The sequence below is a fragment of the Topomyia yanbarensis genome, chromosome 3 (genome assembly GCF_030247195.1).
Source record: "Topomyia yanbarensis strain Yona2022 chromosome 3, ASM3024719v1, whole genome shotgun sequence".
NCBI classification, from domain to species: Eukaryota; Metazoa; Arthropoda; class Insecta; order Diptera; family Culicidae; genus Topomyia; species Topomyia yanbarensis.
In genome coordinates, this window is record NC_080672.1 from 268,151,965 (window position 1) to 268,224,053 (window position 72,089).

At 38.4% G+C, this 72,089-nt stretch overlaps 1 protein-coding gene across 1 annotated transcript; it reads right to left on the minus strand.

The window, feature by feature from the left end:
- Positions 1-30,085: 30,085 nt before the first annotated feature.
- On the minus strand, positions 30,086-56,769 carry LOC131687919 (integrator complex subunit 1 homolog). The gene is made up of 4 exons (XM_058972013.1): positions 56,643-56,769; positions 55,488-56,335; positions 55,108-55,418; positions 30,086-30,299 (listed from the first exon to the last, which is right to left on the minus strand). Exons 1-4 carry the CDS (start codon positions 56,767-56,769, stop codon positions 30,086-30,088), a joined length of 1,500 nt encoding a protein of 499 aa, XP_058827996.1.
- Between the last annotated feature and the right edge of the window lie 15,320 nt (positions 56,770-72,089).

Consider the following 72,089-nt stretch of genomic DNA (forward strand, 5'->3'; position numbering starts at 1 on the left):
CGGATTCGATCCAAGAAATCAATAATTGTGGCTCTCCCTCCTGCATAATTAGGAATAAGTTTAATGGGGTCGGGAATTTGAAATTTATCGAATCTATTACCAAACTAGGTTGGAACAATTAAATTTGGTGGTGTTACTGCTGCCTGAAGGACAGCAATCTGATCTGTAGCTTCTTGCGTTTTTTGGCTTTGTTGCGCGAGTAATTCAACGAGCTCGTCAATTTGAGCTTGTAAGTCACTCATTGATCTAGTCGTCATTTTCGTTTTCACTTTCACTTAATTTGTTTCTTCACTAATATCACTTGCACTTCTATGTTAGTATAAATGGATTATTATGTCGTGTAGGGTTAAGGTTGAAAATAGAAAGAAAAGAGTAGATATGAATCACTCACCACAAATCAACTGGTGTTCCACCAGTGATGCCTACAGCGGGTGCGTGTGGGTCCGTCTTTTCGAGGTTGTCACGAATCGTGGTGCTTTCCGCCGTTGCTGCCTGATCACACAATGATTTTTAGGAACTGCGATGAAGCTGGGACACGATCCTTCCCCCTAAGTCGACTGCGCCAGTTTCAAGATTAATCACATTCGGTACGTTTTTAAAAACTAAAACACGACTGCACTGGTTGGAGAGCTAACTGAAAGTGAATTTTATTCCTGCTATGTATGTTACAGAGGCCTCGCTTTTGAAATTTTTTTTCCCTAGCTAAGGTGGCTCGTGTTGAAATCTGTATATATATATATATATATATATATATATATATATATATATATATATATATATATATATATATATATATATATATATATATATATATATATATATATATATATATATATATATATATATATATATATATATATATATATATATATATATATATATATATATATATATATATATATATATATATATATATATATATATATATATATATATATATATATATATATATATATATATATATATATATATATATATATATATATATATATATATATATATATATATATATATATATATATAAATTTATTTTTAAACAATTTATGGGTGATTCCATTGAAAGGATACAACAGTTGTCATTATTATCCGACGTTGGTGTAAGAGAGTTAATTTGTGGTGAATTTGCAGGAAGCTTTACTCTAGATCATGCATCTGCAACAACATTTTCGCTTCCTTTTTTGTAAAACATTTCTTCATCATGTTCTTTTTTTTTTATTAAAGAAAATACTATTTATTTACATTATATTGCATTTACATCATTCTCATCTGCGCCTATTTATCTTAGTATCTAATAACAGAGGTTCACAAATTTACCAAAATGTTTTCTAAAAATATTTCTGTTGTTCCATCGCATTTCCCTCAATCCTTTCTGAAATATAAACAGACTACCGTTCCCTGACTTTAGATTGTAGCTTACCATTCGACTTACTAGCCATAGTGCTGTTTTTTGCCTTTGGTTTCTAGGGTTTATTTTCCATGAAAGAATATCATCCAATTTTGTAAAATTTATTTTAAGTTTTGTGTTAATTACATTTTTTGTCCATTCCCAAATTATCCGTGCGTTTGTGCACCCTTTAACGCGATGGGTATTATCGTCTATGCCTGAGCAAATATCGCAATTTGCATCTTGAAGTTGACCAATATTGTGGCTCATGAGTTTTTGTTTATTTGGTATCAAATCATTTATTAAAAAGTACAACTTTGATACGTCCTCCGATGGCAGGAAATTCGAGCCGATGTTTTCCCAAACTATTTCCCACTGAACGAGAGGAAACTTGTCTTCTACCGATGGCTTAATTTCCCGTTTGTCAACAAAATACCAGTATAACAATTTTACACTTACCAAATTGAATTTCTGTTTAATCGTTTTGGCTTCAGCTATCCAATCTTTACCGTTCCTTGTCAGCATGTTTAGTTGTACTAATTCTAGTAAGTATTTTTCGTCGAGGTTTTCATTTCCATCGTGATCATACAGTATGTTTTTTATAAACAATGCTTTAGCTTTGCTTTCGGGGTCAACCAAATTCACTCCGCCATCCTCAGGCCTTAAATAAAGTTGGTTTCTATTGACTTTGAAAATGTTGTTACCCCATATAAACCGACCGATCGCTGATCTTATTTTGGCCAAATGTAAGTTACTAGGTGAAAATACTTGGGCAATATACCATAATTTGGACAGCACAAATGAGTTGACAAACGAAATTTTTTCTATGAAGTTCATGTTTCTTATTCTGCTATTTGTTATTTGTCTTTGCAGGTTACTGATAAGTTTTGCATAAGTGTCCTTTATAATATCTTTCCATCTTCCCGTTATCGACACACCTAATATTATCTGCTTTTCGACCTCTTTAATTGTGAATGGGCCACCTTTGCATCCATTGATTCTAATAAATGATGACTTTTGTAAATTCAAACGGATCTTAGAGTACATGCTGTAGGAGTCTACAATTTGAAGCATCAAATCGAACTCGTTTTCGTTCTGAACGAAGATGGTCAGATCGTCTGCATAAGCAGTGACAGTTACAAATCTGTTGAATACCAGAATGCCACCGATGCTGCTTTGTAGTTTACACAACAAAGGCTCTATGTAAATAACAAACAGCACCATACTCATGGGGCATCCCTGTCTAACTGAAGACTTTATATTAATCTCTTTAGTGATAAATCCATTATATAAAACTGATGATGTGGCTGTCGAATAAAGATTTTTCAAACACGCTGTTAGCTTTTCTGGAAATCCATATTTCAGAAGTATATTCCATAGAAACTGATGATTTACACTATCAAAGGCCTTTTGCAGGTCGAGAAATCCTCGAACTCGTTTGTTCTGACTTGCTTTTGTTATCAATCTACGAATATTCTTCAGGTTATCTATGCACGATTTTCTGGGCGAGCATGCCACTTGCCCTGGACCAACAATTTTTCCTAGTAAGTCATTATTCTGTTGGCTATTATTTTTGTGAAAAGTTTGTAATCTGCATTTAGTAAACTTATTGGCATATAATTTTCAAGTTTAGTGGAATCTCCCGTTTTGAAAATTAGTGTAATTACCCCAGCTGTAAACTCTTTTGGCGGTATAATATTACCTTGTAAATAGCCATCATAAACATGAATTATTTCATCTTTCAATATGTCAAGGTGGCTCAAGTAAAATTCGTACGTTAACCCATCAGGACCCGGTGATTTCTTCTTGGTACAAGATTTTAGTGTGTTCACTAATTCCTCTTCGGATACTGGAGCAATAAGCATCCTTCGATCATCATTATTCAATTTTTCATCCACTTTTTCTATGGGGTTGTTTCCTTCTGCTGGTTCAACATTCTCATAAATATCAAAAAGGTTGGTAAAGTAATCAATAATTATATCGTTTAACCGCTTTGGATCAGCAGTAATTTCGTTACCATCAGTTAATCTGAGATATGTGCCCATACGCCTAAGTTGCGATGCCACTTGAAAAACATTTATTTTTTCATCGGCAAACAATGATTGTGAATTACTTTTATATGCTAACGTAGCCATGCGCTGCGATTCAAGTTCCAATAATTCTGATTTTGCAATTTTGATATCGTCCCCCACGTTATCCCCCAAAATAAACTTCTCAGTTAAGTTGTTTAATTTGAAATGAATAGCGTTTTTCTTTTCATAAATCTCTTTGTTGAGGTTCCCGCTCTCGTTTTTGTAAAAACTTCGGCACTTTCGCTTGAAGGCAAAATTCCACCATGCATTTCGATCGGTACTGTAGATGTGTCTGTTCTTTAAGTTTTGGAATTCACTAGCGAAGGTTTCTTTCACTTGTTCTCTGTCAATTAGGTACTGATTTATCTTCCAGTATCCTCGACCACGCAGGGCCAAATCTTCTTTTCCAACTTTTAGTTTCAACATAACTGCCCTATGATCCGAAAATGCAACTGTTATTGTGTTTGTTTGAGTTACACTGGTAATCATAGACAAGGGAGCGTAAAATCGATCAATTCTAGAAGCTGTGTTACCCCTTAGGAAGGTAAATTCTTGTTCTTTTTTATATAGTAAGATATCTTTGAAATCAAGAGCGTTGATAACACTTTTCAAACATGAGGAATAATTTTTAATGGAACTGCGAGAATCACCTTCTTCAAGTATACAGTTGAAATCGCCACCCAGTACAGTAGATGCCCCTGTTTTATTTAAATGCACAGCTAAATCGTTTTTGAACATCTCATCACGTTCCTTACGCTTATTAGTTCCTGAATAAGCATACAAATTGATGAAATTTATATTGGCAATGTTAACAGATAATATTCTTCCATTGGAATCATAAAGCTGATCTTTATACCGCAATCCCCTTCTAATAAGTATTGCTGTACCTAGGTCCCTGGCATTTACATTAACTAGTGCGAAATGTGATGGAATAAATTCAAAGTTTTGAAATATCACTTCCTGAAGGAACAGAACATCGATATTATGATCAGATACAAAGTCCTTAAGTAAATTCTTGTTAACATTTGAATTGGTGCTATTCAAGTTAATAGTAGCAACCGTCAGAACGTAGTTCATTTAGTTGAGTTTTTTGTGTGTTCTCACCTGGATTTGGTTTACGTTGTTTGCGTTTTGCTCTTGTTCGAATCCCTTGGGACTCCAGGATGCTTGGAGTGTCTGGAACTGTCAACGTCCTACCACTGTTGTTATTATCTGATTCTGTTGTTGAGTTTTCAGATTCCTCTTCCTTCTGTTCAGCCGATGCGCTCTTCGGTTTCCTGCCCCGTTTCCGGTTCCTAATCTCTAGCATTTCAACGTCGTTACATATATTCTCTTCCTCCTGTTCTTTTGTTGTTTGAACTGCATCCGAGGATGGTTTTCCCGCCACGGTTTCGTCCGCTCCGACCATATTTACTTGAGCTCCAGCCGCTTTACCACTTATTGTGCTAGTTTTATTTACTGGTTGTTCCACTACGCTCCCTGTCACTCTATCAGGTTGTTCCGAATTGCTAGATGACGTCGGTTTTTGGTTGTCCATTACAACGTCATCGACGGGCTCCTGTACCACGTGCTCTTCGAATGTTGGTATTCTAGTCGTAGTTGTACCAAGGAGAGAATCTCTGTAACTCACTCCCGTAATTTTTAACCGTTCGTTGACCGTTGACTTCCTTGGACAAGCTACCTTCAGATGTCCTGTCGACCCACAAAGGAAACACTTCGCCTGGAGGCCGTCATAATATACTCTAACTTGCATGTGACTAATATTAACACTCGCTGGAACATCGCGCGTAATCTCCATATGAATTCCACGCACACCTGACCAGATCGGGTAACCAGACTCAAGGCTGTACCGTTCTCGGACCATCTGATGAATGATACCGAATTTTCCCATCTTTTTGGCAATCTCTTTATCTTCTACCTCAGGGGGTAGTCCAAACAATCTTACGTATTTGAATCTTTTCCCGGCGATCGAAAGAGTGATAGTGGCGGAACTGCCATTCTCGTAGGAGAAACCTATTTGGCTAGGTAACCTCTGAAGTGTTTCCATTATGCTGCTTTCACTGTTAAACTTCGCAAAGATCGAGTATTCTTTCCCTTCACGATACATAGATACCAACATATCAATGGTAATTCTGTTTTCTCGGAAGAAGTTAAATATTTCCTTATCTGCAGGAGCCATGTGCTCCCTTCCGAAGTACATTCGCATTGTATTCTCTCTGAAGCCACTAGACGCCATTTTTGCTTTTATCTTTATCAGTTCTAACACACTCTAGTGCTCGAGCACAATGCTCTGCACTAAACAATTGGTATATGTTGCTTGGATCAAGACTGCTATTTGAATACGTGTAGTCACGTCCGTGTCTCAAAGCGAACTGATGTTCTTCAATATAAGCTTTCTATCTTTTTAATCATTTTAATTTTTGGGAGAAATTGCGAAAGTTAGAGGCAGGTGAAATGAATGTAATTGATCGCACTCATTTATCTGTTTTGGGATAAAAATTCTAGTGCTTTACTTGAAGCATCTGTTGTTAAAATAAACATTTCATCAAAATTTGGAAAAATAAGAACATCATTTGAAGACAAAATACTTTTCAAACCAAATGACATTCGAAAAAATCATCAATTTGACATTATTTATCGAAAAGCTATTTTTTCTAGATCTTTTTCCAACATAGGAACATAGTTGAAGCTAAATCTAAAATTAGCTAAAACAGACGAAGTGTAAATAAAATGAAATAAAGATGATTTGGAATTAATAGGATTGTCATCAATATTCCGGATCTCGGCTTTAATATTTGTTGTGAAGGATAACTTTTTATCAGGTGGTTGGAACAAATTCTGAAAAATAGAACTAAGATTGTTTTTTTTTTCTGCAGCAGTAAATGTGCATCTTGTATATGTATCTTATTAACCTCCTGAAATCGATGCTGAGTAAGGATTTTGTCATCAAGGGTATCCTTTTTAAAAACTAAACTGTACTAAATTTACTAATCTACTTCACAGCTGATATTAAATTTAAATGGATACAATTTTGGATCACTACCTACCTACATCACTGTGAAAAAGAGAAAGAGTCGCGAGGGCCATTTTATCTGAAAAGAAATTCCTTACCAAGCATTTTTACACCTGTATGACCGCTTGGCGCGCTGCGTGGCGTGGCGTAGTTTGTCGGCAGTTTCCTAACTGCTCTGCCTTTTGAAGAAAAGCTGTCCTCAGCTTATTAGTCCATGGTTGAAGTTGATTCCTGTTGTATAAATGATATGTTGGAAAATCTACTTGTCGTTGCCGCCTTTCCTACATTCGTTCGTTTTTCGTGTGAAGTCCCAATTATTTGGCCATCCAAATTTCGTGTGGGATGAAATATTTGGCCATCCAAACTACGAAGATACTAAGAATATGATGATTGTGGAGATTCCGCCGAAGAATAGCCACCCAAAAAGATGTATATTTCAATGGAGCTTTTCCGTCATCAGATTAAGATGTTCGATTCTTTTACGGTGATCCAGATGAAGTTAAAGGAATGCGCTTTATGCTGATGGTTGAATTTATCTTTACACCTGTTGTTGGTAAGAATAAGTATACTGGTATTTCCACGTTATTGCCGGCGTATTCTTCTCCGTTCAATGCCAATGTACAACTTAAAATTGTATCAGGAATAATACCTTCAGTTCTCTTTGATTTGAACAGTTAGATGTTAGTTGTATATCGGCATCATCGATGAAAATGTTTCCGTCATTGATCTTCTTGATTATGTTATTTGCCTAAACTTGTTCTGTGGGGCATTGTGCTGTTTTGCCATTCATAATACGTTTGATACATTCGGCTGCTGGCCCCAGTTGTGAATTGGGGCATAAGTGAATGTCTAGGGAACGGTGATTTGGTGCTCAATATTGCGGGACCTGTTCAAAAAATATATTTTGAGGCGAGGTAAATTTCAGATTTGTTACACATCACAGGTTCTATGTAGTTCATTGTGTATTCTGCATTCTCAATTCGAGGTACTTTCAGGATGTATATTATTGTGTCTTTGTTGTAAATGACGTAGGCGTTGGCGATATCCAAAACATTTTCCACAAGAGTTGTTTCTAGGCCGTCGTGGGCGAGGAATTCGTGAACTACTTACATTTCCGCGAAACTGATTATTCGAGTACTTGGTATGTTGTGTCTGACTAGATCTAAAGCTTCTTCTACGTATTCTATCTGGTTGATGAGCTCGTCACTGTTAAATAAACGATTTACTACCTCCAAACCAAATATTGTTTCGAACGGCGCCACTGCCACTCAAAAACCGTCGCAAAAAACGAATCTCCATATACGAAATTATTTACGATTTTTGTATATTTATTTATATTTATTGCTTCGATATATGAATAAGACCACTGCATTCGCTACATTTAAATGTCTACTTTAGGAAAGTTACGAAAATGGCAAAATAAAACTAGAAAGCTTGTTTCATACATGAAATGTGACTATATGTTTTACCTAAAATTTGAATTTGCTTCACCGGTCCGCGTTTTTTACCGCACACAATTGAAAACGTTGAGATTGTCCCATAAAAACATTTCCAGCTATTAATTCGTTTTTTCGGTTTAATTGGATTCAACCACCTACTACAAATAAAATTAGCTGATAAACAAGATGGTTTAGTTCAATATCTAACATTCCTTGGTTATATTTAAACTGTACGAATGAAATATATTTGATTTATTATCAATCCGAATGCACTATGAAATGAAATATTACATATAACATTAAGTAGTGTAGTCCTACGTCCACAGTTCGTGCAACCCCATAGGGCTGTCCCTTGTAGTTTTCTGTTGTCGCTTTCGGTTTGCAAGCTTCTTTGTTTTTTTTTAATTTTTTCATCGATGTTTAGGGATGAAGAATTACCGAAAATTATCTCTCTTGTTTGTTGAAGCTTGTTGCAGAGTGTTTAGCGTCATTATATAATGCTGTGACGAGAGAGTCCATCATACAGTGTGAATCGATCTACTTTTTTCTGTTTGCCAAGTACATTTCTAACAAGGTGTTATGGAAATGTTCCACAATCCCATTGCTATTACTGCAGCTGGCAAAATGCAAAGAAATGTTCTGATCTTCCAGGCATTTTTTGAACTGTGTATTGTGAAATCCAGATGCTTGATCGCAAGTTATTTGTTTAGGTAAGCCAATCGTTCTGAAGTATTTAAGTGTTTCGATTAGCTCGACTGCTGTTTCATGAGAGATTTTATAAATTTGTAGGAGTTTGGAGAAATAATCTGCGAGAGTAAGAAATTTCTTGTCTCTTTTAATTTTAATTTAAGCTTTATATTTGAAAAATATACTTTAATCTTTTTAAAATTATCTTTGGTCAACTTTTGGCAATGTCTTCCGCAGCAAAAATTCTATACAGTGCTCCGGGATCCTGATGTGCCATTAGAAGCCTTAGAAGGTCTGAATCGGTGCATTGACTTTTAAAAAAACATGTCCGATTTGTTTTGGGAATATAGTGTATTTCAAATATGGGCTTTTTCTTTGATCGTCAGAAATTTCGATTATTAATTTCGGTGTCACGTGATTCAGGCATTGTCTACTCACAAGGTACAGGAATAGAATTATTACTTTACAGTGTGAAGACTGATAGTATCCGGGGAATGGTAGGCGTGACGAGTGGCGGATTGCTTGCGGTCGCTCCCGTCACTGGTGTCGCTGCGTCGTTGATTTGTCCAACGCGTGACCAGCTAAGTTATCCTGTTGCGGCGAATTACTTTAAAGCACTCACTTGTTTTAACACCCTTTTTCACTAATCTCATCGAGGCTACGCCAGTAAGGATTTTGTGTTTTACCTTTGTGAGTATACTTTTTAAAAACTAAACTGCATTAAATTTTACTAATATACTTTACTTCGATTTCTATTTTAAATGAATACAAATTGGGATCACTATCTATCACATAAAATGGCCATAATTTCTTTTCACATAAGGGCCATTTTATGTGAAAAGAAATTCCTTAACAAGTATTCCTACACCTGTATGTCTTCGTTGTCAATGATTTTATTGAGTTCATTTAATTGGTTTTTAAGTCCATCGGTAATATTTGTCTATTGTCAGATTAGAATTAATTATGTTCGTATCTTCGGCAGGTTCTCAGTCACCATTTATTATACTTCCTAACATGTTAATCGAACGTTTGTTTCTTGGTCGGTCGTACAAGGTACTAAGGATGAACTATTCTATTAATTTGGTTAGAATTATTTCTGAAAAATCTGTCTAATTTTTGATCTGACTTATTACGTTTTCAATGATTGTGACAGGCACGTCAAATTTTGTGAAATCGATTATGTGTAGAAGTCTTATCATACCCCGTTATTATTCCTCCCTCCCTTCTTTGAAGCAGTCACGCACCTGTGTTGTTGGTTATATCGTGATCTGGATGGACTATGGATAAGGTGTGATGGGAAGAGTGAGTAGAAGGCAGATCAGATCAGAATTCTGCAGGCGTACACCATCTCGTTTTCTGAAAGTACAACATCTGTTAAATTCTTTTAACATTATCTTTATGTATTTCGCGACCAGTGTAATCTACAAGTATTCTACCCTTGTTTTATGATTCCCTCACTGGTAAATACTTTGGCTTTGTTTTCTTTTTAATGCCTTGAATTTTTTGTAGCCTATGGCATTTGGTTTTATTTTCGGTGGTTCTCTGTGCTTACTGTGATATTCTAGATTTATTTGTTTTGATTTATTATGTGCGAGCATAACCTCGTCAGAGTTTGTTGCGGGTTTTTATTATTAATTCTTTCTTGTAGATCTTTCAATTCGTAGAAAATTTCTCTATGTTTGAGTTGTATTTCAGAGTGAATTGTGTTGTTGTATAGTGTATATGCAATGTTAAATATTTCGCTGTGGTTGAGTGGTGTAAAGAATATCTCGATATTTAAGTCATGCAAAAGCCTACGAACTTCTATATACTTTAGGGCTGGTTCGTTGTCGCATACGATTAAGCGTGGTGTCCCATAGATTTTGATAAAAAGTTAACCCTTTTCCTGTGCACAAATTTTTCGGGATTTGATGAGCACTAAAGTACCGTACCTAGAAAAATTTGTCTAGGAATGAGAGAAAGTATTTCTTTCCGCTACAAAGATGTCGTCGTGAACTATGTCGAGTGGTCGTCTGTTCATTCGTGGATTCAGTGTTGATCCTAATGTCATGTTGTAGTTATGCCGGTCGTATTTATTTTTGTTATTGATTATTTTCCCAGATACCTCTGCGCGGGTATTCGTGCGTTTGTTCTATTACGAGATTCTGTTCTTCGGGTGTTTGTAAGTCTATCAGAAGTTTTTGCGAAATGATGGTTTTAAACGGTGTAGCTCTGCTAACGTAGTTTTTATAAGTGATCTGGATGATGTTTATAGTACTTTCCCGACCGTAGATACAATTTGTCCGTCTAAGGTCCATGTAATCCTTGAATATATGGATATCAATAAGTTGCTCACTTGTACTAACATCTTCATCCGTTTTGTTTCAACTAAATGTCTTCATCCGCTTCGTTTGTTAAACTTCACTGGTGATTCGGAATCATATACCGTCGCTTATTGTAGTATCAGAAAAAAAATCGTTTGTACCGAATTCGTTACTTTTGTCTTTAATCGGTCTTCACTGAATAATTCGTTTGTTCATCCTCTTAATTAATTGCTTTGCGGCTACTGCTTCGACATTATAGAACAAAACTTCACTGGTGTTTCGAAATCATATACAGTCACTTTTTATTGTAGTGTTTTCGCAAAATTCGTTATTTTTCATATCTTTTATCGGGTTCCACTGAATAATTCGTTTGATTGTCCTTTTAATCAATTTATTTGCTGCTATTGCTTCAACATTGCTGAACAAAAACTTCACTGGTAATTCGAAATCATATACAGTCACTTTTAATTGTAGTGTTTTTGCAGAATGCGATACTTTTCATATCTTTCATCGGTTTTCACTGAATAATTCGTTTGATTGTCCTTTTAATCAATTTCTTAGCTGCTACTGCTTCAACATTACTGAACAAAAACTTCACTGGTAATTCGAAATCATATACAGTCACTTTTTATTGCAGAGTGTGTTACTTTTCATACCTTTCATCGGTTTTCACTGAATAATTCGTTTGATTGTCCTTTTAATTTCTTTGCTGCTACTGCTTCAACATTGCTGAGCGAAAACTTCACATCAATGGTGACTAGTTCGGTTTTGGATTTTCATTCTCACTTATCACACGCGGGTCGAGCTGTTTTCTTGTCAAACTTTTTTTTCTCCACTTTGGCTCGAAAGTCCGCTCGCCGTGTACTAAGTTTATACTTCGTTAACTATGATTAAACTTCGCGGAACGAGACGTTTTACTGGAGGTGTGATAATTGGTTATGAACAAAACACACCAACTTATTTCTTAACTCTATGGCCTGATAGCCGATTGTCGGGATGGACGTGCGTCCGCCAAGTCGGGTCAAACCAAATCAAGTGAGTGTCGTTTATTATCCAAATTCTACTTATATACCCTTTTCGGGTTCTAATGCTAGCTGACAATTACAATCTTCCTTAAAGCTAAACAAGAGACATGAAATGAAGCGAGGACCAAACTTGCTTATCCTGCAATATTGATTTTATTGATTGTTTTTAAGGTTGCGTTGCTGTGCACCGAGGCAAGCGCCTGCTCGGTGTAAAGTGGGAAAAACTTATCTTATTCATTGCGTTTGGTCGGGAAGCGAGCCAAGCACTGGGAGGTAGTAAAGCGTATGTAAACTAATTGCATCGAGTACGGGTTTGCGATGACTTATTTACTGCATGGTCATAGCCCTGTTTCGGTTGGTAAGATGGGTTTGGTATTATTTGGTTGCACAAGATATGTAATAAGAATGTGCTGTACTTGATTAATATGTTTATTCGGTTTTTAGTTTCTCTGGTAGCTTACAAAGAGTGGTGTATACTACAACTTGCTGAAATTGGTTATTGTATGTCGGTGGTCTGAAGGGTTGTTGGTTTGGGTTCAACGGTTTCGGTTGAAAGGCCTGGAATATTCGTGGGTCTCGTGGTTCAAATGGTGGGTTATATGGCAATATAGGGAACTGACTTGGTTTCTGTAAGTTTTGAATATTGTACGGATAATTTTGTCTCATCGGAAGTGGGGGTGGTTTATTATACTTTTTTAGTTAATGTCGAAGTTAATTTTCTTCGTGCAATTTTGTTTGCTTTTTCTATTGCGTATTAAAAGGCTTGATTAAGGTTTTTAGGTTGAAGAATGCCGACATGTGACGTGTACGGTTCTTCAAGTCTGTCAATGAATTTCTCTAAGCATAGTTTATCGACAAATTTGACTAAATCCTCTGGATGGTTCCACTCAGAGCTCATCTCGATCTGTGTGGATATCCCCGTAAAACAATCGTGAATTTGCGTATAAAATGTCGTTTACTGAGTTACGGTTTTGTCGTAACGAAAAGAGCTTCTGAAGGAGTATTGAAAGCTCCCTCTTATCTCCACAATGAATGGTTAGCTCACTCTTAATTGCGATCCAGAGGAGTGGTGTGCCGTTAGAAGCCAAAAGTCACCAGCCTCTCCGATTATTTTATTTCTGATCTCTTGCAACCAGAGAGGAAAAGGTGAAGTTTTTTTTTCTAAATGCTTGTATAAATTCGCATTATTCCAAAATAGTTGCTTGGCGTTCCCAGAGAATTGCGGAAGGCCTTTGACCAGGTCGGGTACTCTGCTTCTAGAAAATTTATTGTCAATATTGATTACGGTCCCTTGTGAATTGCCTTGTAATTGTTGTTGTAATTGAGCTACCAGCTGTCTCAGTTGGTCAACTTTCAACGATCGTTGGAGGAAAAATTAAACTGTCTTATCTCTTCTTCGCGAGCTTCAACCTGCTGCAAAGCCTCCTTGCGTCTTCGCTGCAGCTAGGGCACGTCGACTTTCATTCTAGCTAATTCTACTTCTCTTGCATTTAATCTCCCTACGGTCTCGTTCAGCTCTTGCTGCAGAGCGTTTAGTCTAATAGATTCGTTCATCATCTTTATATTAGTTAATATGTAATAATAGGCAGGCGTAAAAGCTAGTCAAAGTTCTGGAAAAAACTATGATCACGTTGACTGTTATTTAGCTATAAAATAAACACTTCTCTTAAATTTTTTTCAATGTGTTCGGATTTAACCTTTTTTGATATTTTATGTTAGTTAGCGCGGTAGCGATGTTTTAGAGGTTTGCTTACCACTGGTGGGGGCTTGCCTCTGTGCTATTAGTAGGGTTTATAGTGCTGGCAAAGTTATATGAACCTAGGCTAGGTTTTATAACTTGCGTTTAAATTAAAATTAGACTATCGTCTAATAGTTTGACGATCGAACTAAGACTGACTGTAATGTTTCATATTAATTAAACCTGAACCTACATGTTGAATAGACAAATTGTTGACGTTGCGATCTGGGTTCTGAGCTGACGTATCATTCTTGGGGCACGCGCATCGCAATGGAGTGGACGGATGTGTGCGACGATTTCGGCGATGGGAACTGACGACGATGAACTGATGAATTGATGACTGGGCTATATGTAACGTGATTGGAATCGTTTTAGAGTGTGTTGCACTTTGCACAGCACCGATTGCGATATTACTCGCGTCCGTAGTCAAAATGAATGGGAGTGAAAAGTCTGGATACTGCAATACGTCGCTACTGGTAAGCAGACATTTACAAGTTTCGAAAGTTTTCATGAATTATGGAGTATGTTCGACCTTTTCTCCGTTCCTTAATTGAGCTGTAAGAGGTTTCGTAATTTTCGCGAAATCTCTTAGGAATCTTCTGAAGTAGCCCAAAAGTCCAAGCAAGCCTTTCAGCTCTTTTTGATTTGTTGGTATTGGCCATTTCTTAATAATTTATCATCAATTTTATAGGGATTAGGTTTGACATCATCCGTCACTATATGCCCAAGAAAGGCGACTTCTCTCTTTAAAAACTCGCTCTTGTCGAGTTGGATTTTTAAGTTTACCTTGTCTAGTGCTGCAAGCACTTTAGAAAGGTTGACCAAATGTTCTTGTGATAATGCTTAAAATATTATAATGTCATCCATGTGAACAAGACAACATTTTCCAATTAGGTCTTTTAGGACATGATCCATTACTCTTTGAAAGGTGGCTGGAGCATTTTTAGCTCGAGTGGCATCCTCAAAAATTCATGTAGTTCCTGGTCCACTGAAAAGGCGATTTTTTTGGATATCGTCTGGATGAACCTCTATCTGATGGAAACCAGAGGCAAGGTCCAACGTGGTAAAATATTGACAACGCCCAAGTTGCGGTGATGTTCGGTATGGGGTAGCGATCATCAATTGTTTTAAGATTAAGCTTTCTATAGTCGATAACCAGACGTCACTTTCTGTTACCTGATGCATCGTCCTTTTTGGGAAGGATCCAAATCGGAAGCGATGCCCGTAGTCTGATTATTCCTTGTTCTAGCATTTTAGATATTTGATTTTGCACTTCTTCTTTGTGACACAATGGATATCTATAGCTTTTTGTATATCAGGGAAGCTCGTCGGTTGTTCTTATCTGATGTTTTATTACGTTTGTGGAACTTAGATCAGATCCTTCTTGATAACAGGTATTCTCGTGTTTGGAAAGTACCTTCATAAGTCCCGATTTTTCCTCTTGGTTGGGGTGATTCAACGTTATTTGTTTTGCAAAATGAGGATTCAATTTTGTTTGAATTCTGGGGGGGGGGGGGGGTGGGTGAAATTTCTTCGAAATTGCATATTTCTAACGGTATGCTATCGCGGTCTATGGAATTCGGAGAGAATTCAATATCTTTTTCGACATAGAAATCTCTGGTTTCAAAAGGGGTTTGGATTGGTTTGTGTAGCACCGTTTCTTGAAAATCACATTTAGTCATGCTTGGAATTTTTTTCAGCATTTGTATTTCCATTTTACTTATAACAAGGCAGTTCTTTGTAGTATCAATGATGGCATTAAGATTTCGTAATGTTTTGTACCCTATTAGGCCATCAAAAACTTCGTGAAATTTGAAAATAAAGAATGTTTGCTTAGGGTGATAATGTCCTTTTAATAGTATTTGGAATGGGTACCATTCAACGTATTCATCCATTTCTAAGGTACCGTTAATGTTTTTGACTTGATGATTAATTGAACGTTTTCTGCATTTTTTCGCCACGCTGTTGTTTGCACTAGTGTCGGATGTTAAATGTGCGGATTCGGCTGCTGCAAATCGACGAGTGTCGTCGATTTTATACTAGGTATTTTTGTAATATTAAAGTTTTCACTGTATTCTTAGATTCTACACTACACTTAGATTCCACACTTAAGGAACTATATAACTTTTTTTCAACTGGAACTCACCTGATTATCGTATTCGTCGATTCTTGGGAGCTCCGTACAATCTGCCAGTTGTATTGATGATGATGATTTCCTCCGATGTGCCTTCGGAGTGTACTCTCCGCGACGTGCTGGTTCTTGAACAAATCGTTAATTTTCCCTTAACGATGGTTTGCACTTGTGCATACCACATGAATTAATACTATAGGCACTGTTGAAATAAGAGCAGCTAAATAAATCGCCCGCGCAACGCAGCACAAGCACAGTATCCAGTTCACGGCGATTTTGTTCGTATACGGTAGCACTGGAGGAACAACTTACGGACCAGCGGGGAGAACAAAAACACAATGAAGCTCTATTTTCCGAGCAGAACACTTTATATTTTTCCCTATTTCTTTTTACATGTTTCGACTTCCCTAAACTGCCCTGTCTTTCGCGACTAGTTTCAACGCTAGTGATTTAAGGTCTCGGTAGCCAGAGGTACGCACAGCACATGGGCCGAACCTTGATCATCTATATAAGATTAGCGAGCAGAAAGTCTCGCACAAAAAAATTTTGCTTACTTCAACAAATTTCAATTAGTAACTATCTATCTGTTTGTTACTCCTAAGTCCTCTGTATGTAATTTATTCTAACGTGACTCACGCCGTCACCTACTATTTTCCGAAGGTCCACCGAGCATAAATTATTCCTAGTTGTTGTGGTGTTAATGAGTCTTCGGCTCTTAATCGTGACCAGGGGCCGCCTTCAATTTCTCCTCAATCAAATGTTCCGGTCATATTCACATTACAATACTTGCTCAAATTTATTTGTGTGAATACGAAGCTTACCCGAACGTAAATACATCTCGTTAAACATACTGCTAATGTGTTCTAACCAGTGTTCCGAAATTTCAAAATCAGTTACCTATTTCTGCCTGTATTTACCGAAACCGACATTCAGATTCAACGCCTCCCTCATGTATTTACTTTCCCACTGACTGAAATTTCATGCAGAATCGAATGCTTGAGTGCAGAGGAAATATAAATTCATTCACCAACCAAAGCATTCATTTGTTATTATGTCGACAGTTTGAAAGCAGAATTTAGCAACTTCTACATTTTCGAGCATAAGTGAACTGCGTACTTTATATCTGGTGCACCTTTGATCAATAATCCCTCTCAGAGCTAGCATAGAAATAAAATTCACTTTGCTTCTGAAACTGAACATGTCCGTACCTGAAAGCGCTGCGTCGGGAGAACGAATGACGATGGAAACGAATCAAAAATTTCATTCATCGCAGCGGGCGTGAATTGAATTTCGTTTTCTTTCAAGTTGATGAAGCGATGTCAATTTTTTTACGCTCTGGTTCTAACTACTATTACCTGATATGCCATCCTATTCTATTGCTCGGAAATTTTACCAACATAATTACATTTGTTCATTAAGTTCATATAACATTTGCGATGATAGAAGCACGCCCACTTAATTCTCCTCGCTCTACTACATATTGGCCCGGTTGAGTTCTATGTGATCATTAACATACACAAGTTCGGGTCTGAGTTCTATATGACCCTAAGTATAAACATAAACAATCACCTGTAGCCGATATGCCTGAGTCTACGGTCACTGCTCCCAGTAGCTATTGAAAAGTAATCATTGCTGCCTAAAGTGTGTCGCTTACAAACAATGCTACCTAAGTAGAAATACATTCGCGATCGATTCGATTCGCCTTTTAATTTGCAGTTTTTTTTCGTATGACTAACCATAGTTTTATGCGCTCCAAAGAGTGGGTCACTGCACAGCGACCAAGTTTGTCTAATATGTCAGTTATGTTTGGGATTGGTATAGATCATCTATGGTTTTTTTATTTGATTTACGATAGTCGATAACCAAACGTCTTTTTTCTGACCAGTAGCGTCTAGTTTTTTTTCGGTTCCATCCAAATGGGTGATGAATATAGGCTTTCTGAGACACGAATAATACCTTGTTTTAGCAATTCATTTACTTGCCGCTGGACCTTCTCCTTATGGAAAAAGGGGTAGCGGTATGATTTCGTAAACACCGGGAGATCTTTTGTTGTGATTTTAAGGTGTATCGCGCTTGTGAATTAAGTTTGCTCCCATCACAGTGGAAAACATCTTGAAGTTATGAAGAACTTTAAGAAGTTTAGATTTTTCTTCAGTATTTAGATTGTCAAACCGAAACTGATCAGTGAATGTTTCTGCTTTATCTTGATTGGTGGGTTTACGTTGCGTCGCTTAAAATTAATAACATCGGCATTTAGTGTCTCACACATACTTGTTTGTCTAAGTACGGAATCAGAGTAGGTCATTGATTTTTCTGCCTTTTTGCTTGTTTTTTATTTGTGCTCTGAAGTTCGGGGAAGACTTCTTCAAAATTGTGAAGTTCTGTAAATAGTGATTCTTTATCAAAGCAAATTTCAACTGGTTCATTTTTTTTGGTTCATTATAAGAAATATAGCTAAACTCTTTTTCACTCGATATATTCCTGAGGGTATAACAACATTTTGTTCTAATGAGATATCATGCTCAATAAGAAAATCTCCTTCGTCAATTCGAACTAGAAACTCAGAGTTTCATTTCCGTGAAAATTCAATTGCTCGTTATTGGGGAATTTTTTATTTAGTGGGATTTTTATATTTTTAACGGTTTTTAAGTTGGTGCCCAATTTAATGTCAACTTTCGCCATCTTCGCTCTGATTTTATATTTTAATTTTTGAATGAAATTTACGGCACACGCCAATGAATAAACGCTTATTGTATGAACACCTGTGTACTCAAGTTTTGTTGTAATTAACGTATGTATTTCACTGTATATTTGGCGCGTACATTTATACAAAAAATTAAATTCATTTTCGGAATATTCTGATTCATAGTCGGCTAAAATATTTGTAATTAGTGTGTATGTTGTACGAGCATGCGTTAGTTTTGTTGTTAAAGTGTTTCTTTTGTATGCACGATTGGGGACTTTTCTTAGGTTGGTAAGAATTGAATTTAAGCCTGAAATGTGGCTATAAATTACACCTTTATGTACTTCAATATCCATTCGCTAATTGCCATATAATGCCAATATTTTCTGTCAATCTTAAATTTAATTCAAATTTCAGCAACATGTGTCAAAATGTAAAATGGATTCGTTACTACCAACCGGGGGTTCCTGACGGGCTTCCAGGGAGGTCGTGGCGAATGTGATGAACAAAATGTAAAATTGGATTCCATAACACCATCGTTGTTCTCTGGGTCAGCTAATTATTTGGTTTGCACTTTTCTTCTTTTTATCAACACTGCATGTGTCTATCATTCTGTTTTTAAGCATTGTTTATCGCAGCAACGCTCCTGGCTGCTTTTAACGCCTGTCGGCGCGATTGTTTTTTATGGATTTTGTATAATACTAGTAGGAATTGTGCACCTACTAGCACCAAGATTAACCATAATTTAATTTCACTCTGTTCGAGTGTATCGGTATGGTTTTCTAAATGGTTGATCACCTGTGTTTGGTGATCACCAGTATTCACTACTTTTTTGAGTTAAATAGGCCCATTTTAAGGCAGTATCACTGTCACTTGGTCATTCGTTTTAAGGCAGTATCACTGTCACTTGGTCATTCATTTTAAGGCAGTTGCGCCGTAAATGCTTACGCACCGTGGCGGAATTGAAGAGAAACACAAAGGATAGGTAGAAAAAAAAAAGATATATTTTCCCTACTTTTACTTACACTTTCTGAACTACCCTACTGCGCGAATTCTTTCGCACCTACGCAATCTATTACTCAAATTGATCTCGGTTGTTGGCAGCCAGAGGTACGCACAGTACATGGGGCCCAGCCTTGATCGAGTTAATTGAAAAAGGGAGAAAAGAAAAAAAAAGCCTCGCTTCTAAATTTTCTGAAGCTTATATAGTAAATTTTTTGCTTACTTCAGCAAAATTTCAATTATTGACTATCTATCCCTGTTCAGCATGCGATTGACATTATATTTGTATTAGTGTCGCATCGCTTTCTATCTTTCTCCTTCGTATGTAATTTTTATGTTAATGTATTCCTATTCTCCTCTATCTTAAAGTAACTCTTGCTGTCTTCTATTATTTTACGAAGGTTCCCCGAACGTGAGTACTTCCTAATTGGTTTAGTGTTAGTGAGCCTTCGGTTCTCGCTAGAACCTCGTGTTCTCTTGTTCTAACTAAAGCTATTCGTAAGTAGTTGAACGCTCTATTTCCCGAACATAATTATGCATTTGTATCGATGCGCTCACAATCATAAAAACGCCACGCCTATGTAAATAATTACGTTAATTAATATTGGCACAGCCAAATTCTATACAATCGTACAAACACCTGCAGCCGGTGTCATTGTAAATCGATTATTTACCGCGGATACCTATAATCAATCATTAATTCTTCGAGCAACACAGTGACTCACGTTTGTTGTGCTATGTGCACCGCGACTTTAGCCGCTGCGTTTGCAAATTCGCTAGTGGCGAGTTCTTTCAGGTCAACCTTAGAATTGTTGGTTGCGCATTTTTTTTTAGGTGATTACCATTGTGGGGCTGTTCATCTCCCCTTTGTTAATGAGTTGATAATTATCTTGAAGAGATCATTATCAATGTTACGTGTTGGTTTTATATTAAATTCTTTACTGTTCTCCTAAATATGTTACCATGCTGCCCTCCCAGAAGCCGTTGTAGTTGCTGTTGCTTGAAGTCTGCCTTGGGATGTCGTCTTCTGGGTTGTTTGTTCATATAGTACTGCCTGTACATATGTTCCGTGTATCATGGGACTTATCAATTGGTCGACTTTGAATATCGGGTGTGGGTGTTTCGACTGCCATCTCGTGAGTCCGGGGTTGGTTTTCCGTTCGTTTGCCTCAGCTTCCTTCATCTATGCTGCATCTGGGGCTTGGTTTGCGTCCTGTTCGAGTGGATTATGTAATTTCGTTACTTCGTTTCCTTCCTCTCCTTCTTCTCCGTTTGTTGTTGTCGTTTTTGTGGTTACCGAGGATAGGATATTTGACTTATCCTGCCTCGTGAATTGTAAAATGTTGCAGACGAAATGCGATGTGTAACTTATCTCAGTCGTCTTTGCAATGCGTAATCTGTAGCTGACTTGCTAGTGTTACGACCTTTCCTACTGGATTCTTCCTACTGACGTTTAATCTGCCTTGCTGATTTCCTGATGGCTACTTTATTCCTGCCATCTAGTTTGTAAAAATGCTTCCCGCATGATGTGGTGTTGATGCGTTTCTTTAGTTCATTGTTTATATATTTTGTTGGTATTTTAGCTCCAGCCAGAGTTTGACGGTTCTGACTGCGCTTTACTGAACACTACATAATGACTGGCAGTATGTCCAGCTTGAGTCGATTTTTTTCAGTGGTTGCGACTCCGATTCTTTGCTATGGTTTTTCTTTTACTTGCTTCATATTGCGGCTTGTCTTGCGACCATTCTCTACCTTCGATTTATTTGCCCGCTCCGGTTTTGCCCTTTCGTTCGTTGGTCCAGTTCTCATCCTTCACTGTTGCTCCGCCCTTGCCGTCACAACCCAACACCTTCAACCCTCTGTCTTCCGCCTGATTCGTCCTTTGTCATCATAAATTTTCAGACCAAAAGTATGTGGTGATGTTGGCTTCCTGGGGGTGAAAAATTTCTTTTGTCCCTGATCTTCAGATTTCACTTGTTTGTTTGTTGCTTTTCAAAAAATATTCTTTGTGGATAATAAATTGATATTAAATCGTGTAAAAAAAATTTTTTTTTTTTTAATGTTATTATGTAATTTTCATCGCTTATCAAATCATCATTAAGTTCTTTATTATACAAACCGCATATGCAGTGTAGCCTCAAGCTTTTTGTCATAGCCCTGTCTACTTCCCCTGGTCCTTCGTCATAATATTCGAGGTGGGTATTTATTTCCATCACTCGTTTTTTGTACTCTTTAAATGTTTCCTGTGGTTTTTGCCTTAGGGTTTCTATTTTGGTAATTATACCTTCTATGGATACATTATCCCCAAATTCTTTAATCAAGTTCGTCTTTGTTTCATTCCAAGTGTCGCCTTTGATTTTAGTGATTGCTGCTGCCGCTTTTCCTTTCAATTTCAGTAGTACCACATAGACTAGATCTGTATGCGGTTCGTCTGCTGGTATTTGTTCGGCAAAGTGATCGACGTGGTATAAAAACGCGTCTAATTCATCCCGAGACCCGTTAAACTCAGGGATACACTGAATAGCCTCTGTTTTAGGGAAGCGGTATTCCGCCTCTTGTGCATTACGTTGCATGGTGTTGCTTTTTATTTCGCATCCACTGTCTGATAAGCTTCTTTGTTTGGTTATTTTTGCTTCTGATAAGCGTATTTGTTTGGGTATAACTCCTTTTATATCTAACTTCTTTTCGAGTATTATTGTCCTATCAAGGATTTTTATTGACTGGTCGTATTTTTTCTGTACTATGTCTAATTTGTCGGTTAGTTCATTCCAAACACTAACTTCGACTCTGTTTTCGTATTTACTTAATACTGCTTCGAACTCTTCGAAGGCTTCCTTAAGCAATTGTTTTTTTGTGAGGATTCCTTGGAGCGTTCTGGCTCTTCCTTTGTTTTTGTTTAAATTCTCGTATTCGTGTAAGATGTATTCACTGATTTCATCTAGCCTAGACATTTAGGGATTAGTATGTGCATCCAATGATTTGGCCTCCTAGCTGTTTTTTCATTGCTTCGTGGTGTGTCATTACACCGTTTCTAGTGTTCATTATGAGATTTCCGCATATTGTTGGGAGAAAGGTTCTTACGTAGAATTTTAGCTGGTTCGCTGTCGCTTTAATGGGAGTATGTGGGGTTTGAATGAGTATTAGTTCTTCGTGTAGTTTTACTTGGACTATTTCACCCAGCTCTTTGATTATTTCAATAATTTTTTCCCTGCGTAGTAGTTCAACAACCTCTTTGGTGTTAGCTACGCTAGTATTAATAAGTACAGTTTCCGATGTGAATTGTATGTTCACTAATGCTTTCAATATTCTTCCAGCCCTCATTATTTGTTCAATAACAGTTTAAGGTAATTTGTTTTATTTATCCAATCGTCTTCGTTTTTTCACTTTCCATGAGAAACGAACGTTTGAGGAAAAAAAAGAAAAAGATGAAATGTGTTTTAATTGCAATCGTATCGCCTCAGCGCGTTCAGTTCCTTGCACCCACCGATTGCGTCACGATTGTTGATATATCTTCTCCCGCTATTTAATTATTTCGTCATCAACCACAGTCTCGGTCTCTTCGTCGGTACCAGCTGTTTCAGTACATGGCTGCTTGCTAACGTAAAATGCTTATTCTGCTAGTCCGTTCTCGCTTCATGGTGTAAGGTTTCATTTACTTCTCGTTCGTCGTGTTATGGTCGTCACTATATGTCATCATACATTGTCGAGTATATTCACCGTGTGTGGTGGATTAATTAATTAATTAATTAAGTAATGCAATGTACAAAATTAACCGTTTCTTCGAAAAAAAACGAAAGTAGCCAGATGTAGTTCCTATGATCCTACTATCGCGGCGTAATAGCTCAATAAAGTTGATCTTTTTATATTGTCCCTGCGTAGTATAAAAGAAAATTTCTTTTTCTCACTTACCTGAGCTGCATTGTTGATCTGCTCGTTAGTTCCTGTCGAGATGATGTAGATCGATAGTTTAGCTGGTGGTTGGTATAACCTCCTCCACCAAACTGAGGAACGACACTCTAAAGTGCCGAGGTAAGCGCCCGACTTTTTCTATCTCACCCTTTTTCGTCTGTTCTTTTTTTTTCGTGTTATCCACCTGACACATCGAGAGACACTTATCAACTCACCAAATATATATTTTTACCTCTCACTTTATTTTACGCTTACTTTTGTAATTAGTTTTATTCGATAAAAATTAATTACTTCTCTTCTTTCAACTTTTTTTTTCGAACAAGATTATCACTCGAGTTTGAGGCGGGTACGTCAAACTAGTCATTTGATTCCGACGATAGCTCGCATTGCTCGCTTATGGCTCCGTTTGCCGTTTCACTCTGCGCACAATTTTCTCAACCCACCAACGCCTGTCTCGATGTTTTTTTTTCTCTTTGACGATAGCAGTCGGTAAAATGCCAACTTATTCACATTTACAATTCCCACTTTTGTACTAATTGTCACTTTTTTCGACAGAGTTGCGTTTTATTCGTATATACTGATCTGAAGACATTGCTGATTTTAGGCTCCAGTCATAAATGCGTCCTGCAATCTCTCAGGATTGCTAAACCGCTGTCACCACATGCGCCGTAAATGCTTACGCACCGTGGCGGAATTGAAGAGAAACACAAAGGATAGGTAGAAAAAAAAAACGATATATTTTCCCTACTTTTACTTACACTTTCTGAACTACCCTACTGCGCGAATTCTTTCGCACCTACGCAATCTATTACTCAAATTGATCTCGGTTGTTGGCAGCCAGAGGTACGCACAGTACATGGGGCCCAGCCTTGATCGAGTTAATTGAAAAAGGGAGAAAAGAAAAAAAGCCTCGCTTCTAAATCTTCTGAAGTTTATATAGTAAATTTTTTGCTTACTTCAGCAAAATTTCAATTATTGACTATCTATCCCTGTTCAGCATGCGATTGACATTATATTTGTATTAGTGTCGCATCGCTTTCTATCTTTCTCCTTCGTATGTAATTTTTATGTTAATGTATTCCTATTCTCCTCTATCTTAAAGTAACTCTTGCTGTCTTCTATTATTTTACGAAGGTTCCCCGAACGTGAGTACTTCCTAATTGGTTTAGTGTTAGTGAGCCTTCGGTTCTCGCTAGAACCTCGTGTTCTCTTGTTCTAACTAAAGCTATTCGTAAGTAGTTGAACGCTCTATTTCCCGAACATAATTATGCATTTGTATCGATGCGCTCACAATCATAAAAACGCCACGCCTATGTAAATAATTACGTTAATTAATATTGGCACAGCCAAATTCTATACAATCGTATAAACACCTGCAGCCGGTGTCATTGGAAATCGATTATTTACCGCGGATACCTATAAACAATCATTAGTTCTTCGAGCAACACAGTGACTCACGTTTGTTGTGCTATGTGCACCGCGACTTAAGCCGCTGCGTTTGCAAATTCGCTAGTGGCGAGTTCTTTCAGGTCAACCTTAGAATTGTTGGTTGCGCATTTTTTTTAGGTGGTTACCATTGTGGGGCTGTTCACAGTATTACTGTCACTTGATCATTCATTTTAAGGCAGTATCACTGTCACTTGATCATTCATCTTAAGGCAGTATTACTGTCACTTGATCATTCATTTTAAGGCAGTATTACTGTCACTTGATCATTCATCTTAAGGCAGTATTACTGTCACTTGGTCATTATGGATAAAAAAAAGTTTTCCCTTTTGCTTTTCTCGCTTTTGACTTTTGCTCCTTTCTCTGTTCAACCTTAAGGCCGTATCACTGTCACTAGGTCGCCATGTGGCGTTTTATCTCTTCCTAAATAATTTTACTAGAACGTCACCGGGATGTCATCGAAGAAAGGCGTACACTCGTTGTTAGTTAGACAGTGAATGTTTTATTCAATTACCTTGTCTACAATTCTTCCTACTGGAGGCGCTTGGAGTCAGTTATGTATATCTATTATGTAAAAAATGGTCAATGCAACGTAAGAGAGAATAACCTGAAAGAATGGTAGAGAATTCGGAGAAGGCAGTTTACGCGGAATGCGCTTGGGAACTAAGAGTTGGAATATGAGCAGGACACGTTTTTGTCATGTCAGAATTCTTGAGACCTTTGGGTCTTTACCCCGCTTGCGCGTGCATTTGCATTTGACGCGTAAGCAGTTCAATATTGTGAGAATGAATTATTTTCTCACAGCGTGGTTCAGCTAGTGAGGTCTTTCAGGATGTATGGTTGCTGTGGGTTCGGGAATATGTGCTGTGCACATATCACACAATTCTGTTAGGGCAGCCCTAAGTTTGCGCCGCTAAAGCATAAAAAATGATCCATAAAAAATTGAAATACGATCCATAAAAAAGTTGTTCATGTTCCATAAAACAAAACTGAAAATCCATAAAACAGTGTGCATGATCCATAAAAAAGGGTGATTTGATCTATAGATTATGTAAAATTGAACCTTAAAATGGTCGCTAAAGAGCACTAAAATAGTAATAAAAGAGCAATTAAAATCAACCAATGCCCCTTAAAAATATTGGAAATGTTCCATCAAATGATACATTTTGCGCCATAAATTAACTGACATTGATCCATAGAATATTAACAATGTATATTAAAACACGTCGATATGTTCTATAATATCGACAAAAATGTTCCATGGTATTACAAAATAAAGCAATAAAATGTTAGAGAAATAAATCCATAAATTTGATGCCATGCTGCTTCTTTAGTTAATAACTTTTCTCAGCGATTTTTTACAAACTTAAAATGTTCCACGAATGTGTTCAATTGAAGAATACGTTTAGAAATATATAGTGGTCTCATGAATTGATAGATGAGGTGATTTTTTAAGAATTTATTTTCAATTTTAACCGATTTTCCATACTAATTTCCATATAAAGTTTAAAATTTTTGGAGGGTCCGTAGACACAACCGATCGGTGCCAAAATTTGCACAATTACTAAGGATCATGAAAGGAATCAATAAAGCCTGGTGGAGCTAAAAGTCAAAAATTGAACCAGTCTAATGTATATATTATTTCCGTTTCACGGACAACGCATGTGTTGGTTTAAGGGAATGTTTTGATAATAATTACCACGGCTTCTACCGCGATATGAAAAATTATTATTGGGCTGTCTTATTTGGTTGTTATAATTGTTATTGTAATTATTATTTTGTTGTCTTGGTGGTTCATTATAACGTTGTTCGGCAAAATTTCTAGTCTGAAAATTTTGTCCTCTGCCTCGTCTGAAGCCATTATAATGTTGTGGTCTATAACTTTGGTTATTATAGGCGTTATAATTCGTTTGCTTATAACGCGTGGATAGAATTTGGTTAGTTCGATTTTCGGTCACATTTTCCTGTGCCTTCTGCGTCGCTTCCTGTACGATTGTAAAATTTCCTGCTTTTAGTATTATTTTCGTTTCGGAATTACTTATTCCGTTAACTAAGGCTTGTAACCCAGCTTTTGTTTCCATTATTTTAGCAACTTGCACGGATATTTGCTGCGTCATATAATTGTTTTGAAGTTTTGCGCAGAGATTTTATACCTTTTCGCAAAAAAATGTCAGATTACCACGTTGTTTTGTGGCATTAAGTTTAGAAATTAATATCTCAAAGGTCTAGTTCTCAAAAATTCACCAGCCGTCGGCATTTGAGTCTCTTTTGTTATTTCATTCAGAAAATTTTCTGATGGCTAACAATTTCAGAATGTTTACTGTACCGTTGTACATACAATTGTGTTTTCTCCGGACAGTCCGGGTGTAATTTCAATGTCATGTCAAAAGAGTTTTCCTCTTTATTTTCCAACCAAGCTTGTGAATTTACTGATTTTTCTGCTATTTTGGTTCCTTTTGTTTACTTCATTAAAAATTGCACCGCATTAGAAATTTTCTGTTCTAAAACGGGGTCTAAAAATCTGTTAACAATGTAATTACCTGATTTGGCTCATCTCATTTTTTTGCTGATCAACCGCTCCTCTGCGTTGCTCTCCTGCTAGTTGTTTCTGAATGGATTTCTCTGCTCCCGTATCTATCAAAAAGTACAAGTATAATTTGAATTTTTTGGTTTCAAGTTGATAAAATTAGTAAGTTTAGTATGAATATTGAAAATGTATCTTGTCAATGGTTCCTTGTTTGTGTTAATGTGCCTTCTTGTTGTGTTTGTTGTTATTGCGGGTTGACATCCCCTAGAATTATTAGATCTACCTCTGGAAGAGTTGACTTGTCCACTGTACGATTGACCTCGGTAGTTATTTCTTCCTCTTTGATTTCCGTGATTGTTGTTGTATAGTACAGTACACAGACTGCATCCTCGTGCTGATTCTCCTGCACTTTTCCAATGGCAGCATTCAAGTTTTCAAATTTGCCTGCCTTTATCAGGAGTCTGGTTTCAGAATCTCGAACTCCGTTGGCCACAGCTTTAATGCCTACTTTTGTTGCCAATTTAACGGCTGCATCCAAAGGGATGTTTTTAGCCAAATAGCACTTCTGCAAGTCTAGTGTTAATTTCTCGACTTGGTTGGTGAATTTATTGAGGTCGCTTGTCTGTCTCAAAGCATTTAATTTTGCTTAGACAACCTCTGGTTGTTGTTTCGTTCTGCATTTCTCATTCAGTTTTTCTATTATAACCTCTAGAGTTTCCGGATTTTCTCCGACGGCTGCTATAGCTTTATTCGAGAATTTCGATAAAATCACATTAATCGCAGCTGCACAATTATCGTTGTTAATGACAGGCGACAGGGCTTTTATAGCCGTTACTGTTGCATTTAATTTATCAGCACTGCCATCGTACTAAGGGATTAACGATGAGGCTGTTTTAATAACTTCCTATATAGACACCTTGGTTCGTCTTTTGGTTTGCTGGCATTCTTGTGGTTATTTTTCTTAGTACTGATTGACTCGATTTTTAATGGAAATGTCACGGGTAACAAGCGTTAATTTTTGCCGCGAGTTTAGTTTCTTCGTTTTACTTTGGTTTGTCTCGGGACAATTTCCGTTTCAAAGTCCATTTCCATTTCCATAGCACACTGGACGAATTTTCCACCAATGTTTCGTTTCATTCACTTTGCTTCCAAAGCAACACTCTTTTTCTTAAGTTTTTACATTAAAATAACTCCAGTTTAAACCTGCCGGTCTGTCATGTAAGTAGGTCTTACTTAGAATCATTGATTTTATTCATTATTTAGTTTTTATATTCATGACGATTGTCATGCATACATCGATACACAGTACATAGGGTCATAGCGTTAGATGCCTGGAGTGGCCACCGGTGTGCTCTGCGAATAAAGTACGATTGAGTACAGTCTAACTTTATATAGCACGGTATAATTTAATTGGTTGGACGTCACAGGGGTGTTCTCCATCTTTAATATAGCTGCTTCTCCACCTCCTTTTTTGTTATTATTGGCTATTATTGGTTTTTATTGGTTTTTATTGTTTTTTTTTTATTTTTGTTTGTTCCTAACGACCACTGTTCACTTATGAAAGTTTTTCATCATTTTTTTGTACACTAGTCTCTTGTTACCTTTTGGTTTTTAACTTAGTTTGATTTCATTTTTCTCCTTCGTAAAATGTATATAATAACATTTAAATACAAGCATTTTAACAGAACCAGATTCTGGAAGTTTGAAACAATTACATTGAGATAATTAACAATCATAATTAACCAACCACTAACTAACTACGTAGTAATCACTTCCCAATTGCTGGCCATCTGAAACAACATAACAGAGATCCAACATCACTACACGGGACGGATCCAACTATCATTTATTCACTAGAATCCAATCACAATTTATTTACAAAAATTACTAAAATAAATTGGTAAAATTATTTTATACATCCCACAATTACTATTAAATTATTATTATCTTATGGAACGCTCGGCTGTGGCGTAGCGCGGTCTCTGCAGGCATGGGGAGCATAGCACATATCATTCGTAGACTACAGAAGGGTTTCGGGCATTCCGTTGAAGAATCGCAATGGCACAGTACAAATGAGACTCTCGACACACCGAATGTTTTTTACAAATCGTTGAAAAGTGAAGTGAAGCAATATCGCCATATGCGGCGATTTGGGCACCACCGTTTTCCTAGAATCTATGAACAACTTTGGATTCTTTTGTTCGCACGCATGCTTCTTCAATCATAATTAGTAACCGGTGCGAACCCGGTCTCGAGGTTCTAATTATCGAACTAAGGTTGGCACGAAACCAATACCGTTCTGGTTTTGTGATATTTACTGTGTTAAGTAAAGTAAAATTTTGGCCGTTATGATAATGGGCTGCATGATGCCCAGGGGATCGTACAATCGTAGCACTTCTGAAGCGAGCTGACGCTTCCTTATGTTTTGGTTACCTGATGAGGCGTCTTCTACTGGGAATCTGAACGTGTCATCGCTTGGTGACCATGCTACGCCTAATGTAATTCCTGATCAACAATCTTGATTGCTTTTTCCAAGTTTTCATTTGGAATGTTTGATAGCTATCGTGCGTCATTAGACGCCCATTTCCTCAAGGGAAACCCGTAGGTATCAAGCGCTGCCTCTATTGCCTTGCATTGCTTGACGAGTTCTGATATTGAAGCTCCCCCCATCATGAGGTTGTCCACATAGAAACATCGTTGAATTAATTCTGCTGTTTGAGGGCTCGTTAATTTAATCTCCTCTCCCATCTGATAAAGTGCCGACAGGCTAGGAAGGAGGAAGCTGCTTCTCCGTAGGTGACGGTTGTCAAGTGGTATGCTTGAATTTCCTCGTTAGATTGTGCTCTCCACAGGATGTATAGCATCCGCGTGTCGTCGTCGTGTACGTTGATTTGCCTGTACATTTTGGGAATATCGGCGGTGACCACCTTGTCGTGGCATCTGAAATTCAGCAGCAGATCAAACAAGTCTCGCTGAATCACCGGCCCGCACCTTTGCAGGTCGTTCAATGATCGGTTGTTTGACGTCTTAGCGCTAGCTACTCTCAATTTTGTTGAAGTGGAATCTGCTTTTATCACACAGGAGTGTGGAATGAAACACTAGACTTTGGCCAGTTCGTCTGATGTTATGGGTTTCATGTGACCCAATTCGTGGTATTCCATGAGGAATTCTCGGTATTCTTCATAGAGATTGGGGTTCATAGTGAGTCGTCGTTCTAGTGATAGAAGACGTCTTCTAGCTTGTTGATAAGAAAGCCCTAGCAGTTCGGGCTTGGGGATTCGGACGATAAATTTGCCATCCGAGCCTATTTTGGTGTTATTGCGAAAATGCGCTTCGCATTCGTCTGAACTTGAGCTGGCTGCCCCCAAAACTTTTTCGAGCTTTGCTTCGGCAAAGCTAACACCCGAATTTTCGAGTGTCTCCATTGTGTTTAGAGCGGGCTCATACCGCTCTAGACATTTGTTCAGAAATGCGAATTTATCCGCATTTTCGTTTAATGTCACGATGTGCTTTTCAAAGCCGCTCTAGAAGGCTAGCCATTCGGTAGGCGAGCCGGCAATTCTTGGCAAATGATCTGCACGCGCCGAAGGGGTTTGCATTGTTTGGTCGAGTAGGACCTGCATTCTTTGTCCTAACTCGCTCGTGATTATGAGGTTTGAAGACTTACTTTGATTCGTAGCTAGGAGGCCATTAAGAGCGCCCTCCTTTTTGAGGACCCACCAATTCCATTCGAGTTTTAGCAGCACACTGGACGCCTGTGCATACAGGCTGTCCAGCATTACAATGTGCGTTTTCACTTCTACTTGCTGTGGCTGGCTTTCGCTTTCGCTAAGGCGAACCGCTTCGTCGTAGGGTGAAGTGCCTATTTTCACCATACTAAGGAGGGCGCCTCACTGATTCATTAATTACTCGGCCTACAAACAATGGAATGCGTACAAATTGGCATCGACAGCTTTGCTTCGTTATTAAGTACCAAGATTATAACATACATGCACTGAAAACAGTGAAATTCTCGTGTTTGAACGCAACGAAAACACGAATCGAGTGCCCCTATTGTTGCGCTACCATTTGACTCAATGCGATAAACAAAGATGGCAGACACTGCTCTAACCAACGGCTTCAAATGGGTAGCGTGATAATAGAAACATAGCGATAATGGGCTCATCACCCTATATATTCTTTAGTCCGCCCTCAAGAGCGGTCAATTGATTTTTTAGAACGTCCGCCGTTACGGCACGTTCCTGTGCTAATTCACTCATAGTTGTTGCTCTTCGTTAGCACTATGTTATTTAACCTCGGCTTGGGAGGTTAAATAACACAGTCACTTTTTTCACTTTTCGTCACATTGTTCACTCCGCTGGCAATTTGTAGCACTATGCCGACGGGTTTTCGCTTCGTTATCACTGGCTCGCGAGACGAGCGGCACTATTTCACACGGCCTTTAATGTGCCGGCGCACCTAATTTGATTACACTCACCGCACTTGGGCGGCAGCTCATTAAGTTAGGGTTGGTAGTTTCATGCCACCCCACACACGGACTGCGCTCAGGCAGTGATTCACTGGCTCATGAATGAGTAGCACTATTTCACGCGGCACTTAATTCACGTGCCGGTGTGTTCTTCGTTTGTTGCACGGACCGCGCTCGGCCGGCAATTCACTAGATTTATTTCACTCACCGCACTCGGGCGGTAGCTCTTCACTTTAATTGGGTGGTCTGATGCCACCCCGCTCTAAAATGTTGTATTTAGCCTCCTAAGGCTCACTTTCTTTGCTTCCAACTGCTTGCGAAGGCTGAGTGGGAATACCCCGCACTGTATTCTACTCGATCTGGTCAACGTTTCTAAGGTTCAATAGAGAACTTTTATACACGAAACCCTTTTTTTCCCGAATGGCCGCGCCGAATGCCATTGAAAAGATTTTCTTCTCACTTACTTTTTAACTCACTTGTGATATTTCATAAGTATACCACCCGGCGGTTCGCTTGAGAGTGAATTTTATTTTCATTAAACCTAAGCTATGGGCTGGGTCGCTTCAGTGGCTACGTGACACTTTTTGATATGGTCAACATAATCGTTGTCGCGCAGTAGACTCGATTATGCTGACACCTTCTTTAGTCGCTTCGCGACGGGATGTTTATGTGGAATACTTATGTTTCCAATAAACGTAGGTTGGTATCCACCACACGCCCTATCTATTTGAATTTAAAAATTTGATATGCTATACATAAAATTTTTAAATGTTATGTTATATAAGTAATCTAAATAAAAATTCTTTGTATGTTGTATTATTAGTACTATATCAAAATATGGAAAAAAATAAAAATATATATAAAAATAGAAGTTTGCAAACGTACTATTTTATCTTATTATTATTAATCTATTACATTATCAATAACAATTATTCATATCCACCGCGCGTCCTATATTCAACGTATGTTATAATTTATTGCTATATATTTAGAGAATTTATGAATTATATATATTTTTAAAAGTATAAAAGTGTTTTATTCTTGATTTATGTACTCGGTCTATCTTTTCTTCAATTTGAATGTCTATATTTGTTCCCATGTCTACAATAACTTTGTATGGTCCAAGGTAAATGCTATCGAATTTTGATCCTACTTCATTCCTCAAAAGTATAAGATCTTCTCTGTTGTATGTTTTTTCTTCTGAAGACTGGTTGTAATCTTTTACTCGTTTTGTTTTATCTTTCAATATTTTCTCTCTTACTTCTTTTTGTGATAATTGTAATTTAAATTTAAGTTGTTTTACATAATCTTCAATATTATACAATGGATCTATTTTCTCAATTTCTGACAAGTTTGAAGGTAGGTTACATAATTTTCCATAGACAAGTTCGTATGGTGTCTTATTTGTTGTAGTGTGTACCGTTGTGTTAAATGCAAATTGATAATACTTAATCCAAGTATTCCATTCTTGTGGTGAATTTCCGCAATATATGCGTAGGAAATTCCCTAAATTTGTGTGCGAATTTTCTAATCCACCGATTGTTTGATGGTGATATTCTGTCGAATTTAGTTTAACAATTTTTAATAATTTGCTGTACCTCCGAGAATAATTTCGACATGAATTCCGTTCCTCTGTCAGTAATTATTTTCATGGGTACGCCATGGTTTAGAATAATAGTTTCAACAAATGCCCTTGAGACTGTTTCTGTGGATTTATTTTTGATTGCGGTTGCTGTGACATATTTTGTTAGATCACATTGTGACGTCAATACATATTGGTGATCTTCTGGGCTTGGTAGTAAAGGTCCTACCAAATCTAAATATACTGTTTCAGAAGCTGTTGAAGCGGTTGTTGTTATAATAATTGGCGTTCTTTTTGCCTTTCTCATATAAAGAAAGGCTATGCAATCACTGTAAAAATCGACTTTTTAACGGAGGCCCGGAGGGCCGAGTGTCATACACCATTCGATTCAGTTCGTCGAGATCGGCAAATGTCTGTGTGTGTATGTATGTGTGTGTGCGTGTGTGTGTGTGTGTGTATGTGTGTGTGTCATTTAAACTCACACAATTTTCTCAGAGATGGCTGAACCGATTTTCGCAAACTTAGTTTCATCTGAAAGGTATAACGTTCCCATAAGCTGCTATTGAATTTTTAGTTGATCCGACTTCCGGTTCCAGAGTTACGGGTTGAAGAGTGCGGTCACACAGCAAATTCCCATATAAACTGGTACCTCCATGATGTTCAAATGATGTAAAACATATCAAAATTGATGTAACATTACTCTAGTTTGCGGGTCTGGATCACTAATGATCAATTAAAGCAGCTTTGACCACATTGGCCACCTATGACGGTTCATAACGCCCCCGGGGAACTCGCCAAGTTCCTAAACTAATATCACACCCATTCCACAACGAATTCTCTACCGATTTTTACAAACTTGATTTCAAATAAAAGATACAGTAATGCCATTGACTGCTGCTGAATTTCATTCGGTTCTGACTCTTGCTTCCGGAGTTACAGGAGTGTTGGTAAGGATACACTGGAATTTTCCATATAAATCGGTACAATCGTAATACCTCAGAGGCTAAAAACTATTGAAATGGTCACCAAATTACTTCTAATCGCAGATCTAGATCACTGATTGCCAATCAAACATTCTTTGAATATATTGTCCAATATCGACGATTCCGGAAGTCCGGAAGTCCGGGCATATTCCACAATTAAAGTCACATCGGTTCTTCGGTGATGACTGAACCGATTTTCTCAAACCAAGTCTCAAATGGAAGGCAAAATATGCAGTTGAGTATTGCGTCACCACCCCTCCCCCCGCCTTGCCCTTACACCTCCCTCCTTCATCACTCCCCTTCCCTTGGACCACCCTCACGCCTGCATTTCCTTCATCCACCCCGTATACCGAAATAAGATGAAGGATTTCTCACGCATCCTCCACTCCCACTCTACTAACCCCCCATTCCCTACACGTTCAAACCCATTCCACCAACCTTTCCAAATTATAATCACATGAAGATAACATTGAACTCATGCTTATTAAGCTAATTAAATATCATTCTTTTGCCTTTCTTATATAGAAAGGTTATGCAATTGCTCCAAAAACCGTCTTTCTAACCGAGGCCCGGAGGGCCGAGTCTCATATAACATTCGACTCAATTCGCCGAGATCGCAAAATATCTGTGTGTATGTATGTGTGTATGTATGTATGTATGTATGTATGTATGTATGTATGTATGTATGTATGTATGTATGTATGTATGTATGTATGTATGTATGTATGTATGTATGTATGTATGTATGTATGTATGTATGTATGTATGTATGTATGTACGTATGTATGTATGTATGTATGTATGTATGTATGTATGTGTGTATGTGTGTATGTGCGGATTAACAAAATGTACACATCGGTTTCTCGGAGATGGCTGAACCGATTTTTACAAACTAAGATTCAAATGAAAGGTATAATATTCCCATAGGTTGCTATTGAATTTCATTTTCAACCGACATCTTGATCCGGATTACGAGTTGAAAAGTATGGTTACAAAACAAAATTTGTTGATTTGTCCACATCGGTTTCTCGGAATTTTCTGAACCGATTTTGACAAACTTGATTTTAAATGAAAGGTCCATCAGCTGCTGTTGAATTTTGTGTGGATCCGAGTTCTGGTTCCTGAATTACAGGGTGATACGCACGATCACGCAGCAAATCCCGATTCTAACGAATTCTGCGATGAATGTAAAAAGGTGATTTTTTTTCCAAAATGTAAACACATTTGTTGAATTTGTAGATCTAGGTCCCCAACAGTCATTCAAAGGCTCTTTGGTCACACTGGCCACCATCGACGGATCCTGAAGTATCCAAATTCAGAATAACGGTTATATTGGTTTCTTAAAATGGCTAGACCGATTTGATCAACTTAGTCTCAAATGAAAGGTGTCGCGTCCCCGGAAACTGATATTAAATTCCATCTCCATCCGACTTCCGGCTCAGGAGTTACGGGTTGTGGAGTGCGATCACATAGAAAACTCCGATTCAAACCGATACCGCGATGAATGCAAAAAGGTGCTCTTATATATACTTACCAAGTGTAATAAGAATGAAAGACATTTCCATAAAGTTATATTGTACGAACCAGCTATTATATCATAGTTTGGAGAAATGAGAAAGGCACAATTGCACCTCTAGGTGGATTAAAACAGGTTTTTTATTTATAATTTTGTTCTTTTGACAAGATTCACATCCCTTTATGTATTCTTCAATATCTTTTTTCTTATTTGTCCAATAAAATCTTTGTTTGATTGTTCGTAATGTCCTCTCTATTCCTGCATGTCCTGCCGTTGAAAGTGTGTGGTAATCATTTATAATTAATTTTTTCTTCATATTATCGTCGACGTATTTTAAATCTTTTTTCAATAAGTATATAGGTCGCATGCCCTTGGTAAGATAATTCATATGAATGTCATTATAAAATTTTAGCGCTTTTTCATCTATTTTCGCAATAATGAGCTCATTGATTTTATGTTCCACACAAATTTTCTTTAGCGTTTGCATTGTCCACCGTAGCTGAACTAATGTTTTCGCTGGTTTTATTATAATTGCATTTTTATGTAATGCGATTTTTACTTCCGGCATTCCATGAACATCATCTATCACCATTTCCATCGCTTTACTAATTTCAAGTTGCTGACCAGGCATCTTATCGTTAGTGTTAGTTGGTGAATGGTTTATATCTGATGTGTTATTCTGTGCTCTTGTTGTTATTAGGACTTCTTGTTCAATCTTTTTATGTAAGTCTTTCAATTCCTTAATGGACATCCGTGATAATGCATCCGCAATCTTTTCCTTTTTTGTAAATTATTTCAAAATTGTATTCTTCCAGTGCAAGTCTAAATTTTATTAGTCTACTGGAAGGCTTGTTCAGACTAAATAAGTAAACTAGCGGTCTGTGGTCCGTAAACACTTCAAATCTTCTGCCATATAAATAAGAATTAAAATGTTTTATAGCCCACACCACTGATAAAAGTTCTTTCTCTATCGTGGAATAATTTTGTTCTGCTGGATTCAATGCCTTACTTGCGTATGCAACAGGTTTTCCTGTTCTATTCGATAGTACAGCTCCTATTTCATAGCCAGAGGCGTCAGTATGCAAATTAAAAATATTCCCTTCTGAAAAATCAGGGTATTCCAAGTGGTCGGCAGATTTGAGCAAAATATGGAATATGTTTTCTATAATAATTTGCGAAGGCAACGAAGCGTTTGACTTCGTCTGGTGTAGTTGGTATCTGCCAGTTTTTAACTGCTTCTATCTTTGCTGGATCCGCTTCGGATGATATCAAATGACCTAAATAAATTAATTCTTTTTGTAAAAAATTACATTTTGATGGGTTTAACTTTAGGTTAACTATTCTCAATGTTTCAAACACTGCCATAAGATTTCTGTTGTGTTCAGGAAGAGTTTTTCCAAAAATAATTATGTCATCTAAATAGATTAAACACATATCCGTAAGACCAGACATTGCCACTGTCATCTTTCAAACACTGGGGTATAGATTTGTTCGTTTCACTGGCTAAAATAATACACATGTTGTGCTTATGCACTGTCCACCAAATTCGGGTTCCATTCATCTAACAAATCTACACTTGTGCGGCGACGCGACGGGCCATGCGCTCAGCCACACGCTCTGTGTGCTGACGATGCAGTTTTACTATGGCCCTCACCAGGATGTACCCTACGCTGACCGCTGCCAGCGTCACAATTCCTGCAGTTTGTGCGGTATGATTATTCTCGCTTATTATGGTTGGCCCGACGGTTTCGTCGGCTGAAAACCAACCCATTTTGATTTTGTCTTCAACAATGTCACGAACGGTGGTCAATTTGCTGCTCGATTAATGATTAAAATCACTCCTGGCAGGATCGCCATGAAAAGATATTCTTCTCACTTACTTTTTAACTCGGACACTTGCGATATTTCATAAGTATACCACCCGGCGGTCCGCTTGAGAGTGAATTTTATTTTCATTAAACCTAAGCTATGGGCTGGGTCGCTTCAGTGGCTACGTGACACTTTTTGATATGGTCAGCATAATCGTTGTCGCGCAGTAGACTCGATTATTCTGACGCCTTCTTTAGTCGCTTCGCGACGGGATGTTTATGTGGAATTCTAATGTTTCCAATAAACGTAGGTTAGTATCCACCACACCATATCGTAATGAGCTTAAGTTAATTTCACTAATGCCCACGCTTCTGAAGTGGACACAGGAGACCTTGATGTCCTTTCAAGGGTATCATGCATTATGAGCATGCACTTAGTGAACAGCATGTTCAAATTGCCCTGTTCACGCATCTTGGTATAGTTGCTCCGCCAGAGGCGGTCACTTGCACTTAATTTGGGGTTTTGTCGCTACTCGCACTGTGGTTCTTTCTTTTCATACTTGTTGCATCGGATCACTTTAGTCTTTTTCACTCGCGTAGTGACCCGATCACGTCGTCACCAAAATGTTAATTGTAATTAATATCTGTCTGGCGCAAACCCGCGGTCTCGAGGAAATAATTATCGTTCTGGTTTTTACTGATATTTACTGTGTTAAGTAAAGTACATTCTCTTTGAGTGTCCAGAAGGGAACTAAATTGGTTTTATTTCTTATACTGTTTGCAGAGTTGATGAAACCTCAAGTTGGATTCGTCGATTTGCTGATTCAAGCGCTTTTAGTCGCTTGGCGTTTCGTCGCCTTCTCCATATGATGATGTTTGTGGTACTCCGTTTGTGCTGAGAACGGACATTTCGATTGTTTTGAAAACGCTACGATCAAGCGCTTTTCGTTTGTTCGTTGCAACGCGAAATAAAACAAATCTTAAATCACTCAAACTACAAAATGTCAAAAAGGAACGAAAATGTTATAAGAATCAAGTTATATGAAATAAGCACTTTCACTACACTTAGCACATCCACCTTATTGATTTAATTATTCACCGTTTTGAGTTCTGCTAAAACAGGAAATGGAATCCTCCTGGGATTTTTTTGCGATTAAATTTTTTTTGGACGCACTTATTTAAGTTGTCATATTATTCTAACTGATTTGCCATTCGCATTCTTCGTAGTTTGCACTTCACTTGCTTCTTTGAGGTTATGAACTTTTATAACGTTCTCTTGCAGTCAATCACTTTTCCGCAGTTCACTTATCAAAGCACTTGGCAAGGTCATTCCCACTCTGTCGCCATTTAAACGTATTTTAAAGCTTTCTTCAAATGTTTAATTTTAATAACACTTTACCATTCAGGTCCACTGAAGCTTCCACTTTGGACTCCCTTTTTTTCTTAGTTCGATAACGAATATTTCGGCGCACAAGGTATTGTAGCTGTCGGTTGTAAGCACTTGTTGAAATTTAGCATATGGAAGAACATTTTTACTATTTAGGGCTTTTATTCAACAGTATGAATAAAACATAATTTTTCTACCTTAGAACTCTCAGGACAGAATGAATTTTAATTTCAGCTTCACTATATGAGAAACGTGGTTCAACATGGCTATAGATTTTCATTGCATCGACCAATCAAGTCGAGGCATGACGTAGAAGCAAAATTATACGCCGTCGGGGCGTGTCTAAGAAATTGTCCACAGAATTCATTTCTGTTTAATGAATCAGTAGAATATAGCATAACCGCTACGTATTATATTTAATTTCTGGTTGGATTATTTATGTTTACTTGAAGAACCACGGTGCAACTTTATTTTAGTTCGTATCCTTATTTTATCTTGTAACTACAATCGGTCTTCAACTGATTACTTCAACTAAACATCGATTCACACCTTGTAATCTTTTCTTTTTACTGCAGACTATGAGTAACTGAGCCAGCACAAAAGCTGAATGAGTGAAATATATGGTCCTGCGCACTGACCTAAACTTTCGCGCCGGTCCCAGCCGGGCGATCACTAAGTACCGTCTGTCTCCTTCACAAATCATTATGAGTGTCACATGTCCCCAAGAGAAGCCCGGAGATCGCGACGCCTTTCCACTTTATTTGCGAGAGCAGTCGGTTACTCGTGGTTTGCCGTGGCAATTTCAAAAACAATAAACAGTCGCGCTTGTGAAAACGCAAGCACAACGTCGGTGCCTTTGTGTTAAACAAATAGCTTGGTTTAAAGTCCGCTGCTATATGGGGCCATGCATAAATGACGTAGCATTTTGGGGGGTAGGGAGGGTATACCAAATTTGTGACGAAGTGTTACGAGGGGGAGGGTAGGGTCAGAAGTTGTGCGACGTAGCATTAAGTTTATAACCCATTGTTTAGAGAAAACAATTTAATGATCCTCCATTTTCAAGAGAAATAAATTTAAATTCAAACAAGTTACTTTTGATGCGGTTTTTCATGAGATAAATTTTACGATTCGCGGAATTACAAGCTCGCAAAAATACGAAAAGATTTTGTATGCGGATTTAATTTGCTACATTAGTTAGCTAATGTTGCTAACTTGTAGACTTAGTTTGGAAGCTGCATTAAATTTTCACTTCGGATTCAACCAAACAAAATTTAGTAATTTGGATGAACGTATGCTTCTTAAAATCATTGGCAGCTGCAGGATTGTGAACTGAGAGAACTTCTTCATGCTACCCTTGACATATAAAATTCAAAACAAAACTATCAACACTATATTTGTCATGAAATGGGCTTATTTTACACGCGATTTGCTGTTATAATGAAAATGCTGATAAAAGTTGTCAAACATTTTGAAAGGACATGTATTTAAAATAATTGAAAAACATTTGTAATTTTTTTTCATCCCCCGATTGCTTTGCATAGGACAAGGGGTAGGGGGTAGGTAAATGCTACGTTATTTATGAGGGGGAGGTTAGAATTTTGTGACCAAATGCTACGAGGGGGGAGGGAGGGGTCAAAAATCGCCGAAAAAAGCTACGTCATTTGTGTACGGCCCCTATGATGTAACCTATCCATGAATCTAGTTTTAATTATTCGATAAAAATGGAAAATTGACCAGGATTGTTCCTGGAGAGGGTTACCGGCTCTGCACATCTTAGTTTGTAATTTGGTTTGAGAATTGATATAGTACATTGATCATTATGGCGTCATTAAGGGCTTTTCGTTTGCTCGGGATGTTACCGGTCTATCTTGGCCGATTGGTCCTTGAGAAAGAACGGCTCCTATAGCATAATCGCTCGCATCTGTAGTTAAGTAAATTCATTAGTAAAGTCAGGGTACATTATCACAGGATCCACGGAAAGAATCTTTTTGCATTTGTGAACACAGTCATCGATTTCGGTTGTAATTTCGAACTGAGTATCTTTCCTCAGTAGTTTAGCCATTGGTTTCACCACCTTGGCAAAGTCTTTTATGAACCTGCGGTAGTAACTTAGCTTCCCTAGAAATTGTCTAACTTCTTTTTCACATTTTGGCTTTGACCAGGTTTTTATACTTTCGATTTTATCGGCGTTTCGAAGTAGGCAGTGGTAATTACGCGTAACAGGCGCGTGTCATGCAGAATTGATATAGTCAATAAACCTAAGAAAGTTTAAGTTCATAATTGTGTTTGTGTGTTAACTCATTCGATCGGTAAACTATCACCTGCAAGTTTGATAATCAGTGGCCACCGCCTTACAATGGTTCCATTTCTTAAGAGAGGCGGTCATAAATATATGCAATGAAAATACCGATACAAAACTATATTTCTTTAGTAAATTTTGGGTCGCTGAGTCCGAATTTCACATTAAAAAATTAATTGTATCCCCTAACAGTGTGATATAAGTAATATAAAATAATATAATTTTAAAATGTGAAATATTTTTTTTCATCTTGTATTATCTCTTCAAACATATACAACATCTTAGATTCTCTAGGCATTCTGGGCGCAGACTTGCGCAGCTGAAACCTAGTTTAAGTAGAACTGAATAGTCTGAAAGCCATATTAAAGAAAAATTCGCGAGGGATATCGAGGGAAAAAGTTAGTTAAAGCCTAGTTCAATATTTGTAGCTAAATTCTTCAAATACATATACAAACATACTCATTAGAGTGGGACATGGTTATATGAAAAAAAATAAATTTCGCTCCGAGTAACTTTTTGGGTCCCATTTAGCTCCCAGAACAACTTTGCAAATTTTTAGTTCGATCGGTGAAACTATATTTTTGCGCCCACGGTTTAAAGTTTACATGGGATTTCGTATGGGGAAAACGTCTTTTGCAAATTAATTCTTCCAAGAGTCGCCCGTTACCTCCTAAAAATAAATAGATGCGCGATTTTTATATGAAATTTGTGAAGGAAACAAAGTGTAGAAGACCACGAAACGATCTGATGCTTGTGGAAAAAGTTATTAAGCAAAAACCGATTGATGCCCTGAAGTTTAATGAAAACTTTACTTTTCATAGCATCACTGCTGCTGACGGTTGAATTATATACAAAATCTTTAATTTTCTCTTATTATGTACGAAAGAAGACTCAATTTATCCCTCAAAACTCTTGCGAAGTGGCCAAACAGTATAGATAAATGGTTTAGACACATTAAGAGAAGATCAAAACAAAATTACATATAATTGGACAACCAACAACAGTGGTGCTAGAAAAAATGAATATTTTATCAATCGTCAGAGCATCAATTGGTTTCAGCTTAATAACTTTTGTCCCAAACATCAGATCGTTTCGTAGTTTTTGAAACGTTGTTTCTTTGTTAAATTTCCTACAAAAGACACATAACGGTTTATTTTTAGGAAGCAATGGGCGACTCCTGGAGGAATTATTTTGTGAAAGTTAATTTTCCCATATAAAATCCCATGTAAACTTTAAACAGTGGGCGCAAAAATATAGTATCAGGGATCAAGCTAAGAATTTGCACAGATGTTTTAGGACCCAAATGGTACCCAAAAAGTTGCTCGGAGCTGGAATCTATTTTTTGTCCCACCCTAATACTCATCTTTCTACACTTCATATTCATCAAAACCCGATAATTATCGTTCAATACACAGCTAGTAACGTTGTCCGATAAAAATACTAATATTGATAGCTACAGCTCGACAAAAAAAAATCGAATGAGCAATCAATTATTAATATTACATAACTTATCGGTAAATAACGAATTACCCTATTCATTCATCTATATACTAAAAAAATCAGTTCATTATTGGCGAAATCAAGTTTGCAACAATAAAACATGCATCCATGACGATATAATCGAGAGACAAAAACACGCTTTTGTCGAAATATTTTTTTTTGTATTATTGGCCTATGGGGCCGTCGGTCACGTCTATGCAGTCGTTTATCAGATGAAGGTCTTGGGCGGTTCCTACGGTGTTCCAACTTTTTTGACGGTGCGGCTTAATTTGCAAGAAATTATTGTAGAGCTATTTAACTTTGTGTTGAATGATATTTTTGCTGTACGCTATATTTACCAAGTTGTCTATTGTAGTCTCTGTCAAGTTTATGGGGTGTATAATGATAACAACTCCTGTCTGAATTTTACAATCACCTTTTTCTAATACCAATAACGGTTTTTTGTTTAAGTTGGTTAGTTCTAATTCTTGGGGTTTTATAATTGTTTAAATTGTTGTGAAAATTAAAGCGATGTGAATTGGTAGGAATTCACTCATTTCGCTAACGTCTCGTGTCGAGCGAAACAGTTTGGGAGATTTTAATCTTCGGTTTGGGATGGTTGAAACGAGAAATTTTAAAATTTTTTTGTGTCTATATTCTTTTTTTATAGTAGGTTCCCGAAAGAAAACATGTTTTTAGTCTCCATGTGGTTTGAGGCTCCTTTGGAATCTCAAAAGGGAAAGTGACAGGTATTATTAGGTGTTTGAACTAGTTTTTTCTTAATCTTTTTATTTTTTTTTTGCGTTTAGTATTCTTATCCATTTTTGTAGTTTTATAGTGATTTTCTAAGCATTTTGTAGTTATGTATCTGGGGTCGACTTTCTTTCTATATTTTCATATTGTTTTGTGCTTTTTCCAAGTTGAGGATTATTGTATCGAACAATTTTTGGGCTTCTCCCGAAATTTCTGCCGGGTTCGTAATGTTTCTCTGATTGAACACCACCTCGTTGGGAGTAAATGAGGTTGCTGAATGAACTGTTTCGATTCCAGCTCCAATTCATGATTGATACTGCTAGCGATGAGAACCGTTTTGACTTTTTTGTTGGACTGTACATGTCCGCCGATTCCACTTACTATGGTTTGCTCTGATGTGTAGGGTATTCTCAATTTTTTTAAGCTTTCTTCGTTTATAGCTTCTAGTTGACTACCTGAGTCCAATAGGCACTGGTCGGTCTGGAAGGTCACGGCGTTGAATTTTGAAAGGGTTTCTGTGCGTATGAGACCGTCGAACTCGGGGTGGAAATTTAATTCATACAGTGAAATTTTTCACCTATTACTTTACATTTACCCTTTTTGTGCACTATTCTATTACCTGTGATGTTTTAGTGGTAGTTGGTTGGATTATTTTTGTCTTACTAAGTATGCCATCAGTATCAGTTTATAAATTTGTTGATAAAACAACTGTTGGAAAATCGCCGGAGCGATATGAGCTTGTAAGTCTTGAGAGGGTATCTGCAACGACGTTCTCTCTGCCCGGTTTATAAACATTTTCGAAATCAAATTCGCTTAAGTCTATTTTCTATCGTATAATTTTTGGGTTCGTGCAAGTCATGCTATAAATGAGACGGTGGTGATCTTTGATTAGTTGAAATCGTCGCCCGTAGAGATGGAAGCGGAAATATATCACTGCCCATACGATGGCTAAGTGTTCTTTTTCCGTGGTACAGTAATCTTCTTTGGCTTTACTAAGTGTCCTAGATGCTTAGGCGATAGGCGGTCTTTACCGATTTGTCCTTGTGACAGGACTGCTCCGATCGCGAAGTCGCTTGCATCTGTTGTGAGCATGAATTCTTTTCCAAAGTCCGGGTAAACCAAAATGGGCTCCATGGTTAGAAGGGATTTGCATTTTTCAAAACATTGGATTATTACTGAGGTGAATGTGAAGTCGGTGTCACTTCGCAGTAGTTGTGTAAGGGAATTAAACCATCTTAGTAAAGTCTTCAATAGAGCGGCGATAGTAGCCGATAGTTCCTAGAATTTGTTTGAGCTCTTTTTTCATTTTTCAAGATAGGTCAATTTTTAATAACTTTGATTTTTCGCTATTTGGCTTGACTGCGGTGTGCTAAGAATTGAATTTTCCGTCTAAAAATAGTAACATTTATCTGACTGTATTTTAAGGCACGCTTCTTTCAGTTTTTGAAGTACCTTCCTAATGTCTATAATGTACTCTTCGAATGAGCTAGAAAAAATTATTATGTCGTCCATGTATACCAGGCAACATACTCCAATGAATTCCCGAAGAACGGCGTCCATAACCCATAAGTCGCAGGGGCGTTCAGGACAAACGGCATTCTAGTGAACTCGTATTGTCCAGAATTCGCAGAGTTTTCTCAAAATCACTTTTATCTAGTTGGATTTAGTAAAATTCGATGGTAGAGAAATAGATTGCTCTACCGAGTCTAGTTTGTCTAATATGTCCGTTATATCCGGTATTGGATATCTGTCGGAAATGATTTTCTCGTTAGGTTTGCGATAGTCGATGACTAATCGAAACTTTTTTACTCTAGATGTGTCGCCCTTTTCTACCCATACGGGTGACGTATAAGGCGATATGGATTCTTTTATGATCCCGTCCTTTGTATTCGTTTTTGCATCTCGCTTTCGAATATTTACGGGTAGTGATAGGATTTGGTGTGAATTGGGATATTATCTACCGTTTTAAGTTTATGTATGATCCGATGAGTGAATGATAATTTGTTGGTTTCGAAATTATGGGAGATAATTTTTTCTAAAACCTGTTTTTCCGATTTGTTTAAACAATCATCTTGTATTTTGAATTTGTTTTTCGTACAGCATTTTGAGCCTTGAGTTTCTAGGAATTCGTCGTTTCTGAAACGGGTTTCATTGACATTGATTTCCAAATTAGACTTACTGTGATTTTCCACAGCTACGAAAGTGGAGTTATTTTTACTGTTATAGATATCAGGATAATAAAGTCTCCCATGTTTCTCTCTTCCCTGATAAGAAAATCTATAACTGTACTTGCTGCTCTTTGAAATTGATTTGCTGTGTTTCTGGAAATCGTTTCTTCAATTCGATAGTTTTCTTACCAATTTTCAATTTATTTTTTCCAGTATCCAGTACCATTATCCAAATCGCGCAACGATTCAAATTTTAATTTTAAAAACGGTCAAACGATACAGACTGTTTGATCTCGAAAGTGCCGTTGATGTTAGTTACCTTGAAACCTTTTTCTTTTTTTTGCGTTTTCTAAATTAACATTTTCGGATAATATGTAGTTTTTGTTAGCGCCCTTTGTAGTCGGATGTACACATTCAATTCGGCTCGGCAATTTCCCAACAGCCGTGTAACCGGCAAGTTTAAAAACTGATATCTCAGTAAAGTGAGATTTGTTGGCTGATTTTCGGTGAACTATTTTCCGAGTATCAGCTATGAAACGTCACTTTTACTGAGATTTCAGTCAAAAACTTGTTCACTGAGATTTCAGCTGTTGAGATTTCTGCAAAAGATGCGAAAAAATATGAGATTCGGCAGAAAAAAATAAGTTTGCAAGGAATTAAAATATTTAGCTCTTTGCCTTTCTGGATCCGGCAATTTGAAATTTTTTCTCATCCCCCACGAAATACTCGTCTTCGTCGGATTCAAATTTGCATTCAACTATTGGATCTGATTCTTGCAAATATTTGTTCCTTGAGTTTTCATAGAAACACCTTATTCATTGATCTTTTTAAACTTGCCAGAATAAATTTTTTGTTGTCCTGAATTGAAATTTTTATTTTTGGTGTTTTCACATTCGTTTTGAAATTTTTTGTTTGTTAGGGATAGCTAAATGAAGATTTTCTATTTTTTGTCGAAAAGAGGCTTTTGAATGAGCAATTGTTATGTCGTGAGCTTCCTCTAAGAATTTTGGTCTGTAACTCGTAACATACATTGCTAAATTTTCATCATTCAGCCAATCAGTGTACCTTGTGAGGGTCATCAAGCTTATTTATTCGTTTACTGCTTCGGCGGATCTTTTGTAGTCCTCCATTTGAGCAGCTGTTGTTTTAATAGCTTTATCAATGACAATTTTGGAAGTATTCTTGGAGAGCTTTCTTACTCTGTCTAACGTAGAATAATGATTGGATATGGGACATTATGTTCCGATTATCCCCAAAACATTAAGTAAAATATCTTTTATTTTGATCTACACCGATGGATTCCCGCAAGTTATGAGCTTTTTTCTTGCTTCACCAACTACTTTGGATTTTATAACCCTAATAATATGTTTATATTCAGGTTCGACTTCATATTCTTCGATCCGATCGATTGCCTCTTGGGTATCTTCAATCCAAGCTAGGGCTACCTTAAGGTTTCCATTAGATTGTGGAATGATCTTAATTTGGTCACGATTCTGGAAATTCGTATAAGGGTTCTTTGCCTTATCTCTCAACACATTTATTGATTGAAAGTGTTAGTAGTTCGTATGTCTTTTACATATTCTTTTAAATTAGTAATTTTAGTTGAAGCAACATTATGCATTCGAATTGTTGTGTTTGATTTAGTTTGTTAGTAAGTTTAACTAATCAATGTTGGTTTTTTTTCTTTTAGCTCTTATAGTTTCTTACTTTTGAATTACCAGTAGCACGATTTAATCCAAGTGGAAAACATTTGAACGCAGTCAGTGCAGCTAGCACCACGTATGGCAGTGCAGTCACGACATTAGCAAGGAATTGACAGTAGCTGGATTTAATCAACATTATTTGTAGGCATTTAAGAAATTGTTACTCGAAATATTTTAGTAGAATGTCTGGTAGCAACAGTCCGCAAGATAGCAATGCTGGATATTCTTCCAAAATGTGGAGCGAGACTGAATGAATTTAATTTACCGGATAAGTGGGGACTTATACTTCCCTTGGATTTATCTCAAGTTGCTTCATAGTTGGTTGAGATGTTTGCGTTGAATTTGTGGGCAAAGTTATTTCATGAAGATTTATTGGCTTCTATGATGATTTTTTGTGCTTTGATATTGGCTTCTTCGTATTCTTTCGCTAGCATCACTTTTTTGTTTTTGAGTTTTCGGAGTGCTTTTCTTCTTGCTTTAACTGCAGTGGCCACTTCTTTATTCCACCATGGCTCTCGTTTTGTGTTGGGGGTAACTTTCGTTCTGGGGATTGATTGCTCAGCTGTTTTTATTATCTATTTGGTTATTTCTTCTACTTGCTTAATACAATCTTCCTTGTTGCGTATTTCAATAGTGCTATGGTATTTATCCCAATCAGCTTCGTCTATTTCCCACTGTGGGGAACTTTCATATGTTTGATCCATGGATGTTATGAGTTATATGTGGAGTATGTCTCTATAGCTAGCTTCCATTGTTGAATCCTTGTCGCAGTGTTACCTATGTTACGATTTCTTTGGGATGGGATTCTTTGGGATGGTGTGGCCTCCAAATTGTACGATAGAAACACTAACGACTGGCAACCTATGTGGGGCGATTTGGTGTTAGTTAAAGCCACCTCCACATGTACCGGACAAAAATTTCAATCTCTTTGGAGAGGACCATACGACGAAATCTTCACAAAAAACACAGAACATCAATCGTCATCGATTGACAAAATATACAATTTTGTAAGCAACGCAACGGTCGACATGAGTAAAGCAGTTCAGACGAACATGGGAAATTTTGAAACATTTGAAGGCAGTCAGTGCAGCTAGCACCACGTATGGCAGTGCAATCACGACAGTAGCAAGGAATTGACAGGAGCACGATTTTATCAAAGTGGAAAACATTTGAAGGCATTCAGGAAATCTTTACTCGAAAGATTTTAGTAGAATGTCTGGTAGCAACAGTCCGCAAGATAGCAACGGCGTTGTCGACCAGTTTGTTGTTGTTGTTGTCTTCAGAATCTGGGTTTCCATTTTAAGGGAGCCATTTTAAGGTTGTTCCGATAATGTCAAATCTATTGTGTCTATTGCTCTTCACGAAATGATTGATCTATCTTTTTGGAAGTGCATTTTCTTCCAGGTTTTTTTGTATTTATTGGAGACTCCTTAAAATTATTAGTCGAGTCTTATGTATTTACACATGATTATATATTTTTTAACACTTTTTGATGTTTTCCACGAGTGTCTTCTTCGATGGTGTTGAACTGATCCGACTGTCAGTTTCACTGCTACGCGCATGGCGGGTTAAACCTGCTGTAGAGTTCCGAAGGATCTAGCTGTTTTAAATGCTGGGTCCTTGTAAAATTTTCCCAGCTTTAACTCCATGTGGGAGAAAAGAGCATATGTGTTCATTGAATTCAGGAAAAGTGTTACGTTTGTTATTGAATTTTGACATAGACTCCATCACAATTTCTTGCGATAGGGTGCCGTTTGCATTGACTCTGAGAGTTCTCCTTACCAGCATCTTTTGTATATATTAGATGAGTTTTCCTCCGATTCCTCACTCGCTGGTCTTGTTTAAAACCAGTCTGCGCCAGGCGTTAGGATTTTTCAGTGCATTGCTCCTCGTACGGTTGTTTCGAGTTGCGCTAGGTAGTCGGATGTTGATTTGCCTTTTCGGAATGCGTATAGGTGCGCATAGTTCCCGTTCTCCAATTATGTACATTAGTTGATTGTTGACCATTCTCTCAAATATTTTCAAGTCAGCTGGTTAGGTATATCGGTCTGTAGTTTCCGGGTTGATTCTTTTGTACCTTTTCTTTCTATATAGCTATTACTATGGATTTCGTCCAGCTTTCGGAATAAAGTTGGTTGTATGTGTGTTCGACACTGTGTAGTGTAGTTTTTATGCTCTGTTGGGAGGTTGGTGATCATTGCATAGTGAATGTTGTCTGGTCCGGGTGATGATCCTTTAAGTCCTTCTATTGCTTTCTCCATTTCATTTTTGGAGAAGGGGGTGTTGTAATCGGCATCATTGTTCTGACTAAGGGGGTTCGCTCGTTTTTCTTTTTGGTTGAGTGGAATTTCTGTAAATATTCCTTGTCGCTGGATATTCGACCAAAATGTGCAGCGAGACTGTTCGCGATTTCCGTGTTATTGTTACTGTATTGATTGTTGAATTTAATTTGCCGGATAAGTGGGGACTTATACTTCCCTTGGATTTTTCTAAAGTTGCTCCATAGTTCTGTGGCTGGGGTGTTTGCGTTGAATTTCTGGGCAAAATTGTTCCATGAAAATTTCTTTGCTTCTATGATGATTTTTGTGCTTTGATATTGGCTACTTCGTATTCTTCCGCTAGTCTCACTTTTCTGTTTTGAGTTTTCGGAGTGCTTTTCTGCTTGCCATAACTACAGTGGCCACTTCTTTATTCCACCATGGCACTCGTTGTGTATTGGGGGTGCCTTTCGTTTTGGAGATTGATTGCTCAGTTGTTTTTATTATCTTTTTGGTTATTTCTTCTACTTGATCAATAACATCTTCCTTGTTGTCTATTTCAATAGTGCTATGGTATTTATCCCAATCAACTTCGTCTATTTTCCACTGTGGTGAACTTTCAAATGTTTGTCCCATGGTAGGCTTTGATGTTATGAGTGGTATATGGTCGCGTCCTAGTTGTCGTCTGCGATTGAGAAGTCTAATTATTCGGCTAGTTGTTTTGAACAACTCAGATGTCTATGCAGGATCCTGTTCCTGTGGTAATGCATACAAGTTAACCATTCTGCTCCGGATAGATGGGTCAACTTCCATCGGTGTTGGTTTGGGTTGCTGGTTTTGGAAGGGATTTCGATTGAAATTTAGCTTTTGTTGATTTTGGAAGGGGTTATTGAATTGGTATGGTCTTGGTTGAAATGGTTTTGGTTGGAACGGTCGGAATTGAGGATTGAACGATGTTGGTGGATAATTTGGGGTAAAAGGTTGGATAGGTCTGGGGTATACTCGGAATGGGTTCATAGGTTGTGAGAAGCCCGATTTATTAAAAAATTGATTTGCTGGTCGTTGCTGTTGATGCATAAAGTTATTTCTGGGAGGAATTTGGGGTGGCATCGGTTTCGATGGTGGTTTGCTGTAGTTGCTCTCCTCTAGACAGAGTCTAAGAGCTTCTTTCAGGGATATTGGAGTTTGTGCTCTAACAATGGGTCCGAGAGATCCTCTCAGGTCGGTTAAAAATACTTTTAGTCCAATGTCTTGGTAAAATGTGGACTTTACTGCTGGGTTTTCGTGTGTGAGATTTAGTAAATTTATAAGAAGAGATACGATATGAGATATGTTCCCATAAAACTCATCAACGCTATTGGTTTGTTCTAGTTTAAAAAGGTCTCTAGTTAGTGACGCCTCATCTCGGCGGTCACTATAGTGTGTGATTAAGTTCGTTTTGATTTTGGTCCAGTCTAAACTGGTACCGTACAATTCTAGCACATTGTCGGCATCTCCTGTTATCTTTGTTCGTATGCCTTGAAGCCATACGTTATAAATAGGTTGTCCTCTAGCGTTCTGCAAAAGAGGAATTATATTCTCTACCGTTTTGATGAATGAATGTAATTTTATGGGGTTACCATCGAAAGATGGTAAGTCTCGTATAACCTGTGGTGTTTGCAGGTTTTTCAATATGATTTCTTGGGCGGTGCCATCGTTTATCATTGCCCCAAGCGCATTTTGTTGCTGAAAATTATGCAATGCTGTTTCTACAGCAGCGTACTGCTGTCGGAGTCTTGAAAGTTCTCCTTGGGTATCCGCCTGTTGTTGGCGAAGGATTTGAAAATCCTCATCAGGATCTTCGGGGTATTCTTGGCGATTTTGATCGTAAACGTTGTTTCGATTCATCTTTTTTTCACTGATTCACTTTACTGGTCTTATGCTAATTACTTTTATTGCTTTCACTTTTAAACTAATAACTTACGGTTAATAGCCGTATGCCTCGGCTGTGATTCCAGTAGGTTCCTCGCAGAGTGGAGTATAATCTTATTTCTCGGTATTCTTCCGAGCACTAATGTTCAATATTGTCTTGCACTAATCACTGCACTACCGACATACTCTCGGTTATTTTCACTCGCCCTCCGCGAGACTTTGACTGCGCCAGTTAGCAATATTTATTTATTTATTTATTTATTTCGTCAATCGATGTAGACTGGTATAGTTACAGTAATGTTTATATTTTTCTTATTTACTAATATATATATATATATATATATATATATATATATATATATATATATATATATATATATATATATATATATATATATATATATATATATATATGTATATATATATATATATATATATATATATATATATATATATATATATATATATATATATATATATATATACGTAATTTTATTATAAATAAAACAATTTCAGCTTTTACAGAATCATTTTCTTATGCGTTAGAATTTCTTTTATGTATAAAATATTGTGTGAGTTTTAGTTTGGACATTGTAAAATCAATTGATTCGCAATAGCGGTTATAAACAGCCATCATTCGATTTATAGTGTGCGATATGGAGTTATTGAAAATATGCTTCGATTTCGTAGCTGTCGAGAAGGTGCATAAAAGTTCAATTTGGATAAAATTTCGGCTGAATCAATACGATGCGAGACGATATTATTAATGAACGAAAGCATTGCAAATTCACGACGTTCCTTCAATGTTTGTATATTGATAAGCATGCAGCGTGCTTCATAAGATGGTAGAGGAAATGCTATCCAACCTAGTTTACGAAGGGCAAATAATATGAATTGTTTTTGTACAGATTCTATTCGTTCTTCATGTGTGCTTGAAAAAGGGCACCAAATGATGCTGCAATATTCCAATATCGACCTAACATAAGCAATATATAATGTTTTGATTGTATACGGATCTACAAAATGATCACTAAAGCGTTTTATAAAACTGAGCATGTTGTTAGCTTTGTGAATAATTGTGTTATAATGATCAATAAAATTTAACTTGGAATCTAATATAACGCCTAAATCCCTAATTCTTTCACATTTTGCTACAGTCTGTCTTCCTAAGGTAATCACAACATTCGATGTTTGTCGTTTTCGACTAAAAGTGATTGAATTGCATTTTTTCACGTTTAGCTGTAGGAGGCTTTTTTGACACCACGTGTGGAAAACTAGAATTTCGTTTTGGAATGTATCAATATCCTCGGCATTTCTTATCTCCAAGTAAAGTTTCATGTCATCGGCATAGATTAGTACTTTCAGTTTTTTGAGAAGGAAGGAAATATCGTTCACATATAAAATAAACAATAGAGGTCCTAAATGAGATCCTTGTGGAACTCCTGAGGTGACTCAATTGGATTAGATTGCTTTCCTTTGAATTTGATTATTTGCTGGCGGTTGGATAGATATGATTCTAACCACGTACGCAGCTCAGGCTCAATTCCCATCTTTTTTAATTTATAAAGTAACATTGGGATGTCGATTCGATCAAATGCTTTACTAAAGTCTGTGTAAAGTGCTTCCACGTAGTTTCCATTGTCCATTGCAATCAGTGAATAGTTAATAAATTCTAGTAAATTTGTTGAGGTCGAACGACCTTTGAAGAAGCCATGTTGGAGGTTAGTAATACTGTTTTTTATTTGAAGAAATATTTTTTCGTTAATGATTGATTCAAAAAGTTTCGGAATGCTGGAGATTATGGCTATTCCACGATAATTGCGAACGTCAGATTTTTTCCCAGATTTATATATAGGTACTAAGAAAGAACTCTTCCATGTTTTGGGGAACTCTCCAGATTGTAAAGACATATTAAAGAGCCAGAACAATGGAGTTGTAAGCTCGGTTGCTAGGTTTTTCATAAATAATGGTGGAATTCCATCAGGGCCAGCACCTTTTGATGAATCCAAATGATTTAGAGCATTGAAAATGTCCTCCACTATGACATGACTGACACCAATATCCATAGGAAAATCTGGAAGAAAAGCAAAATAATCGCGATCGCGGTCTTGTTCAGAAAAAGTTGTATATATTTCTTGGAAGAATGTTGCAAATAGGTTGCAGATTTCTGTCGGGCTATTATGTACGTTGTCATCCAAGTGCATTGTTGATGGGAAATTTTAATTTAGTTTTGACGTAGTTAAAAAAAATCTTTGGACTGGATTTAATCTGCTGTTCAGTTTTGGAGTTGTAATCCGCAAGTGCAGAATCTATGGCAATATTTAGTTTATCGCAAATGTCGAGATATTGTTCCAAGTGCTCGTTATTTTGATTTTTCTTGTATAGCTGATGGGCTAAGAGTATTTTGCCAGTCGACATTACCTACCTTCCGTCTGATATTGTCATAATTAGCTTTATGGTATTCAAAGACTTCCTCAAAGTCATAGACGTTGGGTTCTTGATTTTCATGGATGAACAAAGAAAATTCAATAGCAGTATGAAAAGCTTCATTTTTCCACAAAGGAGCCAAAGATTCAGATACACAGAAATCTTCCTGAGTGTTTGTAAATAAAAGGTCAAGATAGCAATTCTGTTGATTTTTTACATGATTTATTTGATTTAATCCTATGCTAGCAGTTTTGTCAAAGATGAAATTCAATGTTTCGTTTTCTCCTACGACTGGGATTAGAATATTTTCATTTTCAGAATCCGGAATAAAATCGGCATTGCGCTGGTTAAAGTCTCCGTAAATGTGAACTTTGACCTCGACCGGAAGTTCAAATAAAATTTGTTCAGCAATTTTGAAAAAGGCTGCATACGATGATATATTAGCATGCTCTGGTGGGAAATATACAGAGGCAAAAACATGTATTTCACCTGAAATGTTCGCTTTAACCCACATATGTTTAAATTCTTTAAACTTCACTGTGGAAAGAATTTCAGAATTAAATTGAGCCGAAACGCCTAGAAGAACTCCTCCACCAGACTTCTTTTGAGATTCTAAAAGATTTCGGTCGTCTCTGAATACGTTAAAGCCACTACCAAAAATTTCCTCACTTTTTATGCTATCGTTCCAACTTGTTTCAGTGCCTAAAATAACAGAATAAAAAGAGCTCAATACATTACTATAGATTTTGCTCATTTTAGATGCGCTCTGCATACGATTAAAATTTTGACAATATATCAAAATTTCTGAAAGCGTTTCTGATAAAGTTAATGGCAATTTGTCATACTTAGAAATATCATGCAAAACTATTGATCCGTTTTCATCCGTAACCGGTTCGTCATGGTCTGCCTCTGAAGAGTGCGTTAGGTTGGACGAAAACACGAATGCTCACAGGAACAAGCTGAACAGCGCTGAGAAAAGGAATTCGTCAGGACAGGGGTTACAAACCTATCTGGTGCGGAAGTTGAGTTAAATTGATGTACAACCGGGTATGGATTCAGTGTTTCACCACGTTGAAACCTGATACCACGCTGATTTTCAAACGGAGGCCTAGAGAATTGCACCCTTGCCGCCGCAAGTAGATCCTTATCCCGGGGAAGAGAGTTGCCAGCTGTTGGACGACCGCCTTGCGTATTGTTGTTGTTGTTGCGATTATTGCTGCTATTGTTGTTGCGATTGTTGTTACGATTATTGTTGCTATTGTTGTTGCTATTGTCGTTGTCATTGAGGTTATAGTTATAATAACTGCTTCTGGATATCTGATGTTTATTTGTCTCATTAGTATTACGGCTACGTTGGTGTCTGTTTTTATTGCGATCATTTATTACCTGATGCAACTGCTTTTTATTAGCTTTTCTTCGTGCCATCGCCCTATCTTTCATCTTTTGCTGTTGAATTCTACGCTGATTACGTGTGTCGTACTCCGTCCAGTCAGAGCGCCACACTTTCTTCGAACCCAAAAAGCGCCACCCTTCAGTGGCTTCGGCAGTGGAACGGTGAGCTGAGTCACCCGATTTTGTTGATTGGGCATTTAATTCGTCCATCAAGCTGGGGCCCGCTGGTGGCAAACAAGCATTGCGTATACTGCTATCCAAAGTGTTAATTGAGCCGGCAAGAGATTGTACTTCTTTGAGAATGTCACTGCCAACTGAATTTGTTATAATTTTCACTTCGTCTAAAACTTCACGTGTAGGACGCGATTCACTCAGGTAGTGTTCATTACAATGAGCTGCCATATCTATGGTAAGGGTGCTCAAGTTCTGAACTTCGCTGCAGATTTTTTTCACTTCTCTGGTCAAATCGGCAGTGAGATCATTTACATACTCTTCAATGTGTTTTTTTGTGGATCCCATAGATATGTTGAATAGTGATGTGATATGGTTTTTCAGCGTGACCAGCTCATCGGCCTTATTAAAAGAATTACTGTCAATGGCCTGCGATAGCGCCGATACAGCATTTGCCACTTGCGACGATGTGTTTATGTTCACATTCGCCACTGATTCTTTAAGCTGCAGCTCAACATTTTCGAATAAGTCAACAATTGAATTGAACTTGTTTATGTCGGCTGCTATTTGTAAGTTGCAGTCCGTTTGCGTAGTTATAGATTCAAATAATTTTTCCTGTTGGTACACCACTTTTTGTGTGTCTATGCCTACCTTTAGATTATGCTGGCAATCTGCACACAGGGGAATCATGCAGTGCGAGATAAATATATGGGGAACCTACGAGTTTTTAAAAAGACTAAACCTTTCACTACGAAGTACGACACTAGAATGAATTTCTTTCCAATTAAATTATGCTCCTATGCTTCTAACAGAATGCTAACCTAAGCTGCATACGCCTGACGACAGTGTTCTTCGGCTGGTGACGTCTTCCCACGGGTCGGTGCGCGTGTGTGCTGACCCAGCGTACTTGGTTTTATTGCTGGCAAGGCGGTTCCTCACTTACGTTTGATGGCTGGATTCGATGTTTGGTTAACTTACATAAAGCTTTTTCACCGTTGTTTAGTATTATTAGGTTATCTTCGTTTATAATTGTCTCTAGAATTCTGCCGCGATTTGAGATTTCACCAGAGCCCCACAGTGGATGCTGTGCGTTAATGTCTTCCATCATTAGGCGCGGTTAAGAGATTTGGTTAATTAGTTCTGAGATATCTTCTTTTTTTTTGTTTACCTGGGGGTAAACGTTTACGGGTTACGTTTAGTAAGTTGGCGTTGAGTGGTGCTCCTACTTTTACTGCAATGGCTTCCAGGTTGGTCTTTATATCGATTTCGCTGCTATCGATGTCCTCTTTTATTGCAGTTAGTACTCCTCTTGCTGCTCTGGCTCCCTCTGGCCTTTGGCTAGGTGCTGCAAAACCATTGATTCTTGCTTGGTTATCGTTTTGGCATATTGTTTCTTGGAGGCATAAGGCAATCGGGTTGTTTTAGGCCATTAGTAGGCATAGTTCGGTTTTTCTTGATCATAATCCTCTTTCGTTCCGTGAGATCACGCTATTTTCATTGTCTGTCTGCAGGGGCGGCGAAACACTTTACGCCTGAGTGGGTAGAAAGCACAGGGTGAGGGGTCCATTAGTAATGATTTTTTCCCTTTTCGCAATGCGCACGCTTACATTACATTCACATTAAGTCACGTTCGTTTATGCAAATGGAATTGTGGTACATCGATGTTTTCAAATGTGTGTAGTGCAAGATACATGCGTTACACATCTAAATTTAAAAAAATGGTTCAAAATTTCGAGTGGGTAATTACCCACTCGGTTATTTTCGAGTGGGTAGTACTACCCATACTACCCACGCTTTCCGCCGGCCCTGTTCATTTTCAACCATGTTTCTTGCTTTCCAGAATGATACGTGGTTCCGTGGTTTCCCCGTGGTTTTCCCCACAGTTAAATCATTTCTCTTGGTTACTGCACTCTACATACAATATTTCTCCACACAAGATCTTGTCGCAAATTTTCCCGATATGTCCGAATTTGAGGCATATGAAGCACATCAGTGGGTTCGGGTACCATGGTCTTGTTTCCAACACTAGATATATGATTTTAACTTCTTTTACACTTGCCACAGTAACTTTTAATTATTTTTTCTACCAGCACGGGCGAAACACCGTGATAGTTTTTCCCTTCCTCCTTTCGTTCAAGCACTAGCACTTTTTCTCGGGGGTCTCCGCTAGAGGTTTACCCCCATGTGGGGGAATCTTAGATTGTTCATCCGGTTAGTTGGATATTTAGGAAGCGGTTTTTGTATTTATTGCTGCGTTAGGTAAATATGTTCATTGCTCGCGATTGAAGCATGGTGAGTAATCGAGTTTGTCGGTGCGGCCGAGTCAGTGGTGGTCGTAATTTGACCCCTCATAGAATTGACTTGCACAATTACTCGAACCGGACTGTACTCAACCGTGGTTGATCACGAACTGTCTTCCAGGATTGATAAGTTAATCGGGTGGATAATTTTTACAATACTAGTCTAAATATGATAATTTTAAGATTGTAATAAAAGAATTGGCTCTTGCTACAGTATGAATACTAATATTATTAGTGTATGATACATTAGAGTGGCTCGACATATGCCCTTTTACCAACACAGCACTTTTTAAGTTACTTTTGTGGTTATGAATGCCAGTGCAAAATTTGGGAGCGCTTGGTTGCTCCCCAGGTTTACGCTTAGCGTTCACAGTTTGTATTGAATTTTAAAAGAGACAATAAATTACTTTAAATTTACGTTAAAAAAGATCGTTATTTCACTCAGTATGAAAAACCAGCATTATAAAACTACAGTTCAAATCTTGGCTAACAACTTTGTCGATGACGATAACTAGATAAGAGTTTCCGAAAACTAGTTATTGCCGAAATATGGTTCAGTTGGTCCAGAAATAAAAGCTGCTAAGGGGTCTTCATCAATGAAATCATTTATCGTCCCCCAATTATTTTTACATTTCTCTCTTTGTTTTGCTAGGATCTTAATATTTTGAATAATTTCTTTAGATTTATGATAGTATCTTGCGATACTCATCCCTTCGATCATTCTGCATTGCTATAATTGTCATTTATATGTTGAAAGTTCTTGACGATCGCCAAGAATTTATTAGAATTTCTTTAATGGTTTCAAAACTGGCTACCGGCAAGGCAAATTATGTCTTTGGCTATACCTTGAATTTTGTTGACTACTGCAGTGCTATATATTATGAATTGCAGTGGTGTCACGAGTTCTTTAAATGCGTTTAGAGTTTCCAGCCAGGCCTGTTTAACTGTTTAGAATTACCTTCGAATGCGGGTAGCATTTTATTGGATCAGGTATTTTAAACAATTGTGCGACGTTTGTTGTTGGTGCTCCGGTCTGGGTGCTGCCATATTGTTAAAATGTGTTTCAACTTGAGAAAACATGGTATCATGATAGTTTGGCTTGTTTACAAATGCATTCATCATCTGCATCATTTTTTTTCTAACTGGGCGTTAATTTGCTCCATATTATCGTCTTTGGTTAAAGACATGGTTGCATCGCCCATAGTTTTTGGCCAGAATCAACCTTGGTAAAATTTCACCAAGTGATGCACCATGGAAGCTAATTTCCTGGGTTACATCACCAGCTATAGCATTAAGCTGAGCTGAGATATTGGTGCTCTCGCGCTTTCCAAGCCATATGCTTACGGAGGCGAGTAAACAATTTGTTTAATTAAGCAAAACTTGTTGTTGCTAGCCGCGATGGCGACGTTGTTGCAGAAAAATAAAGACTTCCTAGTGTGAATCATAATGAACTGCGGATTCATCCACCGGTGTCTTTACTCTCGCGAGCATAGAAAAATGTTTTGTTTAGGTCTGAGACTCTCTCAGAGAAAAGTCTACACAGACGCGTCGATAAAAAGTCTTTTGGGTCACATTGTGAGGGGTCAGTCAATAGTAAGTTCTTCGTCCGGCCGGGACCGGTACGAAGTTTTTAGCAGTCAGTTAGTAATTAACACCTCGCCCGGCAGAGACCGGAGCGATAAATTAAGTTCATAATTGTCGTGCGAAAGTTTGCTTAGGTTTCGAAGTAGTCAGTGATAATTACGCGTAACAGGCGCGTGAGTTGCAGACAGGGGTGCCAACCTTCTAGATTTATCTGGATTCATCAAGATTTTCAAGCCTCGTCCAGACATACAGATTTATGTTTGTCTGATCCAGATTTCAGGGAATTTGTCCAGATTTATCCAGACAATTTGAAAAATAACAAAATAAGGTTCATAAACCACTTTTTGAGAAAGCTGGAAACACAACATACCACCGTGTTTTCGTGAAAGTCAACAATTTTTTTGCCGAATTATATCATCTAGAAGTTCCAGCAGTCCAAGATTCTGGAAACTCTGAGATTCAAATTTAATCAATGTGCTCTATGCTGAAAATCAAGCATTGGACACTTCCAGATTTGCAGCGTTATCACCAAATTTTTAGTAAGCCGATATATTTACTAATATACAAACATGTTTCATTAGTAAAACGTAACAATTATAGCCCATCGGTGAGGAATGCACCGTTTCCTAAAGAATTTGGGTCATCCAGACAATTCCAGACTTTTTTAAAAAATATTACAGATTTTTTGGAAAAACACTTGGCATCCCTGGTTGCAGAATTTATATAGCCAATAAACCTAAGCAAGTTTAAGTTCATAATTGTGTTCGTGTGTTAACTCATCCGATCGATAAAATATCACCTGCACGTTTTATAAAACCAGTGGCCACCGTCGGACAGACCGCGCATTATGGTGACAGCGGTCGGTCATGTACCCGGAAGGATACACCGAGTGGACCGAGTTCGTTATTTATCACCACGTATTCGTCCGGGTGGACGGGCTCCGATGTAGATGCTACTACGGCCCGGCGAAACAGTCAGGCTCAGAGTTCGCGCACCAGACACCGGTAGCCGGTCCACAAGTGGCGATGTTGAAACAATAGCCAAATGAACCCGGCCTCGGAGTATATGCGCGGAAGCGGGCTCCGCGGTGATGTGTATGGCATAAAGCCATACCACATCATACACGCGATGAAAGGCGTGCCTACGCACCTTGCGGATGGCATGCACAGCTAGCGGCTTACACTTTGCAAGTCATTGTTAAAATTCTAATTTTAGATGCTGTTCCGCGATCGTACTTGTTCGCGAGAAAGTGAATTGACACTGGTACGAGCACCAGTGCCAATAGCTAGAGCTTCGCTCCCGCAGAAGCTCTTTCGTTATTAGTTTCGAATTGAAAGGACTGGGAGACTGGCCCGAAACCCAGTCTCCGCAGGATGTGATAATAATGAATACCACGCTGGACTGTTGTAACAAGACTAGTTTTATTTTTCATAAATACATTTCACACTTCTAATCGGCTACGCCGATTCGCTGATTCAAGCGCTTTTATGCGCTTGGTCTTCTGTCGCCATCGCCATAGGAAGACAATGACGACGACGATCACCAAGAATGCTGCGTCGACGGAATACGACGCCACGTCGTGAGAGCTCAAAGAATTTTCCACTGTTATTGTGTCGCCGAATGGCCACATGTTGCTGGCTTGGTGCTACTTTGTAATTGGTCGTTGGATCGACGGTGCGCGTGCAATTTATCGCACCACCAAGCGGATGTTTGTTTTAATTGTTTTAAGCTGATTGTTGGCCTTTCGATGTGTCGCAAAGCTACCGTGGCCGAGTAATTTTATTTAGTTACTCGAAATGCGGACCCTCAATTTCGACAATCAAGGTACCGCCACTATTACAGGTGTCATCGAGCCCCTCGTCACTGATAAGTGATAACGCTGCCAGCTCAGCCGGAAAGTCTACCCGTTAGGTCAATAACGACGATAAACGGACATACACAGCGAAGACAAGTAAAATCAGAACAATAGAGTAGTGAGATAAACCCTTTAGTTTTGGAAGCACGCTTTTCTGCTCCATGAAGATTATTAAAATTTATATTGGATTTATTAACTAAATTAATATTATTATTGTGCTTAAATCTAAGGTTTGTAATTATTACATGCAATTTATACTTAATATTAACTAAAATTAACTTAAAGATAAACTTACAACTATTGTTAACCTAAAAGTACGAGGAGAGAGTGAACTATTGCTATCTTAAAAGTAAAGGTGAAATTTATATTTATATTGCATCATCATCAACGCTAATTTACCAATTGCTCATTTAGAGACCGAAAGTGGTTAGATCTACGCTATAGTGGTCAAAATCTTGCCTGTACACGTAACGACAAAGGGCACTAAACGTAAGCAATCACAATTCTAACCTAAAATGTAAATGAATTTATAATTATGTTTATTATCAGGAAATTAAAGTTTGGCGTGAAACGAGTGAATCCTCCCTTTAATGCTTCGAACGAACAAATAAGGCCGCCTACTACAATTTCGGAAATACCGCTCTTAGACTCTTGTTACCTGGAGTAACAAATCTTTAATTTCGTTTATTACATGCAAGATGTCGGACCGAGCTAGCAATAAGAATGATCTCCCCGCACGCACCGTAGCCACACAAAGCTCAGCTGCTGAATCGAAATGCGCTATCATAGTTGATCCCCTTCATGATCCCCCATCTACGAGTGCTTATAAACAAGATCTTCTCAATCTCGAAACGAAACAAATCGTTAGAAAGGCACTGTCGCAAAAAAGTGCACCCGTCATGGGTGGTAAAAATAATCAGTTTTCTACCGAGATGAAGGTCAGTAACGATGGGATCGGATGTAGCTGTCAAACGTGCAATGCGATCGACACCAGCCAAATGGTGCAATGTGACGACTGTGATGGCTGGCACCATTTCGATTGCGTGGGTGTGTCACAGGAGATATATAAAGAAGATTGGCGTTGTGGAAAATGTGAGGCGAAGAAAAAGAAAAAAGGCACACTAAAAAGACAAACACGGAAAAGCTGAACAATGAGCGCCCCGAGAAAGTTGTTAAAAAGACCAAGGTGCCCAACGAGAAAAATGAGAACGTTATTAAAAAGCCGAAGGAACCTATATCTACAAAAGGTCAGCAAGTAGATACACAGGCTACAGCCCTACAATCGAAGCTTGCACCAACTGTGATGAAGACACACCCTGAGGTAGTTCAAAAACCGTTGAAGTCCGCCGCGGTGACGTCATCGATATCGATGAAATCTTCCAAATCAGCGTACAATCCGTCGGAACCTGCATCAGCGATGTCATCAGTGTCGACAAAATCTTCAAAGGCTCGTTTACAACTGCAATTGCAAAAAATAGAAGCGGAACGGAGATTATTGGACGAGAAAAAGGTGTTAATGATAAAACGTTTCCAAATTTTAGAGGAGCTAGCCGGCCTCGATGATCCGGAGATGAACGATGAGGAAAAAATCGATGGCGAGAACGTCGACGCCAATGCCAAAGTGGAAGAATGGCTACAGGATAAGAATTCAAAAGCAGGCAATTCGGAAAGCTGTCCCACAGGTGAAGAGTTTGACGGCGAACAGCAATCAGATCACGATAGTGATGAATCTTTGCCATCGGATAACGGAGTAGGACCTGATGTCGACAGTAGTTTCGACCCGAGGAAGCGATCTACCCCGAAGACTGAAAAGCGGCGAATAACCGGTAACCAGTATACCTGTAACCTGTCCCGCAATCAGATTGCCGCCCGCCAGGTTGTCCCAAAGGAACTGCCAATGTTTAATGGGAATCCTGAGCATTGGCCGATGTTTTTTGCTACCTACGAGAGCACGACGCGAATGTGCGGACTAACTGACGACGAAAACATGCTTCGTTTAAGAAACTGTCTGCGTGGAGATGCGCTTGCCGCTGTACAAAATTTCTTGCTTCACCCGTCGACTGTCGACAAAGCGATGAAGGCCCTGAAGCTGCGCTTTGGACATCCACGATATATCATTCGAGTGCTGAAAAATAAGATCATGTCACTACCACCGCTGAGAGCTGACTCCATTAATAAAATGATCGACTTTGCCTTTTCTGTTCAAAACCTTGCAGTAACGATCAACGCATGTGGTACAGAGGAATACACACAGGATATGTCGATGGTGGATGGCCTGGTGGAAAAACTCCCTGCGCCGATGAAGTTGGATTGGGCCAGGCATAGCAAACGCCTTCGAAAGGTAAACATATTAAGTTTTAGTGATTGGATTTTCGATATGGCGGAAGATGCTAGCATCGTAGCTGATCCGCCTACTATGCAGGAACACTTCGCGAGTAAGGAGACACGAAGAGGTACAAAGGATTTTGTAAACACTCACGGTGAATCACAAACGAGCAGAATGAACCCGCCTGGTTTAGCGAAAAGCGACCATCGTGCAGTTACGTCAGCTGCGACGCAGAATCTCAAATCAATGCCGTGTGCCGCATGCAAAGGCACTTGCGCATTCCTTGCAAAATGTAAGCGTTTCTTGGATCTCTCGTACGATGCGAGGTGGGCTGTAATTCGTGAAGCAAGGACATGCCGTAAATGTTTGAGAAGACACAAAGGAGGATGCGTGTCCAAAGATTGTGGTGTGAATCAAGGAACTACAAGGAACTGCAAGTGAATTCGTCAATAGCGCTTGGTTCACGACGTGATGAGCAATCATGCAATACTCACCGAGGTGGATCAAGTTCAGTCCTGTTTCGCTACATTCCGGTAGTAGTTTACGGAAATGGTATCTCGGTTCACTGTTATTCCTTTTTAGACGATGGATCGTCGCTAACCCTTGTAAATCAAGACCTTACAGATGAACTCAATATTTCTGAGGAGCCCCGTCCGCTATGTCTAAAATGGACCGGGGACACACACCGCTTCGAGAAGAATTCAAGCAATGTAAACTTCGACATCTCCGGTGAAAAAGGAAGGCGGTTTTCGCTGAATGACGTCCGGACAGTGAAGGACCTTCAGCTACCGTCACAATCGCTCGATGTTGAGCAGCTTCAAACTGATTATCGGTATCTTCAGAATATTCCTCTAGAGTCGTACCAAAACGTTAGACCACGACTACTAATTGGTGTAAAACACGCGAATGCTACCCTTGTTAGAAAGAGTCGTGAAGGGGAATATGGTCAACCAATAGCTGTAAAGACTAATCTTGATTGGACAGTTTACGGTGGTGCTACAGCAGAACAGACAATGAATATGCTACATTACACGTATCACGTTTGCCAGTGTGACCACGAAATTGATGATACCCTACAACAGTCTATGAAGAAATACTTCAATATCGATAGTTTAGGCATTATGGGACCTGGAAAGGAAATCCGTTACCTTGACGATGAACGAGCTCTGAAACTGCTACGAGAACTTACACTCTTCGACGGAAAAAGGTACGAAACCGGATTACTCTGGAAACGAGACGATATCACACTCCCAGATAATAAACAAATGGCTCTAAAACGCTTCTACAGTTTGGAAAGTCGCATGAAGAAAGACCCCGACATGGCACGCATTCTGAAAGATAAGATGGCAGAATATCTGTCAAAGGGCTATGTACGGAAACTCACAAAGGATGAATTGATGAAAAGTCATGAACGTCCCTGGTACTTGCCAGTGTTCCCTGTCACTAACCCCAATAAGCCTGGCAAAATAAGATTAGTGTGGGACGCCGCTGCCTCGTCGAATGGAATCTCACTGAATTCTGCCTTATTGGCAGGGCCAGATCTGCTTACTCCATTAACATCGGTCCTGTACAAATTTCGAGAGTTCCGGTTTGCAGTAGCTGGTGACATATGCGAAATGTTTCACCAAGTACGCATTCGCAGTGAAGACCAGCATAGCCAGAGGTTCTTGTGGAGAGACCACGTTGGCCAAAAGGAACCTAGCGTCTACGTGATGGAAGTCATGACCTTCGGCGCATGTTGTTCCCCGGCAAGCGCACAATTCACGAAGAACCTTAATGCGAAACGTTTCAGTGGACAGTTTCCAATGGCTACTACTGCAATAATAAAAAACACGTACGTAGATGACATGTTATGCAGCTTAGAAACTGAAAAGGAAGCGATAGATCTGGTGAAATCGGTTTGCTTCGTTCAAGAACAAGGTGGATTCGAAATCCGCAATTGGATGACCAACTCTCCAGCAGTTCTCTCAGCAATTTGCGGCACCGGAAGAGAGGAAAAAAGTCTTGACTTTTCGTCGAATTTAGCCACAGAAAAGGTGCTTGGAATGTGGTGGAACACCAATAGCGACTGTTTCACCTTAAAGTTGAATCGGATCAGACTAGGGCAGGACCTGCTGGAAGGGAAACGTTGCCCTACTAAACGGGAGGTTCTACGTACTCTAATGTGTATCTACGATCCACTGGGACTCATCGCACACTATCTCATGTTCCTCAAGGTGCTGCTACAGGAGATCTGGCGAACGGCCGTAGGTTGGGACGAGCAGATTAACCAACAATGCTTTGAAAAATGGCAAATGTGGATAAAGCTACTCCCTCAAATCGAAGACTTGAGTATATCTAGATGTTACAGACAAACTACCTCAGCCGATACTGGAACAGAAATCCAACTTCACACCTTCGTCGATGCTGGAGAAAATGGTATGGCAGCAGTAGTGTATCTCCGTTACGTCGACGGAACAACGGTCGAATGTACGCTGGTTGCTGCCAAAACGCGGGTGGCACCGCTCAAGTACTTATCGATCCCTAGACTGGAGCTTCAAGCAGCTCTCATCGGAGCAAGACTCGCAGATTCTGTCGTCCGTGGTTTGTCCATCAAAATAAACCGACGTGTCTTCTGGTCAGACTCACGAAACGTGTTATCCTGGCTTCGCTCTGAACACCGTAGGTACAGCCCGTTCGTGGGAGCACGAGCCAGTGAGATACTAGAGTTGACAGACGCTTCCGAGTGGAGATGGGTTCCAACGAAGTGGAACATCGCCGACGAAGGCACTAAATGGCAACACCAGCCCACCTTAACTAACGACAGCAGGTGGTACAAGGGACTCGGGTTCTTATGGACATCTGAAACTGATTGGCCAGAAATGCCTTTCCAATTGGAGAGTACAACTGAAGAGCTCCGTGCCACTGTCCATGTACACTTTGAAAGTTCCAACGCAGTACTACCAGCGAACAACTACTCAAATTGGAGACATTTGGTTCGCGTCACCGCGTATGTTCTTCGTTTTGCTGACATACGCGGCACGCGAACGGTCGGAGTTCTCACTAGCAAAGAACTTCGCCGAGCTGAACAATTTCACTATCGCACAGCACAGCACGACAGCTACCGTGATGATCTTGCGATCCTGACAGCTAAAGACCAAAAAAACACTATTTCGAAAGGAAGCCCACTCTATAAGTTGAATCCTTTCGTCAATGCGGATGGAATCTTGAGAATGCGCGGCAGAACAATAAATTGCGAGTATGTACCAATGGAAGTGAAATGTCCCATAATTCTTCCACGAGATCATGCGGTCACCAAGCTGTTCGTCGAGAGTTACCACCAGAAGTTTCACCATCGAAACAACGAGACTGTCATTAACGAGATAAGACAAAGGTTCAGTATTTATCACTTGCGCAGAGTATATTCTAAGGTCAGAACTGACTGCCAACGGTGCAAAATACGGACGGCTCTACCACGTCCACCAGCTATGGCGGACCTTCCCAGATGCAGGCTAGCCGCATTCACTCGCCCGTTCACCCACACTGGTGTGGACTATTTCGGACCAATGGAAGTGGCTGTGGGACGACGGCTAGAGAAGAGATGGGGAGTTCTCTTGACATGCCTTACTGTACGCGCCATTCACATAGAAGTAGCAAGCTCTTTGAATACCGCCTCGTGTATAATGGCTTTACGCAACTTTATGTCACGTCGGGGTACTCCAGCTGTCTTTTACAGTGACAGAGGAACAAATTTTATCGGCGCGGAACGTGAGTTAAAGGTAGCTCTCCGGGAGGTTGATCAAGATGCGATGATGCAGGAGATGGTATCCTCAAGTACATCCTGGTGCTTCAACCCCCCCGCTTCTCCTCATATGGGGGGAAGCTGGGAACGATTGATTCAAACCGTCAAACGGACCCTGTCGGAATTTAATTTGTCTCGACGACCGACAGACGAGGAGTTGAGGAACGCGCTAATTGAGGTCGAGGGCATCATCAATGCACGGCCCCTAACCCACGTGCCGATAGAAGATGAAGCAGCCCCCGCGCTGACCCCTAATCACTGGCTGTTAGGTACTTCCAATGGTTCCAAGCCGCTAACATTGTTAAACGATAATTCGGTAGCATTGAGGCGCGGTTGGCACGTGTCGCAGATGTTGGCCAACAGATTCTGGCGTAGATGGCTTCAGGACTACCTTCCAGAAATCACTGGCCGTTCCAAATGGCATCAAAGAGTCAAACCGATAAGGGAAGGCGATATCGTGTTGATTGCAGATCCAGATCTTCCGAGGAACTGCTGGCCAAAGGGGCGCGTGATTGGAACCGTCATACGGGACGGTCAGGTACGCAGAGTGACGATCCAGACGAATAGAGGTGTCTACGAGAGACCGGCAGTGAAAGTAGCGGTGCTCGATTTAAAGTCCCAGGAAGAGTTAGCCAACCTAGAGACGGAGTTGCCGAACTGGGGGGAGTGTCATCGAGCCCCTCGTCACTGATAAGTGATAACGCTGCCAGCTCAGTCGGAAAGTCTACCCGTTAGGTCAATAACGACGATAAACGGACATACACAGCGAAGACAAGTAAAATCAGAACAATAGAGTAGTGAGATAAACCCTTTAGTTTTGGAAGCACGCTTTTCTGCTCCATGAAGATCATTAAAATTTATATTGGATTTATTAACTATGTTTATTATCAGGAAATTAAAGTTTGGCGTGAAACGAGTGAATCCTCCCTTTAATGCTTCGAACGAACAAATAAGGCCGCCTACTACAATTTCGGAAATACCGCTCTTAGACTCTTGTTACCTGGAGTAACAACAGGTGAATGGTGCTTACTTCCGTGGTTACACGTTGTCACACCATTTTCTCCCCCCTTTGGAGCGGAGTCTATCGCTCCAAATGCCATTGGTCGTAACTACGGGGGATGATTCGTCTTCGAGTTCTCCTTCGCTTGCAGTTCTAGGTTCATCCACTTGATGATCAATTGTTGATGCTTCGATGGGTAGGGGGGCAGTAACCTAACGTTTCGTTTGTAGGTATTCGATCCGACGCGAACAGTTGCTACTCGTACAATGCCGTCGGCTCCAGCTTGGGTTTGAACCACAATTCCCATCGGCCACTTTGCCACTGGGTTATTGTCGTCTCCTATGAGGACTATTTGACCAGGTTGCAAATTAGGTTACTTTCTAGTCCATTTGGAAACACAGCGCAAGTGCTGCAAATACTCATTTTGCCACTTACGCCAAAATTGACCTGTTTGCTGTTGGATGCGCTTCCAGCGCATGGCGAGATTGATTTCTCCTAAGTTGCTAGACGGAATAGGCATAGCTGTCATGGCTCTACCTATCAAGAAATGAGCTGAAGTCAGGGGTTCTGGGGATCCTACCTCAGAAAATACTCTTGTGAGGGGCCGCGAATTCATGATGGCCGCTACCTGGTAGAACACTGCACAGTGGTCCAGATCGCTAATTTAGGAGGAATTTTTACTTTCTGACAAACCTGTATAATTTAGCCGTATCATGTCTTAGGATGAATTTGTGTACTTTAGAAGATGCTTCTTTTTATTGGAATAGTTATTAGGGTGGTTCTAATTTATCTAAAATACGAAAATAAACTTTTTACTGATGAAAGATAGAGCTCCACAGTCTTCCACAAAGTTGTAAAGTAACTTATTTTGAATAAATTTGTTGAACATATTAAAGCTCTATCTCTTTTAGTTTTTGTTATACAAGAAATTTAAAAAAAAAGATTAGGGTGTTCCTGAAAAAAACGTTTTTTTAGTATAACTTTCGTATCTTTTACTTTTTGTTAACACAACCTTTGGACAGCTTATTGAAAACTTCAAGCCGAGTATTTTTCTCCAAGACACCGAAGGTCTAACTTTTTTCTTTAAAAAGTTATGGACACTTTTCGTTAAAAAAATAGCCTATTTCAAGGCTCAATATCGCTGATGCGGGCACCTAAAATTGAATTCTGTTTCCACCACATGAAAGACCATACTTATTGGTATATTTGAGCAAAAATTGGTGAATACGATATTTTTTTAAAATTTGCAATTTAGATTTAAAGTTTGTAGTTTTGCAGGTTCAACGCATTAAAGCATTTACACACATATCGTTGTATTATGAAAAAAGCCACTTTCAAATATCATTCTCTCATCGCAGCAAGCTTTGCATAAGTGAAACGACTGTCAAAAAAGGTTTCTGATTTTATTCGTTTTAAATAAAACTAGTAAATATGGATATTAGTCGAAAAGAGTTGGCGAATTTGCTTATTGCTGGTAAAAAGACAGATGAACTGCTTAAGTTCATTACAAGTAGTAATCCAAATGTAAAATTGAGACTTGTTAATGTTCGAAAGAAATTTTATATTTTGTTAAAACAACCTTTGAACAGCTTTTAGAAAACTTCAATCCACGTTTTTTCATAACTCTGAAAGTCTAACTTTATACTTTCAAAAGTTATGGAAACTTTTCGCTCATAAATAGCCCTTTTTCAAATGTCATTATCTCTGATTGGGGCAAATAAAAGTAAGTTCGGATTGAACCTTAGAAAAGAACATACTTTTAAGTATATTTGAGCAAAAATTGGAAAATATTATTTTTTTTAAGCATGTAATTTTAAATTTACTAACCAAAGTTTTAAATTTTATCGCATAGCGACATAAAAGAAATTGCCTAAAGCCTTTGTATTTCCTTTTCTGTTTTGCTTACATATCAACAATACAGAATGTGTTCATTAAAAATAATTTGGCTATGACAACAATTTATGATTTATATAAGGAGAATTTATTCAATGCCAATTAATTCAAAAGTAGATGCATTGCATTTTCAGGTATATCCAGCGGTGCTCGTTGAATTCGACGTTTACATTTAAGAGAAATTATAGGATCTGATGAAACAAGAAGTCTCTTGAAAACGTCATCAAGATTGACGAGTCGATCGAATTTGCGTGCGTGGAATTCTCGGAATCTGCGAATACTTTTATTCCTGGTTTCTTGAACTTCTTCACTGCACATACCTACTGGCAGCATGTTATGTTGAATAATGCTTCCTCCATGGACCAGGAGTTTATGCACGGTTGGTGAGAGAGCGTACCAACCATACAGGCGTACATAAAGCAATCGTGTATCTTCGGCGTAACTCCGGTAAGCATCCGCGTTAATTCCCAATTTGCTGTTGATGATTGTTAATAGCACATACATACGTTCTAGCAACAGCTCAAACCGAATTTGCGTGCGCTTACTCCGAATCCACAACCTTCTAAATTCCAACATGAAGATTTTTATTTTCTTCCGAGCACTAACAAGTCTCAATTTTACATTTGGATTACTACTTGTAATGAACTTAAGCAGTTCATCTGTCTTTTTACCAGAAATAAGCAAATTCGCCAACTCTCTTCGACTAATATCCATATTTACTAGTTTTATTTAAAACGAATAAAATCAGAAACCTTTTTTGACAGTCGTTTCACTTATGCAAAGCTTGCTGCGATGAGAGAATGATATTTGAAAGTGGCTTTTTTCATAATACAACGATATGTGTGTAAATGCTTTAATGCGTTGAACCTGCAAAACTACAAACTTTAAATCTAAATTGCAAATTTTAAAAAAATATCGTGTTCGCCAATTTTTGCTCAAATATACTAATAAGTATGGTCTTTCATGTGGTGGAAACAGAATTCAATTTTAGGTGCCCGCATCAGCGATATTGAGCCTTGAAATAGGCTATTTTTTTAACGAAAAGTGTCCATAACTTTTTAAAGAAAAAAGTTAGACCTTCGGTGTCTTGGAGAAAAATACTCGGCTTGAAGTTTTCAATAAGCTGTTCAAAGGTTGTGTTAACAAAAAGTAAAAGATACGAAAGTTATACTAAAAAAACGTTTTTTCAGGAACACCCTAACCTTTTTTTTTAATTTCTTGTATAACAAAAACTAAAAGAGATAGAGCTGTAATATATTCAACAAATTTATTCAAAATAAGTTACTTTACAACTTTGTGGAAGACTGTGGAGCTCTATCTTTCATCAGTAAAAAGTTTATTATCGTATTTTAGATAAATTAGAACCACCCTAATAACTATTCCAATAAAAAGAAGCATCTTCTAAAGTACACAAATTCATCCTAAGACATGATACGGCTAAATTATACAGGTTTGTCAGAAAGTAAAAATTCCTCCTAAATTAGCGATCTGGACCACTGTGCACTGTTTGTAATTCGAGAATGTTGAAGCTCGCACCACGGGCAGCCGCGGTAAAGATCCTCTTCGCAACCTTTATGTTGGCCTCCCAGAGCCCCCCGAAGTTCGGGCACCTGGGTGGAATGAATTAATTCCGGAAGTTCGCGGTTGGCTCCTACGAAATTACGGCCGTTGTCGGAGTAGATGGTC

Excerpts from the sequence above, each read along its gene's own strand:
- LOC131687919 (XM_058972013.1), bottom strand. The coding sequence starts at position 56,769 with ATGGAAGACATTAACGCACAGCATCCACTGTGGGGCTCTGGTGAAATC. Across the intron at positions 56,336-56,642 it reads CAACGGTGAAAAAGCTTTAT|ATTGCCAGCATAATCTAAAG; the intron begins GTAAGTTAACCA and ends CCCTGTGTGCAG. Across the intron at positions 30,300-55,107 it reads TCAACTTCCGCACCAGATAG|ATGCCACGACAAGGTGGTCA; the intron begins GTTTGTAACCCC and ends GCTGAATTTCAG.